General features: G+C 32.5%; 6 protein-coding genes, 2 long non-coding RNA genes and 1 pseudogene across 10 annotated transcripts; 4 read left to right on the forward strand and 5 right to left on the reverse strand.

Moving 5' to 3' along the window:
- The first annotated feature begins 1925 nt into the window (after positions 1-1925).
- Positions 1926-10659, forward strand: LOC120577347 (uncharacterized). The gene is made up of 9 exons (XM_039828540.1): positions 1926-2229; positions 2431-2985; positions 3305-4495; positions 4653-5002; positions 5317-6424; positions 6510-6869; positions 7091-7313; positions 7737-8793; positions 10415-10659. Exons 1-8 carry the CDS (start codon positions 2098-2100, stop codon positions 8780-8782), a joined length of 4965 nt encoding a protein of 1654 aa, XP_039684474.1. The 5' UTR covers positions 1926-2097; the 3' UTR covers positions 8783-8793; positions 10415-10659.
- Positions 10660-19494: 8835 nt separating this feature from the next.
- LOC120577572 (uncharacterized mitochondrial protein AtMg00810-like) lies at positions 19495-20196 on the reverse strand. The gene has a single exon (XM_039829168.1). The coding sequence runs from the start codon at positions 20194-20196 to the stop codon at positions 19495-19497; it is 702 nt and encodes a 233-aa protein (XP_039685102.1).
- Positions 20197-23286: 3090 nt separating this feature from the next.
- Positions 23287-24223, forward strand: LOC120577296 (uncharacterized). The gene is made up of 2 exons (XR_005643363.1): positions 23287-24003; positions 24180-24223. It is a non-coding gene; the product is annotated as an uncharacterized lncRNA (long non-coding RNA).
- A 5808-nt stretch (positions 24224-30031) lies between these two features.
- LOC120577346 (uncharacterized) lies at positions 30032-38765 on the forward strand. Its single transcript, XM_039828539.1, has 9 exons — positions 30032-30335; positions 30537-31091; positions 31411-32601; positions 32759-33108; positions 33423-34530; positions 34616-34975; positions 35197-35419; positions 35843-36899; positions 38521-38765. The coding sequence occupies exons 1-8, from the start codon at positions 30204-30206 to the stop codon at positions 36886-36888; spliced, it is 4965 nt and encodes a 1654-aa protein (XP_039684473.1). The 5' UTR covers positions 30032-30203; the 3' UTR covers positions 36889-36899; positions 38521-38765.
- Positions 38766-45064: 6299 nt separating this feature from the next.
- Positions 45065-48907, reverse strand: LOC112419100 (uncharacterized). 3 transcript variants are annotated; one of them, XM_039828546.1, is made up of 12 exons: positions 48437-48907; positions 48243-48335; positions 48180-48184; positions 47961-48087; positions 47761-47850; positions 47535-47642; positions 47318-47434; positions 47068-47211; positions 46932-47000; positions 46354-46795; positions 45319-46253; positions 45065-45230 (listed from the first exon to the last, which is right to left on the reverse strand). In XM_039828546.1, exons 1-10 carry the CDS (start codon positions 48510-48512, stop codon positions 46698-46700), a joined length of 927 nt encoding a protein of 308 aa, XP_039684480.1. In that variant the 5' UTR covers positions 48513-48907; the 3' UTR covers positions 45065-45230; positions 45319-46253; positions 46354-46697. The 3 variants fall into 3 exon arrangements, with proteins under 3 accessions (XP_039684480.1, XP_039684481.1, XP_039684479.1); XM_039828547.1 differs by having other exon boundaries at positions 46354-46771; positions 48243-48907; XM_039828545.1 differs by having other exon boundaries at positions 48243-48907.
- Positions 48908-49491: 584 nt separating this feature from the next.
- Positions 49492-50252, reverse strand: LOC120577687 (uncharacterized). Its single transcript, XR_005643653.1, has 2 exons — positions 49643-50252; positions 49492-49550 (listed from the first exon to the last, which is right to left on the reverse strand). It is a non-coding gene; the product is annotated as an uncharacterized lncRNA (long non-coding RNA).
- Positions 50253-50909: 657 nt separating this feature from the next.
- Positions 50910-53247, reverse strand: LOC120577659 (uncharacterized). The gene is made up of 9 exons (XM_039829416.1): positions 53149-53247; positions 52757-53057; positions 52530-52665; positions 52282-52436; positions 52061-52181; positions 51767-51970; positions 51582-51659; positions 51397-51474; positions 50910-51309 (listed from the first exon to the last, which is right to left on the reverse strand). The coding sequence occupies exons 4-9, from the start codon at positions 52329-52331 to the stop codon at positions 51142-51144; spliced, it is 699 nt and encodes a 232-aa protein (XP_039685350.1). The 5' UTR covers positions 52332-52436; positions 52530-52665; positions 52757-53057; positions 53149-53247; the 3' UTR covers positions 50910-51141.
- LOC120577573 (uncharacterized) lies at positions 52377-53638 on the reverse strand. Its single transcript, XM_039829169.1, has 6 exons — positions 53350-53638; positions 53149-53245; positions 52936-53057; positions 52757-52841; positions 52530-52665; positions 52377-52436 (listed from the first exon to the last, which is right to left on the reverse strand). The coding sequence occupies exons 1-6, from the start codon at positions 53636-53638 to the stop codon at positions 52377-52379; spliced, it is 789 nt and encodes a 262-aa protein (XP_039685103.1).
- A 16234-nt stretch (positions 53639-69872) lies between these two features.
- LOC120577690 (purple acid phosphatase 8-like) overlaps positions 69873-71379 on the forward strand; it is a 2942-nt pseudogene continuing 1435 nt past the window's right edge.

Genomic DNA, 71379 nt, shown 5'->3' on the forward strand with positions numbered 1-71379 from the left:
TTTCATTCAATCATTCTTTCGATAAATCGTACAATATTTTTAAAACTAAAAAAATAGGGAAATCAATCTTTTCAAAGAAAAAATTTAAAATAGGGAAATCAATCTTTCTTTCGATACAAATGCCCCAAAATCGGGAGATCAATCTTTTCAAAAAAAAAAAAAAGGGAAATCAAAACTTCAAAAAAATTTAAAATAGAGGGTCAAAAGTACATTTAATTAAAAAAAAAAATATCAATGAAGAATTCTACCTCAAACTAATACTATACAACGTTTAAAATTGCACATACATTATCTCTTGGTAATAGATATTAACGGTCCTGCTCATTTTTAAGATTGAAATAATGACTTGCAATTGTTATCAATTTGATTAAAGGTGAACACAACACTTCCTTTAAAGTTCCATAAAAAAAACACTTCCTTTAAAGTTTGGTTGGATATATACCCAATCATCCAATTATACAATGTCATGACATTTTTTTTATTGATTTATTTAAATGAATTTTGCTTGTGGGTACTAACGTCCAACCAAACTTCAGTATCTAAAAACTCTCCTTGATTAAAATAACAAAAAAAAGAAATATGCAAGTCGTATTGAACTGACAACAATTAATTAATCGTTTATTAAAAAAAGAACAATTAATTAACCGTCAAATTCGTAAATATAAAGGTGTCTCGAGTTTTCATTTGTGACCAACTTTTAATAATTTAAATAAACAATCTACTCTTCCATAAGTAACGATCCACCCACTTGATCGCAAAAGAATTCACTTTAACTACTCCTACTAATTATAAGAACTCTTTGATAAGTTGAGATCCTGAAATCAAAATGACGGAAATATATACATTCGGTCACTATTATAAACAAAATATTACATTTTAGATTTATTCATTAAATAATGTATGTGGTCTATATTAAAGATCATAACCGTCATTAATTAAAAGAATCTAAAATACAAAGTTTGTATTATGAAGTGGATAAACTAAATAAGTTGTTTCCCTAAAAAAAAAACAAAAAAACAAAATAAGTTGTTTGTTTTGTTGTACTATCGGTTTTCTTTTTGTTACCACGGAATTTGTTTGTTTGTTAATAATAATAGCCTACCTTTTCATATTCACTTTTGGGGAGATAATTGTAATTTAATTGAAAAGATTGCTACCTACCTATAAAAAGGATTTGAATCTTCATTTGTATTTTATTTCCTTACATTAAATAGTATTTCCCTTTTTACGTCAAACAAAAAGGATCTCGTCGAAAAAACAACAAATAAGGCATTGCTTCCTGTTTTAGAGATATTTGGTCTCTTGAGAAGACGAGACATGCAGAGAAATATTGATTTTTTTTTTTTTAAAGTACCAAAGTATCTTGTACCAAGAAAAAAAGCACCAAAGTATCTCTAATTAAAAAAAACTTCAATCAAAATGACTTTAATTTGATTTCATTTAATTATTATAATTTAATTATTACATTTAATTAATTGTCAGATGGAAATAAAAAGAAACAAAAACAAACCAACATAATAGCATTCCAAATATGTGTGTTTGTTTGTATAATTAGATGTAATGAGAAACAAATTTTTTGAGAATTATAAATTTACCCCTTAAAATTGAGAAGGTAAAAGTTTAAGAAAATGTAAATATTGAATGTTCATTGTTTAGTTTAGAAGAAGATAAGATGAAAATAAGGAATCCACGTGGACATTGGTTAGACGGAAATAAAGCCCAAAACAAAAAGAAACATGAAACTTGCAAAGGAATTATACTAAACGACGTAGTGCCACTTGATTTTCATTTCATGAAGAAAAAAACAAAAGCGAGACTCAGCATAGTACAAATTTTAATTCTATTCTTGTTTGTTAAGAAAGAAAGAATAACCATTACACACACACACACACACTTTTCTTCCCTCATTCAACAAATCATTTTCTCTCTCTTTCTATCACAGCACAAATCTACCATTCTCTCTCTCAACAAGTTGTTGAGTGAGTGTATGAGTGTAGTATCAACACAAATTTCTTTTCCACCATTTGTTACACATTTTCAAGTTTCAACTAAGTTCAGTGTTCTATAGACTCAAAACCTCTTCATATTCTGGACACAATGATCGGTTCAACTTCAATTTCAATGAAGAAGAAGAAGAGTACTATCAACCAAAGTGATGGAAATTTCATCAACACCATTTTTAATTGGTCTCTCCCTGATATTCTCAACAAAGATCTTTACAAGACAAAGGTTTCAACTCTATTCTGTTACTATATTTTATTACATTATCTTTCTTTTATTATTTGTTTTGCCATTACATTTTAAATAGATATTCTCAACCAAGATCTTTACAAGAAAAACGTTTCAAATCTATTCTGTTACTTTATCACATTATCTTTCTTTTATTTATTTTGCCATTACATTTTAATCGATTATTTTATTTTATTTTAGGTCGATTCTATCGGTTTATCGTTCGATTCTGCGGGGAAATATTTTCAGTCATTTTTGTATCCGTTATTGAATGAAACTCGAACTGAACTCTGTTCTTGTATGGAAGTTCTGTCAACTTTACCTTATGCTAAGGTGGTTACACTTAATCGTTTGAAGTCACCTTTATTTGGTAGGAGTCTCTATGAGGTTACAACTGATAACTGGAAAAACAGGTCACTAGGTCATGGAAAAGAGTTATACAAAACATCGCCCAGTGATCTTTTTATTTTGGTTGATTTTAAACCTGAAACTGTTAATGATCTGCAAAGGGATGGAAGCATACGAAGTTTTGCGTTGTCGGCTCAGGTTCTCAATGAGGAGAATGATAATGATACTGAACTTAAGTCTAATTTTAAATTCATTGCTTCTAAAGACATTGACATTGATGGAATGGGGCAAAAATCTTTGTTTATTATATTCTTGACGAATATAACCCCTATCAGAAGAATGTGGATCTCATTGCATATGGATGGAAATTCAAAGCTCATTCAGAAGATTTTATGTGCTAGTGATGCGGTAAGAGTTTTTTTTTTTTTTTTTTTTTTTTATGTTAAAGATTTGATTATATATTGTTTCAAAGTCTATAAGTATGATAATAGCTGTTCCCATCAAATAATTGTGGTGTTTACTCGTATTATACCTTAATATAACCACTGTCATAAAGTTCAAGTTTATTTGGTATTCACCATTACTTGTTTTAGTTATAACACTATTGTAGAAAGAAAGTGTATGTTGTTGGAAATAAACTTGCGGTGAATGACATTTTCTACTTTGCTGTTAATGAGTTTGTGGCTATTTCCAAGCGAACATAACTAATGGATGTATTCTGGTGCAGGTTGAGGAAAACTGTGATCACTGTCCACCAAAGACTGATGCTTTTAAGGATCATGAAGCATACAATAAGCTGTTATCCGAGTTCAATGAGTCGCAAAAGAAGGAAATTGGTGCCTGCCTTTCTTCCATTGGTTGCAATCATAAGTCTACCGTGGATCTTATTTGCAGTTCACCAGGAACCGAGAAAACAAAAATTTTGGTCACACTTCTTTGTGCTCTATTCAAAATGAACCGCAGGACTCTTGTTTGTGCTCCATCAACTGTTGCCATTAAGGAAGTGGCATCGGGTGGCTTGAGCATGGTGAGACAACTATTTCAGTTTTGTTACTTAGGAGACATGTTGTTATTTGGGAATCATGAGCAGCTTAATGTCGGTGAAGAGATTCAAGAGATATATTTGGACTATCGTGTCAAGCAGCTCATGTCGTGCTTCAACCCATCTAATGGTTGGAAATACTGTTTTACTTCAATGATTCATTTTCTTGAAAACTGTTTTACCCACTATCAGATGTCCATTCTCAATCAGAAAACAAAGGAGCAAGTTCAAACTAATGATAATAACTCTAATACGGCAAAAGATGACAGCCTTTCAGATTCTGATGTGAGGACGCACCAATCTTTTGTTGAGTTTTTCATAGAAAAGTTTCAGGCTATAGCACTGCCACTAAAAAAATATATTCACATCCTACGTACTCATATAGCAAGAAGCTTTATTATGGAACATAACTTGGATGTTTTGGCCGACCTTAATGTCTCTCTCGATTCATTTGAAGCTTTGGTGTCTGATGGTAATATTGTCTCTGAAAGACTGGAAGAGCTTTTCTATCCTCTAGAAACTCGAGACAGTTCTTCTGAGTCGGATGTTGTAAGTGCTGATGAACGCTCATTTCTCGAGAACATAACTAAATGCATATCTCTATTAAAATCCCTTCAAGTTTCACTTGGTAAACAGAAACTGCCAGATATTGTGACTGAAAAGTCAATCAGAGAGTTCTGTTTACAAACAGCGTCATTGATGTTGTCGACTGCTTCTGATTCTTTTATGCTGCATTCTCTTGATATCAAACCACTAGACATTGTAGTGATTGATGAAGCTGCACAGTTGAAGGAATGTGAGTCAATCATACCTCTACTACTTCCGGAAATAAACCATGCAGTTCTTATTGGAGATGAACATCAACAACCAAGCATAGTACGTATTCTAAAAACAATTACTTTAGTAAATTCAAGCATTTTCCCTAGGTCCCTCCTTTTTTTCTCATTAATAATGCCTAGAAAATAAGTTTTTTTTTTTCTTTTTTTTCTTTTCATTCCAATTGATACTAATGTTTGTTCTTGATCTATGTAAGGTTTCGTTAGAAGCTGATTTTGGAAGAAGCTTATTTCATAGGTTGAGACTACAAGGTCGCCATCCCAATCACCTCCTCAACGAACAGCATAGGATGCATTACATCAAAGATGTGAATCTTCCATTCCAAATTTCCGATGAACAAAACGATATAATCTTATCTGAAAGAAGTTCCTTTGTATTGGGGCGCTCTGGTACCGGGAAAACCACAATTCTCACTGCAAAGCTCTTAAAAAGGGAGAAGGCTCCTTTTTTCAGAGCTGATCAAGAGGAGGAGGCAGCTTGCTTGAGACAAATGTTTATAACCATGAGTCCAAAACTTTGCCACCATGTGATATACAAATTGAAAAGGTGCAAACCTCTACCTTACTCTATATATGCTAGCTTTACTTTTTCATACTTATGGTGAAAAAGCGTATTGTTTAAGCATACTGTTACTTTTTTAAAAGCGTGTGATCTAATGTTGTTAAAGTTCATATTTAGGAGTCTGTTCTACAGCTTGTAACAACAGTTAGCTACATATTTGAATTTAAATTTCAGTTCCTGTAACTTAGGACTGCAGTTGTTTTAAGTTAGGATAATAATCTATTCTCATTATTTTATGCTAGTTTCAATTCAGGGATTTGATCTGCATAGAATATTAATAGATTATGTTATACATGCAGATTCAGATGTGGTGAAAGCAAGTTTTTCGAGGATGAGACTGCTGCTTATGAATCATCATTGGCGCAGTTTGAAAATGTTCCAGATTCTCTCGTTGGTCTCTCTGTCGATTCATATCCTCTAGTGCTAACATTTAGAAAGTTTCTAATGATGTTTGATGGTTCGGTAGGGGGGGTTTCATTTTTTGAAAGATTCAATGATTTATTTGCCGGTGACGCTTTGAAGGAAAACATATGGGATAGGGAGGTAACTTTTGAAAGGTTTGATTTATCCTATTGGTCAACCTTCAACTATGGTGATAAAAAAAACCTGAACTCATCCCGTGTGTTCGCTGAAATCATGTCATACATAAAAGGAGGCATGGATACCATGGGTACAAATTTAAGCCAGGATGCTTACCTTGCATTATCCGAAAACCAAGGGTCGAGTTTAAGCAAAAAGCAAAGGAAGATCATATATCACATCTATCAACAGTATGAAAAGATGAAGATTCTTAGAAGAGAGTTTGATTTGGCAGATATTGTTGCTGACATCCATCTCCGCCTCAAAAGTAATATATATGAGGGTGACGCAATGCATTATGTATACATGGATGAAGTACAAGATTTTACCTTGAGTCAAATTGCCTTATTAAAGCACATCTGTCAAAATGTGGAAGAGGGTTTTACTTTTTGTGGTGACACTGCACAAACTATAACAAAGGGTGTTTATTTTAGGTTCCAGGATATCAAATCTTTCTTTTACAGTACCTTTCACAATGGAACCAATCCAGTGAAAACAAAAACACTTCAGTTGACTCAAAACTTTAGATCTCACGATGGAGTATTGAAATTGTCTCACACTGCTATCAATCTTCTCTATCACTTTTTTCCTGATTCTATTGATATTTTGAAGCCTGAGACCAGTTTGCTATGTGGGGAAGCTCCGGCTGTTCTTGATTGTGGAAACAGCAAAGATGCAATTGCAACTATTTTTGGCAAATCTGTTGGATTTGGAGCCGAGCAAGTAATTTTGGTACGAGATGATAGTGCTCGGAAGGAAATTTTGGCCTCTGTTAAAGAAAAAGCTATTGTTTTAACTATTTGGGAGTGCAAAGGACTTGAGTTCAAGGTAGCTTAAAATTCATTATACTGATTCACTTTTGTTTTGACATTTATGTTCATTTATTTTATTAGTCATCTGTGTTCTTTTGCAGGATGTGTTCTTGTACAACTTTTTTGGCTCTTCACCTTTGAAAGATGATTGGCGAGTGATTAAAGGATATAAGGAGAAACAGGATGCACTGGAACCTACAGAAACCAGTTCTTTTCCGACGTATAAAGATCCCAAACACAACATCTTGTGTTCTGAACTGAAACAGCTTTATGTAGCTATAACTCGTACAAGAGATAGGTTGTGGATATGTGAGAGCCCAAGTACAGAGAGTCATGCTAAACCAATGTTTGAGTTTTGGAAAACCAGAGATCTTATACAAGTCAAAAAACTGGATGATTCATTCATCCAGAGCATGACAGTTGCCAGTAATCCAAAAGAATGGAGGGCACGGGGCATGGAGGTTGTTTTTATAGTTGATTGTCCTATTCATTGTGCTTTCAGATTAATCAGTGTTACTTGTTATTATGCTTTATATTGCAAATAGTTGATACCATGCTTTATATTGCGAACAGTTTTAGATGTGTAGTTTTTACTGCTACAACAAAGCTTTTAGATGTGCCACTTTTGCCTCGTACACTTTTTTGCTCCAAATGATATATTATTTTGACTGTTTCTTTGCAGCTATATAATCACAAAATATATGAGATGGCAACAGTGTGTTTTCAAAGAGCAGGGGACAATTCTTGGGAAGAAAAGTCTAAAGCTGCTGGTGATAGGGTAAAATCAAACAGTTCCAGTTCAGAACCTAAGGAAGAAAATGTCGTTCCTAGGGAAGCTCAAGATATAGGAATGGCTGAGTCTTCTGCCCAGTGTTTGGTTGATTTGGAAGATCACGAAAGAGCTGGTATGAATTTCAACTTTGTCATCTATGTCTATAGTTTTATGTCATTTTTTAATGAATAAAAAATGAGAAAATCCAAATAGTAAATTTATGTTTAACCATACATCGTCTTGCATTGTGTTCATTTGCTGAGGTTACCTCAATTATATTTTGAACCTGCTCATGAATACTAAACGATGACGAAGGATCATTTCACTAATGAAGAAGATATAATAAAAGGTTCATTTCAATAATTGATACCTGGCTAGCTTCTATAGCCATTTTTTATACTGTCACTGTAATTTTATATGCATGATCTTCATCTTAAAAAAGTTAGAAAGATGAGGGGAATGTTACAATTATCCATTATCATCACATGTTTAATATATACTCCCTCTGTCCGTAAATATAAGCCAGCTCATAATTTCACTCCTTTCTTTTCTGCAGGGGACTCCAAAAAAAGGTTTGACAAAGAAACTTATTGTTTGGGTGGTTATCTCCCCCCCGATGCTGAAATGGGACCTATGATGAAGTGGGTTCAAGAAACCCACTTTTATGATTGTCGTGAATTACCAAAAGGGACAGTGGGCTTTGGAAATCAAATCGCAACTCATGCTAAACTGTCCCCTCATGGTAAAACCCAAGCCAAAGCCATGCAACAACTCGTCGATAACCTCCTCCCGATCGTTGCTTTGCTGAAACAACCATTTTGTCCAAAGAACAAACATTATTGCAACTCAATGAAGATTCTGAAAGAGAATAGCATTGGATGGAAATTTCTCAATAGCTTCACCGAAAGTCTTCCACAAAAGGGCTATGATGATTTTTACTCGGCCTTTGAAGATCTTGAGGAGAAGCTTGTTCATCTAACCGATACAACTATGTTAGGATTTCTACTGGACCAAATGTTGATGGATACAATGGCTTGGAGTGGAGTTGTGGTGTCCACAAAAATGAATTTGGTTGGATGGATCTGCTCCAAAGAACCAAACTACTTTCATATGCTTGCTCAATCCAGTCATCCACCATTGAAACTTATGTGGGTATGCGACTTATTGGAACGTCTTGTGATAAAGTTTTTCAACCCCAATGATCATTCCAGGCATAAGTTTCTCACTATCTTGTTGCTGCATGTGTTCTTTAAGAAAGATTCTAAACTGGTTCAGAAAGAAAAAGGTAAAGAGTTACCCTTTGATGACTATTTCAAGGAAAATTCTATCTTGGCGGCCGACATGAATTCTGAAGTGATCATCCTGAAACTGAGAGAGAACAGTTTAATCCTTCCACCAATGGAGCACGTAGTATCTGTTGATATGACAAGTTGTCCAACTCCAACCATAGAAAAGATATTGGAAGAAATCTATCCTGAAGCTGTAAAAGAAGTTGCAGAAAAAGCTGCAGAAGAAAGCACAAAAAAAGTTGCAAAAGAATCTGAGATACACAAAGGGAAGGAGAAGAAAAACAAATCCAATTCCAAGAAAAAAGGGAACTGAAGTACTGAATGGTACGTTTGTGTACACTCTTGGTACCCTTTTTTTATATTTGATGCATTTTAGCCTACTTTCAGTATTTGCATTTCTTTAGTACTGAATGGTATCTCTGTGTATACTCTTTGTAACAACCCAGTTATTAATATTTTTATTAACTGAGTACTCTTAAGTCATAGTTACACTAAGTGCAATTTAATTAGAAGATTATAAGAAAACAAAAAGCTGGGTTCTTCTGCAGAAGTTAAGGTGAGTTCTTATTTAGGTTTAATTTTTGGTAGAAATTAGAATTCTAAATTGACTAGATATGAAGAAATTGCATGAATTATAATTTCAGGAGTTCCTACCCAAATTTGAGAGGAATTCAAGTTTGACAGGTTGTTATGCAATTAATCGTGTGATAGAGATCAAAACTTTATTGATATGTTTGGTCTAGTTATTTATTCATAAGGATAAAGACATGTCTTGAAAAGTAACATGTAATGCAATTCTATGCCTCATTTTCATTTTTCTGGTTTTGAGAATTAGAAGAATGCTGCATATATTTGAGTATTTTCCAAGATAATGAAAGGTGAGGTTGTTAACATATTTATCCTTATGAGTGCTTTGGTATGTGGTTTAGTGCTCACCGCAGTTGTCTGCTCTATAGAGCTTCCCTGCATACATGTCAGTCAACTATTTTCTAAAGAAATTAACATGTTATTAATTTCTCGGTAACTTTATGTGTTGTTAGTCCTGAATTAATCATATAGTACAATCAGTTTTCAGTTTTGAATTAAGGGTTACCATTACCACTCAGTTGGTTTTGATGGTAATTATTATTTGAAACATTTTGGTTTCTATTTTGACATAATCTTGGCCTTTTAATTGTGCATATGATTGATTTATTTTTGTTGTTACTGTTTAGTGGTGTCTGATTTTATGATTGGCTGTGTTGAAATGTTAATATGATTAATGCCTAGCCTTTATTTCCTAATTGCCAAGTATTCATTGTCGGGTTTGTTGATAGAGAGATGTGGGAGAGGGAACAAAACTGAATAAATCTCAAACAGTGGAGAGACGGAGCGTCATGATTCCGAGAAAAATGGCTGCAATGTGGCGCGGGACACAGACAAAATTAGAGGCTGCACTTGCAGCACAATAAACCAAATCGTTTTCACGATCTTGGCTGTAATTTTGCTATTTCATGATCTTTGCTACGGTTAAGATCGCACGATCTCACGATTTGAATCGTGACTTTGATAACCTTGATAGTATGCACAAATTCAAGTTGACAATAAGCATTATTGTTTTATGTTTACCTCTTGCTTTTTGACAGTCTGTAATAGATTACAAGATTAGTGATTATTCTTGTTGAATGATTAATGTGAAAATGAATGTTTTGTATATTTTGGTATTTTATTTGCAGGGGTTTTAAAGTTGTTTTGCTTCTAAGATATATGGCCATCATATTGTTGTGTAAATGATATTATTTAATTCTTACACACACGCAACACATTCATTGAACAATTCATAACATTTATAGTGAAGTTCATTTCCATATATGTTGCCTTGTAATTTCTTAATATTTGAATTTTAATTGCACCTCATGCCTCAAAATAGACTTATAATGTCATATTCGAAATGTCTCTTTTTCAGGTTGGATGTGTTTGCTCGTTTCAATAGAAGGGTTATCACTGGCTGGCTGGAGCATTGCTGAAGATGACAGTGAAAAGGAGTAATAGTTCTAGGGTTGTGGAATTCCTAAGTTCATTTTGATTATTTTTTATGGAGTAAAACTAGATGTGGTGAAAAAACTATATGTTATGAATAGATATGCTAAACTTTTCGGTGGCTTTATTATTATATGTTATTTGTAGGAAAATACAATCTTCAAAGTCTGATATGTTTGTTTGACTTGTATGTTTCACTGTGTTATTCTTGTTCTACCAAAAAAAGCTAAGCTAGTTGATCGTTCTCATAAACAAGGAAAAGTCATATAGAGTAAAAAAGCTGTTGCTTCAAAGACATGACTGCCACATTCATGGTTCAGATTTTTTACATCCTTTTTTTTCCTTGAATTTAGATGGTAAAACTTTTAAATTTTATTTCGCGCCTGATTAGGATAGTGCTTGAAAATCAAAGTTTAGTTATGATGCAGGAAAAATTTATCTTGACAATGAATATTTTTTTCTTTCTTTTTTTCCTCAAGGGCATATTTAAGTGAGAGGTATTTAGTAAATCAGTGATATTTCTGCTTTCATTTGGCTTTTCTTATATGTCTTGGGTTGAGCCTTATGAGTAAGATACATTATTGTGACGAACCAAGAAATTGTACGAACACAATCAATTGTAACAAACTTGCAGTACCAGGGAATTGCAAAGACATTTTGATATAGTAGTTATTGTTGATTAATGCAGGCATTTTGATATAAATCTAGAATATTTTTGTAGCACATTTTAAGTGATTGGCATGCCATAATATTAATAAATATATTAGAAATTAGTGTCAGTTGAAAAACAGTTCTGTAAAACTGTTTTTGAACTATGCAAAACTGTTTCAAAATCGGAAAATTTGTTTAAAAAACTATCTTAACCAGTTTAGAACCAAAGAACCAGTTTTAAACCATTTTTTCAATCGGCTCAGTTTGAAATCACAGTTTTGTTCTCAAATTTAAAACCACGTCAGTTCAGAAATAAAAAATAAAAATATATGGTGTATCAAACCACAAAATCTGTTTGAATTGGGTTGAACATGAACAATCACTAATTGTGGGATGGTAGAGTATTATTTTTCTGAAAAAAATAAACTCTTATTATTTCTTGTACGAAAAAACCTTACTATTTGAATTTATATTTTAATTGGTTCTGCAGACTCTTTGTATTTTAAATTGATTCTTGCTAAATAGCAAATGAACTAACATAACATTTCAAAACCCACGCATCACATTAAAAATAAGGCTCAAGTATGTTTTTCGTTTCGCTTTTATAAAAATGATCACCATTAGTTCCTCTTCGTACTCTCTTGGGCATTTTTAGCTTTTTTTTTTCAGCTGAGATGAACCAAATGTGACCCATTGTTATCAGCACGAGCCAATTAGAAAGAGCATGTGTTACTATCAAACCACATTTGTAGGATGAAAATGGGAATATAGTTGATAGTTTATTAAAACACTGAACTTTGAATAAATGGAAAGTAATTTTCATTATTGAGTGATTAGAATAGTGAGGCGCATCTAAGTATATATACCATACATGTATTGTAACAGAAGTGGAAGATATATAGTTAAGCCTAACTAATGCAATAAGCTTTACAGTCACCACTAACTAATGCAAAAATTAAACTAGCACTAACTAGCATTTACATTAATATCTCCCCTCAAGTTGGACTATGGATAGAACATAAACCCAACTTGGACATGAAAGAAGAGAAAGCAGGATGTTGGAGTGGCTTAGTGAAGACATCAGCCAGTCGAGAGGTGCTTGGTATCGGTAGCAAATGAATGAGCTTTGATTGAATTTTCTCGCGAATCACATGGCAGTCCAGCTCAATGTGTTTACTCCTTTAATTTCATGAAAAGTAGGGTTGTGAGATAAGTAAATAGCGGACCTACTGTCACAAAAAAATGAAGCTGGATTTGAAAATGCTATCTTGAAAAATGTATTGTAACCATTGAAGTTCACAAGTTAATGAGGCCAATGCTTTATATTCGGCATGGAGACAGCATTTTGCTTCTTGGACTTCCAAGAAATTAAAGAAGAACCAAGTAACACACCAAATCTTGTAATAGACTTTCTAGTTTCAGGACACCTTGCCCAATCAGAATCTGGAAAAGCACTAATCTTCAAGGGACTAGAAGCAGAATAAAATATGCCTTTGGCTGGAGCAGATTTGAGATACTTAAGAATGCCCATGGCAGCATTGTAGTGAGGGACCAAAGGTTTAGAAACAAATTGACTTAAATGCTGAACGGAAAAACTGATGTCTGGTCGAGTATGTGTCAAATAAAGAAGCCTTCCTATAAGTCTTCTATAAGAAGAGGGGTCATCCAAAGGAGCACCATCGGTGCTAGAGAGCTTAGTAGTAGGATTAAAAGGAATATTGGAAGGTTTAGTTCCTAGTAGACCAGCATCTTGAAGAAGTTCAAGTGTATATTTTCTTTGATTGACAAAGATCCCAGTGTCAGATCTTGCAATTTCCAGACCTAAGAAATATCTCAGTTTTCCAACATCTTTAATCCTGAATTTCTGATCCAAAAACGCTTTGACAGCTTGTATCTCATGAATAGAGTCGCCGACGGGAATAATATCATCAACATACACCAATAGTGCAGTAAAACTAGTAGATGTAGACTTTATATATAGAGAATGATCAGATTGTGAGGGAGTATATCCCAAAGAAACTAAAGAGGAAGAAAGCTTGGAGTACCATTGCCTACTAGCTTGTTTCAAACCATAAATGGATTTGTGCAATTTACAAACTTTGTTGTGGTCCTTAATGTCAGGAAAACCAGGAGGTAAGGACATGTACACATCTTCATTTAAATCACCATGCAAGAAAGCGGTATTCACATCCAATTGTTCAAGATGCCACCCCTTAATGGAAGCCAAAGCTAATAAGACCCTAACAGTAGTGATTTTGGCAACTGGCCAAAAGGTATCAAAATAATCAACTCCTTCTAATTGAGAATACCCTTTAGCGACTAACCTAGCCTTGTAACGCTCAATAAAACCATTGGCATGGTATTTAAACTTATACACTCATTTGCAACCAATAGGAACTTTGCCATGGGGAAGATCAACTACAGACCATGTTTTGTTCTCATCAAGAGCAAGTAATTCAGCATTCATAGCATTCCACCAACACTCAAATTTAGATGCCTGGTTATAGGTTGTAGGTTCAACTATGGCTGAGATAGAACAACAAAATGCATGATAACCAGGGGCACAACTATTGTAAGATAGTACAGAAGAAAGGGGATAAACACTGTTAGAAGATATTGCAGAGTCTATACCTATAACATTGTTACAATGAAAATCTTCTAAATATACAGGACGAGTAACAACTCTAGAAGACTTCCTTAAAGGTGTAGGGTTAGGGCTAGATTCTGGTGTGGTAGTGGAATCATTGGAACTAGGTTCATGCATGACAGGAATGGGTAAAGAAGTAGGATCAGGGTCATCAAGAGTAGTATGATGCAAATTGGATGTAGAGGATGTAGAGTCCGTTTGCACAGAATTCGGCAAATACAAAGGAAAATCAGTTTCATAAAAAAAAACATTTCTTGAAACAAAAATTTCATGTGAATTTAAATCATAGAGAATATAGCCTTTAGTACCGTTTTTATATCCTAGGAATACAACTTTTCTAGCTCTAGAATCAAACTTGGTTCTATGAGCTTGCGAAGTGGTTGCATAACTCAAACAACCAAAAACCTTAAGATGAAAAAGAGAAGGAGGTTCTTTATGAAGAAATTCATAAGGGCACTTGAAATTAAGAAGAGGAGAAGGTAACCTATTAATGATATGAACAGCATGTTGAATGCAAAAATTCCACATTGTTAAAGGTACATGGGAGTGGAAAGAAAGACATCTAGCCACATTGAGAATGTGTTGATGCTTTCTTTCAACAACCCGATTTTGTTGAGGCGTCTCAACACAAGTCTTTTGATGGATGATTCCTTTGGAAAGGAAAAAAATCACCCATGGCAAATTCAGTGCCATTATCGGACCTAAGACATTTCAAAGTAGTATGAAACTGATTTTTAATATAGGCAACAAAGTGAATAAGACTCTTTCTGGTTTCATCTTTGGATTTGAGAAATATAACCCAAATAAATCTAGAATAATCATCTACAAGGGTTAAAAAATATTTATGGCCTTGTAATGAAATAGTAGAATAAGGACCCTATAAATCAGCATGTAAAATATCAAAAGGAGCATTAGACTTTGACAAACTATGAGGAAAAGGTAACTTTCTTTGTTTTCCAAAATGACAAGAATCACAAGAAGACATATTATTTTTGTAATTTAATTTAAAAGATTGACTATCACTACTACCTAGCTATAAAAGAGGATTTGAATCTTTTGCTTACATTAAATAGTATTTCTTTCTTGATGTCAAACAAAAAGGATCTCGTCGAAAAAACAACAAATAAGGCATTGCTTCCTGTTATAGAGATATTTGGTCTCTTGAGAAGACGAGACATGCAGAGAAATATTGATTTTTTTTTTTGAAGTACCAAAGTATCTTGTACCAAGAAAAAAAGCATCAAAGTATCTCTAATTAAAAAAAAACCTCAACCAAAATGACTTTAATTTAATTATTATAATTTAATAATTTAATTATTACATTTAATTAATTAAATTAATTCACAAAGAAAATACGATGTTGTGTTAGTACTTCATGTCAACGTGTCTCTCTCACTCACTCGGGATATAGCCACTTCTCACTTTCAAACCTTTCTATTGAAGAATAAAGTGATAGAAGAAGAAAATAAAACAGAAAACACACACAGTTTAAAAAACTTGTAGTGCAAGCTATCTTGCAAAACTATTAACGCTAAACATACTACTACCTCCGTTCCGTTCTTAATTATAAGAACATTTTGAAAATATTTTTTATCCTTTTTAATAAGGCCCCTTTGGTATTTTCAATTATATTAATTATTTCTTTACCACTATACCCCTATTTATTTTGCATATTTTTCTTCAATCAACAATAAATATTAAAACATAAATTAACTTTCTCTCTTAGAGATAAAATTTTAAAAACAATAGAAATTATAAACAAATTAAATATATTATCAATTTTTTTAATTCCCGTGATTTTGACAAAACGGTCCTATAATTAGGGACGAAGGTAGTATTATTTTTTTTTTTTAAAGTGTTTACGCTAAACATACTTAAATCAACAACTCAACAAGTTGGTTATAATAATTTAATGAGTTAGTTAGAATTATTTTTTTTGAACATTTTATCTAGTGGCGGAGCCACACACAAGGTTGTGTGGCTCCTGCCAGCACTACTTTCATATATACATACTACATATGAATATATTGATGTTCAAACCCCCATCCACTACGACGAAACCAACCCTTTCTCTCTTTCATATTTTATCAATGCTATTGATAAGCACTACTTGATATATTAATTAATTTATAAGATAATTCCTACAAAATAAGTGATGCTATTTCTTAGGTGATAAGTGTAACACATGATGACTAATGACTACGTGTTATTCAATTTAAAAAAATAGGAGTATACTTCTCATAATTAGTTGAGAAAAATGCTACACGTTAAGGTTATAGTTCCATATTTATCGGATAAAAAACAAGTCTATTACTTATATTATATTATACGATGAGGATTCAATTACTCATGCAACCATTAAAAATGGTAGCTATTCAAATGTTATTCATGATGAATGCACAAACGTACGATAATAATGATAATAATAATAAAAATTGTAGTACTTTTGCGATCCTTCAGGGATGTATATTCATTAAATGAGCTCTACAAGAACTATGTATTAAGTTTGATAAATTATTTGTGCAATCCTTCAAGGATGCATCATGATTGAATTCATCAAGAATACATTAATAAAAAATTGATTTTTAAGTGATCCATCAGGGATGCACTAGTATTGAATTCTTCATGAATTCATTAAAAATAAATTTGTATGTGCAATCCTTCAAGGATGCATTAAAACTACTGTTGAATTCTTTAGGAATTCATTAAGAAAATTTTGTATTAGTACTACCGTTGAATTCTTCAGAAATTCATTAAGAAAATTATGTATGTGCAATCCTTCCGGGATGCATTAGTATTGAATTCTTCAAGAATTCATTAGAGTTTCTTTATTTACTTTTAAGCGGTTCTTCAAGTATGCATGAATGTTGAATTAAAATAAATAAACACTATAATTTGCATAACAAACATTGTGTGTATCTATAAGGTACTGATTCCATTTGATGGAATTATAGCAGTCACCTATAATCATCGATACAAGAGTATATACACAACTACATGATATCCAAGGAAAAAAAACTATTAATTAGTGAAATATATTATATGAATACCATTTTAGTGATTAGAGCATGCTGATAACGTGTTATGAATACAAGTAAATATAGATGATAATAATAGAGAGAATGTGAAGAAGAGAATAAGGAGCAGTATTCTTATTCACTGATGTATTCATCAATGTTACAAATGAGCTCTATTTATAGGAAAATAGAGTAGCTTATGAACTAAGCCCAATAACCTATTAGTATGGCACATTAACCTATTTGCTATTTGGACATCCACTATTAATATTTATAACAGTAAGTTTTTTTTTTTTACTCCATCCGTCCCAAATTGTATGTCACTTTAGAAAAAATATTTGTCCCAAATTGTATGTCACTTTACAATACCAATGAAACATTAATGTTACTTTTCCTATTATAACCTTAACTATTTATTACTCTCTCTTCTTTCAAGTCTTTTATTTATCTTTCTCATATGACAATTTTGTAAAACAACTCATAATATCTCTTTTCCATACAATATTAATTACATTTCTTAATATGTGTGAAATGCCTAAAACGTCATACAATTTGGAACGGAGGGAATAATAAATAAACAAAGCCCCCACATATCACACACAGCCACCTCACCCATCCGAAATTCTTTCTCTTCCCACTGAACAAAACAACGCCCTTCATCCTTGTTTTATGTGATAAAAAAATCAACCACGTCAACTTTTCTTTCAAATAATTTCATTTTCATTCCCTTACTGTTTCATTCTTGTCTCTCTAATATCTTAAGACGTAAACTCTTTTATAATTGTAATTTTAAATTTATGATTTTAACCTTATTTATTTTATTATTTGTTTATTATTGTAATGATAGTTAACATCTATTATTAATATTTTATCAAGTAATCTAGTGGTTAGAGCTCACACATCTTAATAAATGTAAAGAAGTAGGGTGTACACGATTCAAACCTCAACCCCTGACTATAATATTATTAGCTTTCTGATATTGAATTTATGTTGATAGTTTATACTTTATTGTTATGATTTAATAAGTGCTTGTTTAGAATTATTCAACGATCTTAAACTTTACTGCTATTTTATTGCTTTAAGTCTTTATGTTGATGTTTTTATGTCCTTTTTATGATTGATTTCCTATGATTTTTATGTGCTCATGAGTAGTGTTTATAGGATAGTTATAAAAAATAGTAGAATATGGAGAAATATTTCAAAAAAGTCAAGTTTAGAGCAATCATCACCGATTAATCCTCAAGCATCTGATGAATGTGGAAGTATAAAATTGACCCATCTTTAAAAAAAAAGATTTTTAGAATTGGATTTGGAAAAGCTATCCGGTGATTATGGGTTGAGGCAAGACTTTCAGATTATCATCCAAGTGATGGAGAAAAAAAATTAGGAGATACTATTTTCAAATGGGCCCTTTTCAAATGAGAAAATCATGCAATATTTTTTTTTTTTTTTGGATTATCATTCAATATTTTTTAAAAAGTGGCAAATCATAGAGAAAATTTGTGCCTCCATTAGTTAAATTTTTTGGCTCTGCTACTGATTTTATCCAATAATTTTTTTTAGGTTTTTACTTTTTAATTTAATTTAATTATGATTTTAGTTTTTAAAAGAATGTTTATTAAAAAAAATGTCAGATAGAAATAAAAGGAAACAAAAACAAACCAACATAGCATTCCAAATAGAATAAAGATTGGTAGAAGACACCATTGATGTGTATATCTCTTTATAACATTTTGAAAAATTTCAGTTAATCAAATATATGGTCTGTATGGCCACATCTTTTCAATTGTGTGACCACATTTAGAAGCTGAAAAATGTGGTCACGCAACTAAAATGCGCGTGACCACTATTTTACAGGGACAAAATCAAGATTATTTTTTTTACAGGGACTAAAATCGAAATTCGCTAATATTACATGGACCAAAAGCAGTATTAGCCCTATAATTTTTAAACAATCCAAACAAAAAAAAAAAGTCTAAATTTTCTATCAGGATAACTTATCATGATTTCAGCAAATTTACCTTATATGAAACATGCGCACACATAAAATAATATGTCAACTCTCTTATACTTAAGAGTTTTGTATGATTCACGCTCGAAAAAAAGTTGTTACAAAAGTTTTTTTTTGTCCTTATAACTGTTAGACTCAAAGAAACTAAGAAATGAGGGATATTTAAACTCAGAGAGACTAAGAGAAATGAGGGTCAAAATTGTGTCCCTCTTCATTCTGATTTCTCATATAAATACAATGCAATTACAAGCTTTCAAGTTGACTTTCAACCCACTAAATTAGCTAAACTGCCATATATACATTTACAGCTAATTATGCTAATTGATAGAATGATTATTTGACTATTTACAAATAAATGTGCAATCTTATAAAATTTGATTTGCCATTAATTCCATTGACATCCCCCCTCAAATTGATGCTGGTAAATCTACAAGCATCAATTTGCCAAGTAGAAAATTGTGCCGCTGACGTGTCAAACTTTTAGTGAAAATGTCTGTTGTTTGAACAGATGTTGAGACATGTGGTAGATTGATGATTCTTCGATCATAGGCTTCTCGAATAGAATGACAATCAACCTCGATGTGTTTCGTCCGTTCATGGTAAACTAGATTTGCTGCAATCTGAATGGCACTAGTGTTGTCAGCATGCAGCGGAGTCGGTTGTTCTTGAGAGAATCCAAGTTATGTTAGAAGTCCACGCAACCATATTATTTCAGAACAAGCAGCAGACATTGCGCGGTATTCTGCTTCAGTGGATGATTTTGAGACTGAATCTTGTTTCTTACATTTCCATGAAATAGGAGCATTTCCTAGGAACATACACCAGCCAGTAGTAGATTTTCTTGTGTCTGGACAGCCTGCCCAATCGGCATCACTATATGCTTGGAGTTTAATTGATGAACCAACAGGAAAAAATAAACCACGCTTTGGGGTGCCAAGGAGGTATCTAATGATCCGTTGTACTGCTGAAAGATGAAAATGTCGTGGAGCTTGCATGAACTTACTAACTGTGTGTACATCAAAAGAAATATATGGGCGAGTGATAGTTACATAGATGAGACTTCCCACCAGTTTGCGATATTGAGTGGGATCATCAAGGTGGTCACCTTCATCTCTTCTATATTTAACATTAACTTCCATGGGAGTGTCAACATGGGTTGCATTTGTGAGACCAGCTAGCTGGACCAAGTCTTGAATATACTTTTGTTGATTTAGAAAAACACCTTCATGATGATAATGCACCTCTAAACCCCAGAAATAAGTGAGACGGCCCAACTCTTTCATATGAAAAGTTGAGTGCAACAGATTTTTGATCCTAGAAATAGCATCTTGATCAGAACCAGTCACAACAATGTCATCCACGTAAACAACCAGCACCACCATGCCTTTAGGAGTTCTTTGTAGGAAAAGAGATGGATCATACTGACTTTAACTAAATTCAAAACCAATTAGTGTCGATCGAAACTTTTCAAACCATACTCTTGGTGCCTATTTCAATCCATACAAAGATCGTTTTAGTTTGCAAACAATATTAGGTGAAGGTGTAGGCATACCATTAGGAAGTTTGATGTAAACTTCCTCCTGAAGGTCACCGTGAAGAAATGCGTTTTTGACATCCATTTGATGTAACGGCCAAGCTTGTGACGCAGCAATAGCAAGAATAGTGCGCACGGTTGTCATCTTGGCAACCGGAGCAAACGTCTCATCATAGTCTAGTCCATATTCTTGCTTATTTCCAAGCACAACTAAACGAGCCTTGTAACGATATATAGATCCATCCGAGCGCAGCTTTATAGAGAACACAAACTTGCTGCCTAAAGGTTTAACAGATGAGGAACATGGCACTATATCCCATGTTTGATTTTCTTCTAAGGCAAGAAGTTTAGATTCTATAGCTTTCTGCCAACAATCATTCTCCATGGCCTGTTTATAAGAGGAAGGAATAGGAATAGAAGATAATGTTGCTGTCATGCAATTGATATACCTTTCTGGGGGATTGCTTTGGCGTGAGCTGCGTCGTAGAGGAGCTGGTTCTGGTTCTTCTACTGGATCAGCAACCAAGGAATTATCTTTAGGGGGCCCATGAGTGGCAGTACTACGTCTTTTGTAGGTCAAGAGAGGTTTAGATGATTGTTGATCTGAATGAGAGTTAGAAAACATTGGTAAAACAGAAACTAGAGAAGAGACAAGGTCATGATGTGATGCAAAAAAATATTTATTTTCTTGGAATATGACATTTCTAGACACCCGAATCCTACGAAGGTTAGGATCATAACATAAAAAACCCTTTTGATTATGAGAGTATCCGAGAAAAGCACATTCAACAGATTGTGCGGTGAGCTTAGTGCGTTCTTGTGGAGGAAGGTGGACATAACACACACAACCGAAGACACGTAGAGTGGAGTAATTTGGTGGGTGACCATATAACCGAGTGAAAGGGGATTCATTACCTATTGATGGAGATGACATTCTGTTTATAAGATGAACAGCAGTGGAAATAGCTTCACACCAAAACCGTGAAGGCACGTGAGACTCTAACAAAACTGTGCGAACAAATTTGAAAGTGGAAAAGACTTCATCTTATGATCGCAAAAAATAGACCCATGTGAAACGACTATAATCATCAATAAAAGTTACAAAATATTTGTAATGAGAATGAGATATAACTGGTGCCACGCCCCAAACATCACTATGGATTATATCAAAAGGTTGTGTTACATTAGACTGATGTGTTGGAAATGGCAAAATTTTACTTTTACCAAGCTTACAAGGAATACAATCAAAATGAACAGAATTAAGTGATGGAGTGTGTTTATTTCCAAGAAAATTAGATTTTAGCAACTCATGAAGTACATTTGCGTTTGGATGTCCAAGACGCTTATGCCACACTTGGTGATCAACAATAGCAGAATTACAAGAAAGTAAAGGCAAAGAAAGACTTTGAGGTAATGAAAACTGGATTGGGAAAAGACGTCCAACTTTAGGCCCCTTCGCGATTATCTTCCCTGTTTGTTGATCCTGCACAAGACAACCAGATTGTGAGAACTGTACTTGAAAGTCATTCTCGACTAATTGACCAACCGAAATGAGATTACTAGTGAGACCAGGAGAGACAAAAACATTTGTTAGAGATGAAGAAATATCACCGGTGGCTGTGATAGGTAATTGATTTCCATCAGCAGTATGTATCTTGAGATTTCCAAAATATTTTTTTATATTAGTAAGAAATTGGGCATTGCTGGTCATGTGATTGGAAGCCCCCGAATCAAAGTACCATGAGGAAGAGGATTTATCTGAGATTCCTAGAGCAGAGAAGGCTGAAATGATCATTTGTTGAACCATTTCAGGGGTCACTGATGAAGCAGTAGGAACATTTTGCTGAACCGGTGCTGGATTGACCGAGTTGCTAGGAATAGATGAATCAACCGAGGTTGTAAAGGCTGTGACATTTCTCCTTGGTGGCCTTATTGGGCATTCCTTCAGAACATGTCCGTCTTTTTTGCAGTATTTGCAGACTTTGTCTGGACAGTTTGAAGCATAATGTCCCAATTTCTTGCAACAGAAACATTGAACAGCACTCATTTCATGACTTCTTGTCTTTCCTCGTGCCACATAAGCCACTGGAACAGTATACACTTTTTGATCTTCAATGATGGACTGTGTCAGCAGATGTTGTTCTTCACGTAACAGATCATTGAAACATGCATCCAATGATGGTACAGGGTTTCTATGCATGAGATTGGACCGAATACCTTCAAATTCAGATCTCAATTTCATAAGAAATTGATCTCGCTTGGTAGTTTCATGAACAGATTGTACAGAACTTAAACCTTCAGAAGTTAAGTCTGCATAAACTATCTCAGTATATTCAGCCCAAAGATTCATGAATTGAGAGTAAAATTCAGAGATGGAGAGACTATCCTGTTTAAATAAAGCTATGTCGTGTTCAAGCTGGAATCTTCGAGCGGTGTTGTTCTGATTGTAGACTTTCTTCAAGTAATCCCACATTGTGGCTGCTGTTTTGTAAGGTCGGAGATTCAGGACAATGTTTGGATCAACAGAACCTAGGACCCAGGACATGACTTGAGCATCTTTGACTACCCATTTGGCATGTGTAACCTTATCTTTCTCTTTGTCAGGAACTGGAGTGCTGCCATCAACATGACCCCACAAATCTTTTCCCGTGACAAATATCTCGAAATGGAATGCCCAAGTTGAGTAGTTTTTGCCATTAAGGCGAACCACCAAGATTTCATGCTTTTCGGTAGACATGTGACTATGAAAATAGGTATTGAGCAAGAATGAGAGGTTAATCTGGACTGGGAAACGAATAACCGAGACACAAAAGTGAAAAGAAAAGAAAAACAGACTAGGTTCTTGGATTGTAACCTAGGCTGATACCATGTTAGACTCAAAGAAACTAAGAAATGAGGGATGTTTATAAAACTCAAAGAGACTAAGAGAAATGAGGGTCAAAACTGTGTCCCTCTTCATTCTGATTTCTCATATAAATACAATGCAATTACAAGCTTTCAAGTTGACTTTCAACCCACTAAATTAGCTAAACTGACATATATACATTTACATCTAATTATGCTAATTGATAGAATGATTATTTGACTATTTACAAATAAATGTGCAATCTTATAAAATTTGATTTGCCATTTATTCCATTGACAATAACAACATCTTATTTTGGTAAGTTTATAACATTGTAAACTTAATTATTTGGCAGATTATAACAAACGGAATATACCCAAGCATTGAACACCGAGCAACAGTGAACATAAAAATGGAAAGACTTTCTATAGCTACATTTTACAGTCCTGGTTGGGAAGTAATTTTAAGGCCAGCACCAATCCTCGTGACTCCAAAAACACCAGCACTATTCAAAACATCTATTCTGGTGTCGCACTTGTATTCCGAAGAAGGAACTATTAATGGAAATAACATCCTATATTCTGGTTCCCTCAGTCCAAGAGCTAGCAAAGGAACCGTTGACCAAAGTTCCAGATCGATATGTTCTTCAAGATCAAGAAACTATTAATTAAGTACTATCTAACACTACCTCTTTTCCTCAAGTTCCTGTCATTGACCTTGCAAAATTGTTGTCCCAAGATATCAATCTCAAGAGACATGAGCTAGAGAAGCGACACTATATATGCTTGCAAAGAATGGGGTTTCTTTCAGGTTTGATTTCATATTTTTTGTATACTATTAGGTAATACTTAATTAATATCTTGTCAAATTATTCACTTAACTTATAAGTAAGATGAGATGTAAATAAATGTGCGTACTACATATTTGTTGATGTTTATGTATTGTTTTTGACTACTAGTTATGTTTAATAATAAAAATGATTGTAGCTGGTTAATCATGGAATAAGTACTTCCTTGGTGGAAGATATGAAGAGAGGAGCTAAAACTTTGTTTGAACTTTCAATGGAAGAAAAGAAGAAGCTATGGCAGAGAGAAGGGGACTTTGAGGGATTTGGTCAGGCCTTTATTTTATCTGAAGAACATAAATTAGAATGGATATGTACCTAATCATTCAATCATGCAATGTCATGACATTTTTTTATTAATTTATGCATAAGTTAAATAGTATTTTAAATAAATTTTGCTTACGAGTACCCATATCCAACCAAACTTGAGAGTATTAAAACTCTCCTCAATTAAAATAACAAAAAGATAAATATGTAACTCGTATTCAACTGGCAACAATTAATTAACCGTCAAATTCGTAAATATAATGATGTCTCGAGTTTTCATTTGTGACCAACTTTTGATAATTTTAATAAACGATCCACTCTTCTAAGTAACGATCCACCGACTTGATCGCAACAAAAATCACTTTACATACTCCCTACGTTACTAATTATAAGAACTTTTTGATAAATTGAGATCCACAAAACCAAAATTTAAAAAATGGCCTAAGTTGACAAAATGAAATGGCTAATTTTATAACGGAATACTTATATATATATATATATATATATATATATATGTATATATATATGATCTTGCTAACCATTGATGGTTAAGGAAGCCAAAAGTAGCATGTTTGCATTAGTCTCAACATTATTTTAACATTTAAAAAGTTAAATTTATCACTTTTCACCATTTTCTAATGTTATATTTTTATTTTTATCCTCTTATCCAATGCCCCAAAAGCGATGGTTAACTATATATATATATATATATATATATATATATATATATATATATATATATATATATATATATATATGGCAGGCTGTGTTGTGTAGTGGATAAACTAAATAAGTTGTTGATTTTTGTTTTGTTTTGTTACAACGGAATTTGTTTGTTTGTTAATGATAGCCTACCTTTTCATATTCACTTTTTGGGGAGATAATTGTAATTTAATTTAAAAGATTGACTATCACTACTACCTAGCTATAAAAGAGGATTTGAATCTTTTGCTTACATTAAATAGTATTTCTTTCTTGATGTCAAACAAAAAGGATCTCGTCGAAAAAACAACAAATAAGGCATTGCTTCCTGTTATAGAGATATTTGGTCTCTTGAGAAGACGAGACATGCAGAGAAATATTGATTTTTTTTTTTTGAAGTACCAAAGTATCTTGTACCAAGAAAAAAGCATCAAAGTATCTCTAATTAAAAAAAACTTCAACCAAAATGACTTTAATTTAATTATTATAATTTAATAATTTAATTATTACATTTAATTAATGAGGAGGGCACAATGCGACCTTTTCGGCCCGTGCACTCCCTGTCGGTCTCCCTCCCTGCCCTAAGTCCGTCAAGCCTCTCAGACATATCTACACAACATTTTAAAAAGTAAAAAAATCAATGATTTTTGTCATAGTGACATTGTGCAAACTACCACATTTCAGACATAACAGTTAAATTTCAGCAGTGTCATTTCAATCTATAAACTACCACATTGAACTAACTCACTATAATCGACCTTAACAATTCAATTTATAACTAATTTCATCATTAACAATATAAAAAACAAACAAATTTTCATTGAGACATTTTATCAAACACCTAAATTGCAACTTTCAATCAACATAAAATCTAATGACATTTTTTTTAATTAATTTATGCACAAGTTAAATCGTATTTTGAATGAATTTTGCGAGTACTAATATCCAATGAAACTCAAGAGTATCTAAAAACTCTACTTAATTAAAATAACGAAAAGATAAATATGTAACTTGTATTTAACTGGCAACAATTAATTAACCGTCAAATTCGTAAATATAAATACGTCACAAGTTTTCATTTCTGACCAACTTTTGGTAATTTTAATTAACAATCCACTTTTCTAAGTAACGATCCACCCACTTGATCGTAGGTTAAACTCTTGTTGTTGTTAGTGTGAAAATCTCTTTAGTTGATAATAACTAATAAGTAATTTATTTAAGATGTTGGTAGGACCAAATGTCTAATTTAGCCTATATATAACTCCTTTCTAGACACATATAGTGTAACATTTTCCACTTCAAGTATCATTTAACAATCAAATTAACACATATTTGTGTGTGTATTGTATGCCCAATTGTGCCCTCTGTCCAGGAAATAGTAAAGGAGCCATTGACTAGAGTCCCAGAGCGTTATGTTCGTCCTCACCATGACCGTCCAATAATATCTACAACAACACCTTTGCTTGAATTGGATAAGCTACACCCTGCCTGTAAAGAATGGGGCTTTTCTCAGGTTTGTCAATTATATCCAGACTAGAGAAAACATAATTATTTATTCATAGTTCATAAGAGTTTGATAAATACAAGTCCTCATATAGTTGCATATAAAAGTATACACCTTTTTTTTTTTTTTTTTATGTTTTATAAAGTTTAGCGACGAAACTCACACATAAACGTTGATAATATGGGAATTGCAGATTCAAATCCACACCTCACCGTATCATATATCCTTGTAGCAATAGACCTTAGTCCCTATTCGGTATAACGTCCCTTCGAAATTTAAAAAGGTCTTAAAAACATAGTTCCTTCGATAATGTATATCCCTTCAGAATAAATAGTACTTTTAAGATCATAGTCCCTTTTGGAACAATAATGTCATGTCGGAATTAAGAATGATCGTAACAGTATATAAATATCCTTTCAATATTTTTCTTCTTAAGGAGAAATAAAAAAGTCGAAATAGTGGTATCACCATATTTGAGTGGTCGTAGTGTCATATTGATATTTTGGATAACTTAAAGTTAGAATGGTGGCAACACCATATTTAATATTTGAGTAGTCTCAGCACCATGATAACCCGGGGTGTTCAAAATCGAACCAACCCAATAGAAAAACCGCAAATCGAACCAACCCAAACCGAAACCGCAAAAAACCGCACTTGGTTCGGATGAGTTCGGATGACTTTTAGACTGAACCGCGCGGTTCGGTTCGGTTTGCGGTTTGCATCTCAGCAACCAAACCAAACCAAACCAAACCGCAAAAATACTCAATGTTATTAAACTAAGTAAGTACTGTACTAGCCCAATACCAAAGTGAACCCAAGCCCAAGCCCAACACTATCCAGCTATTATTTTGGTACTGTAATGTTATTTTAGATAAATAACTTTTATTGATATTGTAATGCTATTTTGGAACTTCAAGTTCTTTTTTTGAATAATTAAAATTGTTTGGTACTAGTTGGCAATATTAGAGTTAATGTAATTTTTTTATTTATCTCGCGATTAACCGCATCAACTGAACCAATCCAAACCCCATTGGTTTGGTTTGGTTTGGTTTGGATGACTTTTTAAAAATCAACCGAACCAAACCAAACCGCATGCTTTTCTCTCTCGCAATTTGGATGATTATTATGCTTGAATCCGAACCAAACCGCACCGCGAACACCCCTAATGATAACAATACCATATTAAAGTGGTTTCAGTAATAAAGAGTGATCTTAATACCATATATGATGGTGTAAATCTTGAACGGTTTTCTACAGTGAAGTAGTTAACCGCACAGTTGTAGCTGAGCTTGTTTTATCCTGGAGGCGGCGTGGTTGATAGTCTGCCTTGCACAACTTTGGGCAGTGCCACAAAACGTCTTAAAAAGATCGACATGGTCGTGAATCAATCTAGTAACAACTTCGGTATATATTCTTTTTCGAGAAAAGAATTTGGAAATCCAAATACAACATTTTGAAAATCCAAAAACAGCATATTATCTCGAAGGATGTTGTATCATCATCATGTTGGGTTTAAATTAAATTCACAAAAGTTTGCCAAAAATGTTGGCATTGAAATGTCTTATACTTGGTGTAAAATTTTGCTAGTCTCGTTCTTTTTCATTCAATCATTCTTTCGATAAATCGTACAATATTTTTAAAACTAAAAAATAGGGAAATCAATCTTTTCAAAGAAAAAATTTAAAATAGGGAAATCAATCTTTCTTTCGATACAAATGCCCCAAAATCGGGAGATCAATCTTTTCAAAAAAAAAAAAAAGGAAAATCAAAACTTCAAAAAAATTTAAAATAGAGGGTCAAAAGTACATTTAATTAAAAAAAAAAATATCAATGAAGAATTCTACCTCAAACTAATACTATACAACGTTTAAAATTGCACATACATTATCTCTTGGTAATAGATATTAACGGTCCTGCTCATTTTTAAGATTGAAATAATGACTTGCAATTGTTATCAATTTGATTAAAGGTGAACACAACACTTCCTTTAAAGTTCCATAAAAAAAACACTTCCTTTAAAGTTTGGTTGGATATATACCCAATCATCCAATTATACAATGTCATGACATTTTTTTTATTGATTTATTTAAATGAATTTTGCTTGTGGGTACTAACGTCCAACCAAACTTCAGTATCTAAAAACTCTCCTTGATTAAAATAACAAAAAAAAGAAATATGCAAGTCGTATTGAACTGACAACAATTAATTAATCGTTTATTAAAAAAAGAACAATTAATTAACCGTCAAATTCGTAAATATAAAGGTGTCTCGAGTTTTCATTTGTGACCAACTTTTAATAATTTAAATAAACAATCTACTCTTCCATAAGTAACGATCCACCCACTTGATCGCAAAAGAATTCACTTTAACTACTCCTACTAATTATAAGAACTCTTTGATAAGTTGAGATCCTGAAATCAAAATGACGGAAATATATACATTCGGTCACTATTATAAACAAAATATTACATTTTAGATTTATTCATTAAATAATGTATGTGGTCTATATTAAAGATCATAACCGTCATTAATTAAAAGAATCTAAAATACAAAGTTTGTATTATGAAGTGGATAAACTAAATAAGTTGTTTCCCTAAAAAAAAAACAAAAAAACAAAATAAGTTGTTTGTTTTGTTGTACTATCGGTTTTCTTTTTGTTACCACGGAATTTGTTTGTTTGTTAATAATAATAGCCTACCTTTTCATATTCACTTTTGGGGAGATAATTGTAATTTAATTGAAAAGATTGCTACCTACCTATAAAAAGGATTTGAATCTTCATTTGTATTTTATTTCCTTACATTAAATAGTATTTCCCTTTTTACGTCAAACAAAAAGGATCTCGTCGAAAAAACAACAAATAAGGCATTGCTTCCTGTTTTAGAGATATTTGGTCTCTTGAGAAGACGAGACATGCAGAGAAATATTGATTTTTTTTTTTTTAAAGTACCAAAGTATCTTGTACCAAGAAAAAAAGCACCAAAGTATCTCTAATTAAAAAAAACTTCAATCAAAATGACTTTAATTTGATTTCATTTAATTATTATAATTTAATTATTACATTTAATTAATTGTCAGATGGAAATAAAAAGAAACAAAAACAAACCAACATAATAGCATTCCAAATATGTGTGTTTGTTTGTATAATTAGATGTAATGAGAAACAAATTTTTTGAGAATTATAAATTTACCCCTTAAAATTGAGAAGGTAAAAGTTTAAGAAAATGTAAATATTGAATGTTCATTGTTTAGTTTAGAAGAAGATAAGATGAAAATAAGGAATCCACGTGGACATTGGTTAGACGGAAATAAAGCCCAAAACAAAAAGAAACATGAAACTTGCAAAGGAATTATACTAAACGACGTAGTGCCACTTGATTTTCATTTCATGAAGAAAAAAACAAAAGCGAGACTCAGCATAGTACAAATTTTAATTCTATTCTTGTTTGTTAAGAAAGAAAGAATAACCATTACACACACACACACACACTTTTCTTCCCTCATTCAACAAATCATTTTCTCTCTCTTTCTATCACAGCACAAATCTACCATTCTCTCTCTCAACAAGTTGTTGAGTGAGTGTATGAGTGTAGTATCAACACAAATTTCTTTTCCACCATTTGTTACACATTTTCAAGTTTCAACTAAGTTCAGTGTTCTATAGACTCAAAACCTCTTCATATTCTGGACACAATGATCGGTTCAACTTCAATTTCAATGAAGAAGAAGAAGAGTACTATCAACCAAAGTGATGGAAATTTCATCAACACCATTTTTAATTGGTCTCTCCCTGATATTCTCAACAAAGATCTTTACAAGACAAAGGTTTCAACTCTATTCTGTTACTATATTTTATTACATTATCTTTCTTTTATTATTTGTTTTGCCATTACATTTTAAATAGATATTCTCAACCAAGATCTTTACAAGAAAAACGTTTCAAATCTATTCTGTTACTTTATCACATTATCTTTCTTTTATTTATTTTGCCATTACATTTTAATCGATTATTTTATTTTATTTTAGGTCGATTCTATCGGTTTATCGTTCGATTCTGCGGGGAAATATTTTCAGTCATTTTTGTATCCGTTATTGAATGAAACTCGAACTGAACTCTGTTCTTGTATGGAAGTTCTGTCAACTTTACCTTATGCTAAGGTGGTTACACTTAATCGTTTGAAGTCACCTTTATTTGGTAGGAGTCTCTATGAGGTTACAACTGATAACTGGAAAAACAGGTCACTAGGTCATGGAAAAGAGTTATACAAAACATCGCCCAGTGATCTTTTTATTTTGGTTGATTTTAAACCTGAAACTGTTAATGATCTGCAAAGGGATGGAAGCATACGAAGTTTTGCGTTGTCGGCTCAGGTTCTCAATGAGGAGAATGATAATGATACTGAACTTAAGTCTAATTTTAAATTCATTGCTTCTAAAGACATTGACATTGATGGAATGGGGCAAAAATCTTTGTTTATTATATTCTTGACGAATATAACCCCTATCAGAAGAATGTGGATCTCATTGCATATGGATGGAAATTCAAAGCTCATTCAGAAGATTTTATGTGCTAGTGATGCGGTAAGAGTTTTTTTTTTTTTTTTTTTTTTTTATGTTAAAGATTTGATTATATATTGTTTCAAAGTCTATAAGTATGATAATAGCTGTTCCCATCAAATAATTGTGGTGTTTACTCGTATTATACCTTAATATAACCACTGTCATAAAGTTCAAGTTTATTTGGTATTCACCATTACTTGTTTTAGTTATAACACTATTGTAGAAAGAAAGTGTATGTTGTTGGAAATAAACTTGCGGTGAATGACATTTTCTACTTTGCTGTTAATGAGTTTGTGGCTATTTCCAAGCGAACATAACTAATGGATGTATTCTGGTGCAGGTTGAGGAAAACTGTGATCACTGTCCACCAAAGACTGATGCTTTTAAGGATCATGAAGCATACAATAAGCTGTTATCCGAGTTCAATGAGTCGCAAAAGAAGGAAATTGGTGCCTGCCTTTCTTCCATTGGTTGCAATCATAAGTCTACCGTGGATCTTATTTGCAGTTCACCAGGAACCGAGAAAACAAAAATTTTGGTCACACTTCTTTGTGCTCTATTCAAAATGAACCGCAGGACTCTTGTTTGTGCTCCATCAACTGTTGCCATTAAGGAAGTGGCATCGGGTGGCTTGAGCATGGTGAGACAACTATTTCAGTTTTGTTACTTAGGAGACATGTTGTTATTTGGGAATCATGAGCAGCTTAATGTCGGTGAAGAGATTCAAGAGATATATTTGGACTATCGTGTCAAGCAGCTCATGTCGTGCTTCAACCCATCTAATGGTTGGAAATACTGTTTTACTTCAATGATTCATTTTCTTGAAAACTGTTTTACCCACTATCAGATGTCCATTCTCAATCAGAAAACAAAGGAGCAAGTTCAAACTAATGATAATAACTCTAATACGGCAAAAGATGACAGCCTTTCAGATTCTGATGTGAGGACGCACCAATCTTTTGTTGAGTTTTTCATAGAAAAGTTTCAGGCTATAGCACTGCCACTAAAAAAATATATTCACATCCTACGTACTCATATAGCAAGAAGCTTTATTATGGAACATAACTTGGATGTTTTGGCCGACCTTAATGTCTCTCTCGATTCATTTGAAGCTTTGGTGTCTGATGGTAATATTGTCTCTGAAAGACTGGAAGAGCTTTTCTATCCTCTAGAAACTCGAGACAGTTCTTCTGAGTCGGATGTTGTAAGTGCTGATGAACGCTCATTTCTCGAGAACATAACTAAATGCATATCTCTATTAAAATCCCTTCAAGTTTCACTTGGTAAACAGAAACTGCCAGATATTGTGACTGAAAAGTCAATCAGAGAGTTCTGTTTACAAACAGCGTCATTGATGTTGTCGACTGCTTCTGATTCTTTTATGCTGCATTCTCTTGATATCAAACCACTAGACATTGTAGTGATTGATGAAGCTGCACAGTTGAAGGAATGTGAGTCAATCATACCTCTACTACTTCCGGAAATAAACCATGCAGTTCTTATTGGAGATGAACATCAACAACCAAGCATAGTACGTATTCTAAAAACAATTACTTTAGTAAATTCAAGCATTTTCCCTAGGTCCCTCCTTTTTTTCTCATTAATAATGCCTAGAAAATAAGTTTTTTTTTTTCTTTTTTTTCTTTTCATTCCAATTGATACTAATGTTTGTTCTTGATCTATGTAAGGTTTCGTTAGAAGCTGATTTTGGAAGAAGCTTATTTCATAGGTTGAGACTACAAGGTCGCCATCCCAATCACCTCCTCAACGAACAGCATAGGATGCATTACATCAAAGATGTGAATCTTCCATTCCAAATTTCCGATGAACAAAACGATATAATCTTATCTGAAAGAAGTTCCTTTGTATTGGGGCGCTCTGGTACCGGGAAAACCACAATTCTCACTGCAAAGCTCTTAAAAAGGGAGAAGGCTCCTTTTTTCAGAGCTGATCAAGAGGAGGAGGCAGCTTGCTTGAGACAAATGTTTATAACCATGAGTCCAAAACTTTGCCACCATGTGATATACAAATTGAAAAGGTGCAAACCTCTACCTTACTCTATATATGCTAGCTTTACTTTTTCATACTTATGGTGAAAAAGCGTATTGTTTAAGCATACTGTTACTTTTTTAAAAGCGTGTGATCTAATGTTGTTAAAGTTCATATTTAGGAGTCTGTTCTACAGCTTGTAACAACAGTTAGCTACATATTTGAATTTAAATTTCAGTTCCTGTAACTTAGGACTGCAGTTGTTTTAAGTTAGGATAATAATCTATTCTCATTATTTTATGCTAGTTTCAATTCAGGGATTTGATCTGCATAGAATATTAATAGATTATGTTATACATGCAGATTCAGATGTGGTGAAAGCAAGTTTTTCGAGGATGAGACTGCTGCTTATGAATCATCATTGGCGCAGTTTGAAAATGTTCCAGATTCTCTCGTTGGTCTCTCTGTCGATTCATATCCTCTAGTGCTAACATTTAGAAAGTTTCTAATGATGTTTGATGGTTCGGTAGGGGGGGTTTCATTTTTTGAAAGATTCAATGATTTATTTGCCGGTGACGCTTTGAAGGAAAACATATGGGATAGGGAGGTAACTTTTGAAAGGTTTGATTTATCCTATTGGTCAACCTTCAACTATGGTGATAAAAAAAACCTGAACTCATCCCGTGTGTTCGCTGAAATCATGTCATACATAAAAGGAGGCATGGATACCATGGGTACAAATTTAAGCCAGGATGCTTACCTTGCATTATCCGAAAACCAAGGGTCGAGTTTAAGCAAAAAGCAAAGGAAGATCATATATCACATCTATCAACAGTATGAAAAGATGAAGATTCTTAGAAGAGAGTTTGATTTGGCAGATATTGTTGCTGACATCCATCTCCGCCTCAAAAGTAATATATATGAGGGTGACGCAATGCATTATGTATACATGGATGAAGTACAAGATTTTACCTTGAGTCAAATTGCCTTATTAAAGCACATCTGTCAAAATGTGGAAGAGGGTTTTACTTTTTGTGGTGACACTGCACAAACTATAACAAAGGGTGTTTATTTTAGGTTCCAGGATATCAAATCTTTCTTTTACAGTACCTTTCACAATGGAACCAATCCAGTGAAAACAAAAACACTTCAGTTGACTCAAAACTTTAGATCTCACGATGGAGTATTGAAATTGTCTCACACTGCTATCAATCTTCTCTATCACTTTTTTCCTGATTCTATTGATATTTTGAAGCCTGAGACCAGTTTGCTATGTGGGGAAGCTCCGGCTGTTCTTGATTGTGGAAACAGCAAAGATGCAATTGCAACTATTTTTGGCAAATCTGTTGGATTTGGAGCCGAGCAAGTAATTTTGGTACGAGATGATAGTGCTCGGAAGGAAATTTTGGCCTCTGTTAAAGAAAAAGCTATTGTTTTAACTATTTGGGAGTGCAAAGGACTTGAGTTCAAGGTAGCTTAAAATTCATTATACTGATTCACTTTTGTTTTGACATTTATGTTCATTTATTTTATTAGTCATCTGTGTTCTTTTGCAGGATGTGTTCTTGTACAACTTTTTTGGCTCTTCACCTTTGAAAGATGATTGGCGAGTGATTAAAGGATATAAGGAGAAACAGGATGCACTGGAACCTACAGAAACCAGTTCTTTTCCGACGTATAAAGATCCCAAACACAACATCTTGTGTTCTGAACTGAAACAGCTTTATGTAGCTATAACTCGTACAAGAGATAGGTTGTGGATATGTGAGAGCCCAAGTACAGAGAGTCATGCTAAACCAATGTTTGAGTTTTGGAAAACCAGAGATCTTATACAAGTCAAAAAACTGGATGATTCATTCATCCAGAGCATGACAGTTGCCAGTAATCCAAAAGAATGGAGGGCACGGGGCATGGAGGTTGTTTTTATAGTTGATTGTCCTATTCATTGTGCTTTCAGATTAATCAGTGTTACTTGTTATTATGCTTTATATTGCAAATAGTTGATACCATGCTTTATATTGCGAACAGTTTTAGATGTGTAGTTTTTACTGCTACAACAAAGCTTTTAGATGTGCCACTTTTGCCTCGTACACTTTTTTGCTCCAAATGATATATTATTTTGACTGTTTCTTTGCAGCTATATAATCACAAAATATATGAGATGGCAACAGTGTGTTTTGAAAGAGCAGGGGACAATTCTTGGGAAGAAAAGTCTAAAGCTGCTGGTGATAGGGTAAAATCAAACAGTTCCAGTTCAGAACCTAAGGAAGAAAATGTCGTTCCTAGGGAAGCTCAAGATATAGGAATGGCTGAGTCTTCTGCCCAGTGTTTGGTTGATTTGGAAGATCACGAAAGAGCTGGTATGAATTTCAACTTTGTCATCTATGTCTATAGTTTTATGTCATTTTTTAATGAATAAAAAATGAGAAAATCCAAATAGTAAATTTATGTTTAACCATACATCGTCTTGCATTGTGTTCATTTGCTGAGGTTACCTCAATTATATTTTGAACCTGCTCATGAATACTAAACGATGACGAAGGATCATTTCACTAATGAAGAAGATATAATAAAAGGTTCATTTCAATAATTGATACCTGGCTAGCTTCTATAGCCATTTTTTATACTGTCACTGTAATTTTATATGCATGATCTTCATCTTAAAAAAGTTAGAAAGATGAGGGGAATGTTACAATTATCCATTATCATCACATGTTTAATATATACTCCCTCTGTCCGTAAATATAAGCCAGCTCATAATTTCACTCCTTTCTTTTCTGCAGGGGACTCCAAAAAAAGGTTTGACAAAGAAACTTATTGTTTGGGTGGTTATCTCCCCCCCGATGCTGAAATGGGACCTATGATGAAGTGGGTTCAAGAAACCCACTTTTATGATTGTCGTGAATTACCAAAAGGGACAGTGGGCTTTGGAAATCAAATCGCAACTCATGCTAAACTGTCCCCTCATGGTAAAACCCAAGCCAAAGCCATGCAACAACTCGTCGATAACCTCCTCCCGATCGTTGCTTTGCTGAAACAACCATTTTGTCCAAAGAACAAACATTATTGCAACTCAATGAAGATTCTGAAAGAGAATAGCATTGGATGGAAATTTCTCAATAGCTTCACCGAAAGTCTTCCACAAAAGGGCTATGATGATTTTTACTCGGCCTTTGAAGATCTTGAGGAGAAGCTTGTTCATCTAACCGATACAACTATGTTAGGATTTCTACTGGACCAAATGTTGATGGATACAATGGCTTGGAGTGGAGTTGTGGTGTCCACAAAAATGAATTTGGTTGGATGGATCTGCTCCAAAGAACCAAACTACTTTCATATGCTTGCTCAATCCAGTCATCCACCATTGAAACTTATGTGGGTATGCGACTTATTGGAACGTCTTGTGATAAAGTTTTTCAACCCCAATGATCATTCCAGGCATAAGTTTCTCACTATCTTGTTGCTGCATGTGTTCTTTAAGAAAGATTCTAAACTGGTTCAGAAAGAAAAAGGTAAAGAGTTACCCTTTGATGACTATTTCAAGGAAAATTCTATCTTGGCGGCCGACATGAATTCTGAAGTGATCATCCTGAAACTGAGAGAGAACAGTTTAATCCTTCCACCAATGGAGCACGTAGTATCTGTTGATATGACAAGTTGTCCAACTCCAACCATAGAAAAGATATTGGAAGAAATCTATCCTGAAGCTGTAAAAGAAGTTGCAGAAAAAGCTGCAGAAGAAAGCACAAAAAAAGTTGCAAAAGAATCTGAGATACACAAAGGGAAGGAGAAGAAAAACAAATCCAATTCCAAGAAAAAAGGGAACTGAAGTACTGAATGGTACGTTTGTGTACACTCTTGGTACCCTTTTTTTATATTTGATGCATTTTAGCCTACTTTCAGTATTTGCATTTCTTTAGTACTGAATGGTATCTCTGTGTATACTCTTTGTAACAACCCAGTTATTAATATTTTTATTAACTGAGTACTCTTAAGTCATAGTTACACTAAGTGCAATTTAATTAGAAGATTATAAGAAAACAAAAAGCTGGGTTCTTCTGCAGAAGTTAAGGTGAGTTCTTATTTAGGTTTAATTTTTGGTAGAAATTAGAATTCTAAATTGACTAGATATGAAGAAATTGCATGAATTATAATTTCAGGAGTTCCTACCCAAATTTGAGAGGAATTCAAGTTTGACAGGTTGTTATGCAATTAATCGTGTGATAGAGATCAAAACTTTATTGATATGTTTGGTCTAGTTATTTATTCATAAGGATAAAGACATGTCTTGAAAAGTAACATGTAATGCAATTCTATGCCTCATTTTCATTTTTCTGGTTTTGAGAATTAGAAGAATGCTGCATATATTTGAGTATTTTCCAAGATAATGAAAGGTGAGGTTGTTAACATATTTATCCTTATGAGTGCTTTGGTATGTGGTTTAGTGCTCACCGCAGTTGTCTGCTCTATAGAGCTTCCCTGCATACATGTCAGTCAACTATTTTCTAAAGAAATTAACATGTTATTAATTTCTCGGTAACTTTATGTGTTGTTAGTCCTGAATTAATCATATAGTACAATCAGTTTTCAGTTTTGAATTAAGGGTTACCATTACCACTCAGTTGGTTTTGATGGTAATTATTATTTGAAACATTTTGGTTTCTATTTTGACATAATCTTGGCCTTTTAATTGTGCATATGATTGATTTATTTTTGTTGTTACTGTTTAGTGGTGTCTGATTTTATGATTGGCTGTGTTGAAATGTTAATATGATTAATGCCTAGCCTTTATTTCCTAATTGCCAAGTATTCATTGTCGGGTTTGTTGATAGAGAGATGTGGGAGAGGGAACAAAACTGAATAAATCTCAAACAGTGGAGAGACGGAGCGTCATGATTCCGAGAAAAATGGCTGCAATGTGGCGCGGGACACAGACAAAATTAGAGGCTGCACTTGCAGCACAATAAACCAAATCGTTTTCACGATCTTGGCTGTAATTTTGCTATTTCATGATCTTTGCTACGGTTAAGATCGCACGATCTCACGATTTGAATCGTGACTTTGATAACCTTGATAGTATGCACAAATTCAAGTTGACAATAAGCATTATTGTTTTATGTTTACCTCTTGCTTTTTGACAGTCTGTAATAGATTACAAGATTAGTGATTATTCTTGTTGAATGATTAATGTGAAAATGAATGTTTTGTATATTTTGGTATTTTATTTGCAGGGGTTTTAAAGTTGTTTTGCTTCTAAGATATATGGCCATCATATTGTTGTGTAAATGATATTATTTAATTCTTACACACACGCAACACATTCATTGAACAATTCATAACATTTATAGTGAAGTTCATTTCCATATATGTTGCCTTGTAATTTCTTAATATTTGAATTTTAATTGCACCTCATGCCTCAAAATAGACTTATAATGTCATATTCGAAATGTCTCTTTTTCAGGTTGGATGTGTTTGCTCGTTTCAATAGAAGGGTTATCACTGGCTGGCTGGAGCATTGCTGAAGATGACAGTGAAAAGGAGTAATAGTTCTAGGGTTGTGGAATTCCTAAGTTCATTTTGATTATTTTTTATGGAGTAAAACTAGATGTGGTGAAAAAACTATATGTTATGAATAGATATGCTAAACTTTTCGGTGGCTTTATTATTATATGTTATTTGTAGGAAAATACAATCTTCAAAGTCTGATATGTTTGTTTGACTTGTATGTTTCACTGTGTTATTCTTGTTCTACCAAAAAAAGCTAAGCTAGTTGATCGTTCTCATAAACAAGGAAAAGTCATATAGAGTAAAAAAGCTGTTGCTTCAAAGACATGACTGCCACATTCATGGTTCAGATTTTTTACATCCTTTTTTTTCCTTGAATTTAGATGGTAAAACTTTTAAATTTTATTTCGCGCCTGATTAGGATAGTGCTTGAAAATCAAAGTTTAGTTATGATGCAGGAAAAATTTATCTTGACAATGAATATTTTTTTTCTTTCTTTTTTTCCTCAAGGGCATATTTAAGTGAGAGGTATTTAGTAAATCAGTGATATTTCTGCTTTCATTTGGCTTTTCTTATATGTCTTGGGTTGAGCCTTATGAGTAAGATACATTATTGTGACGAACCAAGAAATTGTACGAACACAATCAATTGTAACAAACTTGCAGTACCAGGGAATTGCAAAGACATTTTGATATAGTAGTTATTGTTGATTAATGCAGGCATTTTGATATAAATCTAGAATATTTTTGTAGCACATTTTAAGTGATTGGCATGCCATAATATTAATAAATATATTAGAAATTAGTGTCAGTTGAAAAACAGTTCTGTAAAACTGTTTTTGAACTATGCAAAACTGTTTCAAAATCGGAAAATTTGTTTAAAAAACTATCTTAACCAGTTTAGAACCAAAGAACCAGTTTTAAACCATTTTTTCAATCGGCTCAGTTTGAAATCACAGTTTTGTTCTCAAATTTAAAACCACGTCAGTTCAGAAATAAAAAATAAAAATATATGGTGTATCAAACCACAAAATCTGTTTGAATTGGGTTGAACATGAACAATCACTAATTGTGGGATGGTAGAGTATTATTTTTCTGAAAAAAATAAACTCTTATTATTTCTTGTACGAAAAAACCTTACTATTTGAATTTATATTTTAATTGGTTCTGCAGACTCTTTGTATTTTAAATTGATTCTTGCTAAATAGCAAATGAACTAACATAACATTTCAAAACCCACGCATCACATTAAAAATAAGGCTCAAGTATGTTTTTCGTTTCGCTTTTATAAAAATGATCACCATTAGTTCCTCTTCGTACTCTCTTGGGCATTTTTAGCTTTTTTTTTTCAGCTGAGATGAACCAAATGTGACCCATTGTTATCAGCACGAGCCAATTAGAAAGAGCATGTGTTACTATCAAACCACATTTGTAGGATGAAAATGGGAATATAGTTGATAGTTTATTAAAACACTGAACTTTGAATAAATGGAAAGTAATTTTCATTATTGAGTGATTAGAATAGTGAGGCGCATCTAAGTATATATACCATACATGTATTGTAACAGAAGTGGAAGATATATAGTTAAGCCTAACTAATGCAATAAGCTTTACAGTCACCACTAACTAATGCAAAAATTAAACTAGCACTAACTAGCATTTACATTAATATCTCCCCTCAAGTTGGACTATGGATAGAACATAAACCCAACTTGGACATGAAAGAAGAGAAAGCAGGATGTTGGAGTGGCTTAGTGAAGACATCAGCCAATTGAGAGGTGCTTGGTATCGGTAGCAAATGAATGAGCTTTGATTGAATTTTCTCGCGAATCACATGGTAGTCCAGCTCGATGTGTTTACTCCTTTAATTTCATGAAAAGTAGGGTTGTGAGATAAGTAAATAGCGGACCTACTGTCACAAAAAAATGAAGTTGGATTTGAAAATGCTATCTTGAAAAATGTATTGTAACCATTGAAGTTCACAAGTTAATGAGGCCAATGCTTTATATTCGGCATGGAGACAGTATTTTGCTTCTTGGACTTCCAAGAAATTAAAGAAGAACCAAGTAACACACCAAATCTTGTAATAGACTTTCTAGTTTCAGGACACCTTGCCCAATCAGAATCTGGAAAAGCACTAATCTTCAAGGGACTAGAAGCAGAATAAAATATGCCTTTGGCTGGAGCAGATTTGAGATACTTAAGAATGCCCATGGCAGCATTGTAGTGAGGGACCAAAGGTTTAGAAACAAATTGACTTAAATGCTGAACGGAAAAACTGATGTCTGGTCGAGTATGTGTCAAATAAAGAAGCCTTCCTATAAGTCTTCTATAAGAAGAGGGGTCATCCAAAGGAGCACCATCGGTGCTAGAGAGCTTAGTAGTAGGATTAAAAGGAATATTGGAAGGTTTAGTTCCTAGTAGACCAGCATCTTGAAGAAGTTCAAGTGTATATTTTCTTTGATTGACAAAGATCCCAGTGTCAGATCTTGCAATTTCCAGACCTAAGAAATATCTCAGTTTTCCAAGATCTTTAATCCTGAATTTCTGATCCAAAAACGCTTTGACAGCTTGTATCTCATGAATAGAGTCGCCGACAGGAATAATATCATCAACATACACCAATAGTGCAGTAAAACTAGTAGATGTAGACTTTATATATAGAGAATGATCAGATTGTGAGGGAGTATATCCCAAAGAAACTAAAGAGGAAGAAAGCTTGGAGTACCATTGCCTACTAGCTTGTTTCAAACCATAAATGGATTTGTGCAATTTACAAACTTTGTTGTGGTCCTTAATGTCAGGAAAACCAGGAGGTAAGGACATGTACACATCTTCATTTAAATCACCATGCAAGAAAGCGGTATTCACATCCAATTGTTCAAGATGCCACCCCTTAATGGAAGCCAAAGCTAATAAGACCCTAACAGTAGTGATTTTGGCAACTGGCCAAAAGGTATCAAAATAATCAACTCCTTCTAATTGAGAATACCCTTTAGCGACTAACCTAGCCTTGTAACGCTCAATAAAACCATTGGCATGGTATTTAAACTTATACACTCATTTGCAACCAATAGGAACTTTGCCATGGGGAAGATCAACTACATACCATGTTTTGTTGTCATCAAGAGCAAGTAATTCAGCATTCATAGCATTCCACCAACACTCAAATTTAGATGCCTGGTTATAGGTTGTAGGTTCAACTATGGCTGAGATAGAACAACAAAATGCATGATAACCAGGGGCACAACTATTGTAAGATAGTACAGAAGAAAGGGGATAAACACTGTTAGAAGATATTGCAGAGTCTATACCTATAACATTGTTACAATGAAAATCTTCTAAATATACAGGACGAGTAACAACTCTAGAAGACTTCCTTAAAGGTGTAGGGTTAGGGCTAGATTCTGGTGTGGTAGTGGAATCATTGGAACTAGGTTCATGCATGACAGGAATGGGTAAAGAAGTAGGATCAGGGTCATCAAGAGTAGTATGATGCAAATTGGATGTAGAGGATGTAGAGTCCGTTTGCACAGAATTCGGCAAATACAAAGGAAAATCAGTTTCATAAAAAAAAACATTTCTTGAAACAAAAATTTCATGTGAATTTAAATCATAGAGAATATAGCCTTTAGTACCGTTTTTATATCCTAGGAATACAACTTTTCTAGCTCTAGAATCAAACTTGGTTCTATGAGCTTGCGAAGTGGTTGCATAACTCAAACAACCAAAAACCTTAAGATGAAAAAGAGAAGGAGGTTCTTTATGAAGAAATTCATAAGGGCACTTGAAATTAAGAAGAGGAGAAGGTAACCTATTAATGATATGAACAGCATGTTGAATGCAAAAATTCCACATTGTTAAAGGTACATGGGAGTGGAAAGAAAGACATCTAGCCACATTGAGAATGTGTTGATGCTTTCTTTCAACAACCCGATTTTGTTGAGGCGTCTCAACACAAGTCTTTTGATGGATGATTCCTTTGGAAAGGAAAAAAAATCACCCATGGCAAATTCAGTGCCATTATCGGACCTAAGACATTTCAAAGTAGTATGAAACTGATTTTTAATATAGGCAACAAAGTGAATAAGACTCTTTCTGGTTTCATCTTTGGATTTGAGAAATATAACCCAAATAAATCTAGAATAATCATCTACAAGGGTTAAAAAATATTTATGGCCTTGTCATGAAATAGTAGAATAAGGACCCTATAAATCAGCATGTAAAATATCAAAAGGAGCATTAGACTTTGACAAACTATGAGGAAAAGGTAACTTTCTTTGTTTTCCAAAATGACAAGAATCACAAGAAGACATATTATTTTTGTAATTTAATTTAAAAGATTGACTATCACTACTACCTAGCTATAAAAGAGGATTTGAATCTTTTGCTTACATTAAATAGTATTTCTTTCTTGATGTCAAACAAAAAGGATCTCGTCGAAAAAACAACAAATAAGGCATTGCTTCCTGTTATAGAGATATTTGGTCTCTTGAGAAGACGAGACATGCAGAGAAATATTGATTTTTTTTTTTGAAGTACCAAAGTATCTTGTACCAAGAAAAAAAGCATCAAAGTATCTCTAATTAAAAAAAAACCTCAACCAAAATGACTTTAATTTAATTATTATAATTTAATAATTTAATTATTACATTTAATTAATTAAATTAATTCACAAAGAAAATACGATGTTGTGTTAGTACTTCATGTCAACGTGTCTCTCTCACTCACTCGGGATATAGCCACTTCTCACTTTCAAACCTTTCTATTGAAGAATAAAGTGATAGAAGAAGAAAATAAAACAGAAAACACACACAGTTTAAAAAACTTGTAGTGCAAGCTATCTTGCAAAACTATTAACGCTAAACATACTACTACCTCCGTTCCGTTCTTAATTATAAGAACATTTTGAAAATATTTTTTATCCTTTTTAATAAGGCCCCTTTGGTATTTTCAATTATATTAATTATTTCTTTACCACTATATCCCTATTTATTTTGCATATTTTTCTTCAATCAACAATAAATATTAAAACATAAATTAACTTTCTCTCTTAGAGATAAAATTTTAAAAACAATAGAAATTATAAACAAATTAAATATATTATCAACTTTTTTAATTCCCGTGATTTTGACAAAACGGTCCTATAATTAGGGACGAAGGTAGTATCTTTTTTTTTTTTTAAAGTGTTTACGCTAAACATACTTAAATCAACAACTCAACAAGTTGGTTATAATAATTTAATGAGTTAGTTAGAATTATTTTTTTTGAACATTTTATCTAGTGGCGAGCCACACTCAAGGTTGTGTGGCTCCTGCCAGCACTACTTTCATATATACATACTACATATGAATATATTGATGTTCAAACCCCCATCCACTACGACGAAACCAACCCTTTCTCTCTTTCATATTTTATCAATGCTATTGATAAGCACTACTTGATATATTAATTAATTTATAAGATAATTACTACAAAATAAGTGATGCTATTTCTTAGGTGATAAGTGTAACACATGATGACTAATGACTACGTGTTATTCAATTTAAAAAAATAGGAGTATACTTCTCATAATTAGTTGAGAAAAATGCTACACGTTAAGGTTATAGTTCCATATTTATCGGATAAAAAACAAGTCTATTACTTATATTATATTATACGATGAGGATTCAATTACTCATGCAACCATTAAAAATGGTAGCTATTCAAATGTTATTCATGATGAATGCACAAACGTACGATAATAATGATAATAATAATAATAAAAATTGTAGTACTTTTGCGATCCTTCAGGGATGTATATTCATTAAATGAGCTCTACAAGAACTATGTATTAAGTTTGATAAATTATTTGTGCAATCCTTCAAGGATGCATCATGATTGAATTCATCAAGAATACATTAATAAAAAATTGATTTTTAAGTGATCCATCAGGGATGCACTAGTATTGAATTCTTCATGAATTCATTAAAAATAAATTTGTATGTGCAATCCTTCAAGGATGCATTAAAACTACTGTTGAATTCTTTAGGAATTCATTAAGAAAATTTTGTATTAGTACTACCGTTGAATTCTTCAGAAATTCATTAAGAAAATTATGTATGTGAAATCCTTCCAGGATGCATTAGTATTGAATTCTTCAAGAATTCATTAGAGTTTCTTTATTTACTTTTAAGCGGTTCTTTAAGTATGCATGAATGTTGAATTAAAATAAATAAACACTATAATTTGCATAACAAAAATTGTGTGTATCTATAAGGTACTGATTCCATTTGATGGAATTATAGCAGTCACCTATAATCATCGATACAAGAGTATATACACAACTACATGATATCCAAGGAAAAAAAACTATTAATTAGTGAAATATATTATATGAATACCTTTTCAGTGATTAGAGCGTGCTGATAACGTGTTATGAATACAAGTAAATAGAGATGATAATAATAGAGAGAAGGAGAAGAAGAGAATAAGGAGCAGTATTCTTATTTACTGATCTATGTTGAAACGGCCAAGTGCAACTTTGGATATAGTTGTGGATGGGGAATCTCTGCAGATATCACCCTATCTATTTCCTTAGTTGTGTGCAGTTTGTTGACACCTTCTAACCATAAAAGAATGTGTGCATGTGGTAGCCCCCTCTTTTGAAATTCTACAGTATACATACCTATGAAATGTGAAAATATTAATATTTGTACAATGTATTATTTATAAGAAATTAAACTTTTATTTAACATACTAAATTCTATACAAACCTGCTGTAACTTTGCCAAACATTTCATCCTTCTTAAAGTCTGCCATCATTTGATCAAGCTTCATCTTAAAAACTCTACAAATAATATCGGGCCTGTCAGATGCACTAAGGCCTCTCTCTGTAACAAATTCCTTGATTTCTTTCCAATTTTGGTTGCAAGTTACTGCGATGAATAGGTCCGGGTAGCCAAATCTCTTGCAAATTGCCATTGCATCTTGACAGTTATTAAACATGTACCTTGGTGAACTTGTAAAGGAATCGGGAAGTATGACACGCTGTCCAGCTTTCCGCGGGTCATTGTCTCCCATCTCAACTGCTTCTTGTAATCCATTCAACAAATCTGAACGAATATTTCCCTAGTTATTCCGAATATAAGATAGCCTTTGAGCTTCAATCATTGTGTAACTATCAACGGAAAACTGCTGAAGCAATCTTCTTCCATAAACAATGTTTCCAAACTCGCAATCCCTATCTTAAATTCGATAGGCAATATATTCTCTGATAGCAACTCTATCCCTTGAACCTCTTGATTTTCTATTTTCATCTTCAAATTCTCTATAAGGGATATCTTCCTCATAACCATAATCACCCTTAGGAAATACTAAAGGATACTGAAGTGGCATGTATAAGGGATGTGTCTCATGTATCCTTCTTAAGCCTTTGTGTACATCATCCACTATAATATCTCTTACCTGCTCGGTCTCATCATAATCACCTATTATCAACCCAGCAACTTCATCTACAGTAGGTAGATTGTGCATCCTTGAGTCTTTTTCCGTCTTTCGAAACAATCTTAAAGCCATCTTAGGAGGTGGACCCTGTTCAACCATATCACGGATCTTTCTAAAACTTTTGCACAGAGAGTTACACTCGTCCAACATGTTTTTTAGATCTTCCACCAATGAGAGATCAAACCCACCATCGCCATCGCTTGCACTGCAACCAAAGTTAATATATCATATAAATAAATTGATCAACAATAGCCTCATATATAAAAACAATCAACAATTAATGATAAAGTTAACACTTTACATACTCAAAAACTCTTGTTCTATTTTGAATTTCATTCTGAGTGTCATAGATGTATAGTTGAGCAAACTTTGGAGCATTTCCAGGCTCAGGCAGTAGACTTCCAATTCTATGATAATTCTGTCCACTTTAAGATAAATTGAGGCGGTCCATTTCCATTGTTGAGCTTTGTAAACACTTTGCCTCCAAGGGATGTAAAGGCAAACATACTGTTGTATGCTCTGATGTTGGCTTGGTAATGCTTGCTTCTAGGTTCACTTCCATCAATCAATAATAACAGTAGTTTAGGTGGTTCCTCTACGTATGGAATATCAACATATCCCTTTTGACAGCATAGAGAAAACTCAGAGTCTATGGTCGGTGGTTTAGACTTATTGCCCTCTCTTCTATCCAAAGTTTAGCCTTGCACCATTTGCATGTGACATCTGGAGATCCAAAATAAAGAGTTCCTATGGAGGTTTTTGTGTGTGTGTGTGTGTCTATATATATATATATATATATATATATATATATATATTAGATATCGAAAATATCATTAAGGAGTTAAACTATATGTATATATACTAATAAAGATTATGGGCGAACCTTTGATTTCAGCATCATCATATATATCTACTTTGAAGGCATCCAAATTGCAATTTTCTTCATTAACCCCTGTTAGGCAATGTATTAATTTAACTATTATTTGTGTAATATAGAAAGTTGAATATTCAACAATTACCATTGGCTGATGAGTTTGATGATGGACCACCTTCTTCAAATATTGAATCAAAATTAAGTCTTGTAATAGGAAGCTCTTTAAATCTCCTTCTCTTTTGAACTCTAGTTTTTTGTCCCTTTTTGGTTGTATTTAGAACTTGCGGCACTACATATTGCATCAGTGTATGTTGATGATGTCAACAGATTAATGATATGGCCCAAGTAAGTTAGATGCACTAATTTATAAGCATAAAAATAATTTAATGTCTTACTGCCAGAAGGAACATATTCAATGTTCGTAATGTTGGATAGCGGACTTCTTTGTAAGGTTATTGGTTGAGATGACACCTTCCTCTTGCACAAAATGGTATGACTTAGTGTTGATGGAACTGTTAAAATATTATCATAGTATGTCAATGATTAAAATATGTAAGTGTGAGTCCAATCTTGCAGATTAAGAATATTGATTCAGACATATAAATAACTCACATGAATTCATAGAAGTTAGAGACGGGTTAATTATTGATTCAGATGATCTCCTCGTTTCTGATTTTGAATCATTTGCTTGCTCTATAGATGACAATGCCTCACTTGAATCTACATTGTAGCAACAATAATTATAAAACAAAAAAAAAAACCTTTGAATTGGTTTGGCCATACTTCAACTTGGAAGACTATTAAATTTTGTAGGCAAAATCACATGCTATATAAGTACCATTTATCAATGGTGAGATAGGATTCTTTTGTGCCTCCTTTGATAGTCTCTTGTTACGATATCTTAAAGCATAGTCAGAATCCTCATTCTCTGCAATGTAATGTATGAAGCATACTTTCATCTTGGTAAATTCCTTCGGTAATGTATTAAACATACATGAAAATGTAAAATAAATTATAAACATTCAATACTAAACATACCTTTATCAATTCTTTTTTCTTTAGACCCTCTTTGCAACATTGCATGTTTTCTCTTCATCCTTGCAAGTGAGCAATCAGATTTACCAATGGATGGAGGACTTATTGATTGAGTTGGAGAATGATGCATACAAATTAATGTAATATTAATCAATGAACCTAATTGCAAACTTCAAATCTTTGTGGTACTAACATAAACTAACAACAATTGGGTTTGTTTTATGGTGGGATGTGATATGATAAAATTAAAAATTATACAAAAGTTAATAAGTAGATATATCATATTACCATTCATCAATGGAGAAAGAGGACTTCTAAAAGGCTCCCTGGATAACTTGTTAACTTGTTTCATTGAAGATTTAGTGCAAAACACATTCTCTACAATGGTAATAAAATAACTATCATGATTGGAAATAATATTATCCATTTCATTACCCAAGTAATATATATTTGACATGGTGAAGAACATTTGGACATACCTTTGTTGATAAAATTGCTTTGTGCAACTGTTAATTTTTTCTTCATCCCTTTACTTGATGGATCATTTGGTTCCATTGTTGAAGAAATTTATGTTAGAGAAGAATGTTGCATTGCTGATTTTTTAAATGGATAGGTTTGTGTTTGATTAAGGACAGATGAAATATTGTGTTGGAAAAATGAAACACATTTTTGGCCTATACACTATGGGACAAAATTAAAGCTTTGCCAAAGCATTGATATGTCATTGTCAAAGCATTTTTGGCCAATACACTATGGGACAAAATTAAAGCTTTGCCAAAGCATTGATATGTCATTGTCAATGGATTTTTCTCTACAGACAAACACAAATATGGTATATGAAAATCAAGGCAATGCTTTAACGTGAATGTCATTGTTTAATGTCTCAATAGAAGACAAAGTTCATATACCAAGTTGTAAGCATTATCAAGAAAAGGAATGTCTTTGCTTTGACTTTTTCATATATGATATAATATCAACTACCAATTAAAGCTGCATCATGTTACATGAGCATAAGTAATACTCCCTCCGTTTCATAATACTTGTCCATTTTAGAGAATAATTTTGTTTCACAATACTTGTCACTTTCAAGTTTCAATACAACATTAATTATTGTCTTGTCAATAATACCCTTGCATATTTATTGTAGAGAGAGAAAAAAATAAAATGAAATAATAAATGATTAAGGGTATTATAGAAAACACACACATATTTTCATAAAAAATAACAAAATTTATTTGGTTTCTTGGTTAGTGCAATTTCTCCAAAATGGACATGTATTTTGAAACGGAGGGAGTTTATAATTAGCAGTGAGCATGACATAAGAAATAACATCATAAAGTTTGTCATATTAATAATATACAAATCTAAATTTTATTATGTTGTCATCATAAAATTGAATATGTCATTGATTAAAATTTACTTTGATGCTATTAAAAGCAATTGCATATCCTTGACGAATAACAATGAATACTCGTTTTTCCCTCTAAATAACCAAAAAAAAAGTAGTCGATACTTTCAATAGCAGTTCATCCAAAAAAAAAAAAAATCCTTGTGGAAGATAGATGCATCATCTCTATTTAGCTCCAAAGTTATCTACAACAATAACCAAAGGTTTTTGCACCATATAAATCTAAATTTAATAATTCAAATTGACAATTGAGCTTAGAATATAGACAAATTCATACCTGATAATTGGTACCTATCCATTGCCATAATTAAAATTGGTACCTACCATTGTTAGAAGATTTACACGATTTTGTCCCAATAATGTAGATCTATAAAATTGAAAACTTTACTTTTGAAAAAAGAAGAAAAAATTACAAAAAACCATCCAATTGGTACTTCAAATACAGCAATGATGTGCATCAAACAATCCCAATGTCATTAATCTAAACATGCAAGCTTGAACCAATTATTTACTTGATCTCAAAATAGTATCAGCAACCAACATGTATTTTTCCATGCAAAGATATTACCTTTGAGTACAACCTGCCATGGCTTATGGCTACCTGAAGATAAGCACGTGTGAGAGAAATGGGAGTATCTGCACCGTTCCATAAGTGAAAGGCTAAAGGGCTTAAATGCTTGTTTCATTAATTGAAAGAATGGGTTTATGTTGCTGAATATGAATGGGGCGGTTTCTCTCTCTATAATGAATGGGTGTGAAATTAGTGTGAATCTCTTTTACTAACATCAATTTTTTATTAGGCATATGATGGGTTTACTTTTTTTTTGTTTTTTTTGAGCTAATTGCTTGGATACTACTAAAATGTGAACAGCCTAACCCCCTTATACATATCCCTATTACAAATATCTGTGTAAAGAGTAATTGCAAGAGTTTTTTTTTTAATGCCAAAAGTAACCGTAATAGTAGCTATTTACATTAGTCAAAATATATCTTTTCATTAACAGTCAATAAATATAATTAAGTTTACATCAGAATTCATAAGGGAATTGAATGGTAATGAATAATATTGAAGCACAACAATTAAGTTTATACATCACCAAAGAGACATTCTTATTAATAGTAATAAGTCATACTAAATATAGTAATGTATACATTTTGACTTTCATATAAATACATCATGAAAACTAATTAAGCAGAATATTGTGTTATTATAGGCAATCGCTTTCCTTTTTTTTTTTTTGGTCAATAGGCAATCGCTTTCCTTAGGACACCCTTTTCACACTTCAAGTTTCTGTGTTCATTCCATCCAAATATCTCTATTTGCATCCAATCATACACGCAACCAATAAAACATGTGGAAACAAAATAGAAATTGTAAGTTATTTGCATTTTGCTATAAGTTTAATATAAGCACTATTAATCTCAATTAATGATATAAAAAAAAACTGCAAATGAGACATGATTACCTTGTTTAGCTGACATACACAGGACAGTTAAAAAACACAAAATATCTGACTTGAATATATTAGAACAAACACAAAAACTTAACATAATGAAATTAGATTACTTAATAATGTGCTGAGATCAACATATTACAGACCTGATAAGGTAGCAAAATAAACTGATAAACAACAAATCAGTCATAAACTTAGCAGCAAAATATTACAGTTCTCAAAACAAATTATACAAATTGAGCTCATATGAGACTGACAGTGATAATGGTAAATAAGTTCATCAATTTAAGACATAATTAAATAGAATCTCAGTAGGTGCATTTTAAGGCTTTTCAATCTTGACAGTTTTCCTCAACATCTTGAGAGGCATGTTCATCTCATCATCATCCATAGTGGGAGATCCCCTCTTGCTAGATGCAGCATAACCTTTCTGACTTATCTCAACCACATCAGACTCACAATCTGCAACTGCAAACTTAGGCAGAAGATCCTGCAAGGATTTCAAAATTATCAGTTTTTAAATTCCAGACTCCATAAATCTAATTACGGCCACAGATTTACATAGTGTTCTTCTGACCTGTGTGACAACGCCAGAACCCTCCCCCAACAACATTTCCTTACACTTCTCAACAGGTTCAGTCAATGAAAAATCATCCTACAAAAAAATATCACAATATTTTAAGTAAGTTTTACTCGCCATATTGAAGAGAAAAATAGACAGCACTCAAACAATAAACACAGAAACATTATACTACTCCATACTTGATTCAACACATCAGAAGAGCCAGCAATCATGGGAGCTTTCCCCTTGTTCAACAAAACACTTAAAGAAGATGCTTCCTACATAATATTAGCATTGCCACCATTACTCTAAGGTTAAAAAAACAATGTTTTAAAACCACCAAAATGCTATCTATGTCCAATATATAACAGCAAAGTATTCATACCATTGCGTTTTTGAAGAAGGCAGCTTCTTCTTCACCCCATTTCTTCTTGAACTCATTGATAACATCCAGCACGTGGCAAATCTTCGTCACCCTGAATGATTGCTCAAATCTGGGGCTTTGACCAACTTTGGTCTCTACCTTGAAGAGGAAAGTTTTGCCAATGATTCCAACAATTTCAGGTGGTAGATGACCCTTAGAAATAGCCTATACATTCAAAACTCATGTATTAGTGAATCCTTTAAGTGTGCTGGTCATAAAAATACAAAGAAACACTCTATTCATCCTATGACTTACCACTCCATGTTCAGCTAGCATGTCAACACAGCTCTTGTTAAAAAGTGTAGTTGCTTCTTTGTCAAAAATTACTAAGGTAGCACAATCTGTATGATCAATTGCTCTCACCCTCAAACAGTACCTAGTACAGTTATAAAACATTCAGTTAATTTATAGTGTATATAAGGTGTTTGGTCAAACACATAAACTTTAACTAAGAGTTATAGAGTAAAGTAGATCACCTAGAGAATACTTTCTTCACATGCCTATCACACTTCTCACAATAGAACATTTGAGAATCACGTATGACACCCTTAGAGCATACACATGCAGTATATCAAAAAATTTCCCTATTAACTATTCTCTTAATGGTTCCAAGCACAACATAAACTTCATTCTGTCATATAAATAGGCACAAAGTAAGTAATCATGATTTAATGGTAAAATTGTGCCTATTAACCATAAATAAATAAAAAAGTACAACACTCACTGTGGTAGCATCTTTGAGCCCCTGCATAGTGTTCCTTGGTGTTCCATACAAAAACTCTTCTCTAGGGTCAAGTTTTGCTTCTGGTTGCAGCTGGGTTAAACCAAGTGGGGATGGGGTATCAACAGTCTCACTCAGCCTAAGAAAACACAAAAATAAATGTCAAACAAACTACTACATTTCAGTTTTACATGAAATCCCAAATAGATTACAAAATACTAAAGTTATACCTATTCCTCATGCTAACAGCAGCATCACATGTAGGCTTGAAAATAACTTTGGTGCAACCAATACATGTCTGAATATGTAATTTATCTAAAGGAATATATAGGAATTAATTAAGTAGACTTTTCATAAAGTAAAGAAAGGACACAATATAAGAGGGGAGCAAGTTATGAATAGTCATAACCTTGGAAGCTTTTTGCTTTAGCAAGTTGGATGATCACCATAGCATTTTGGATATCTCCACTTGCTATAAAGCTGTTGAGATCATCTACATAACTTCCAAAAAAAGTACATTGAATCTTGAACCTGTTTCACACATAATCAAGTTAAATAAGAACCAATAATGTATAAACTAATAAAGAAAGAAATCAAGCAGTTGAAAAAAACATTGTATTACCCTCCAGCCTCAAGTTCAATGACATTGAGCTTTGTCATGTTTCCATTCCTCTCAAGTTCCCTCTCACTTCCAACACTAGTCAAGACACCAATGATGTCTAAAACAATTGTAAAAATAATACAAAGTTAAATAGACAACTATTAACAATAAAAACTATTATTGAAAGATAACAAAAAAATCGAAAGGGAAATAGAAAACTACCAACTAAGTAATCAGTGTCATAGGTTCTTCCAATAACTTCAGAGATTGGAACCAACTGATAAGGTGACTTAGTGATTGTAAGGGCAGGGAGGTATTTAACCTTTGAACTGAACTGAAAGTTCAACTTGTAGGTGTGCTTAGTGGTTCTATAACCACCACCATTGTTGGCAACACCCATATTTTCAAAACTAAAGTATTTTCCTTCAAAGAGATCATTTCTAAACTTGTAAATCAGAGTCTTCTTGAGTGAGGCATGTATCCTATCACCAGCCTCATCAAGAATGACCATTTCAATGGAAAAAGGCATCCTATTTCCATTGAAACCAGACACTTGCCAAAGCCAAATGATTTTACCCTTCAAGTTTCAAAAAGTTTTTTCAGTGCAAATCTCAGAAATTGCTGAAAAATCAGATGTGTTAGACATCCTATTTTTCTTCTTCGATGAAAAATGTTTTTGTAAATATTAATGCAGAAAAACGTAAACTAAAAGAGGGGAGCAAGAAAGCAGTGCAATGTTAACACTTTGCAATGCTGGGGCAAGTCTGAACAGACACAAAATACCCCCTTTTATACTAAAATCCTAGGGTTAGGGTTGAATTTAAAAACATTAAAATTTGGGATTGATTTTGGGGGGAAAAAATTGAAATCGAATTGGGTGAAATTTTTTACCTCTTCATTTGATTTTAACCTCATCCTTATCTTCAATCCCTTCATCCAAGAATGATTATAGCATATTTGCTTTGCAAAAAATCTGAATTCCATTGGGTTGAAAGCACTTTGAATGGAAAATTTCGTTTTTGGGTGAGAGGCTACGGCGACGGGTTGGATATTCAATCATCAATTGGGAAATTTTGTATCTGGGTCATATCAGATGGAGTTTGATAGTGTTTAGGGTTTGAGATTCGGCGGAGAAGAAGGGAAAGGATGTCTCTTTTCAGAAATTGCAATTAATGCCACTGAAAAAGGGTCAGCCGGGTTGGACTTTTTAGCTGGGCCGGGTCTGAAATGGGCTGCAATTCAATTTGGATTTTTGTTTTTTTGCTGAAAATAGGCCCGATAGCACATGTTTCTTGGAGGAAAACAACTCATTCAAATTTTAATAGCATAAAATGCATTTTCATGTTTTTTTTATTGTGTAAATTTCAAATTGTTATGGTTTTGTGGTCCCTATTACTATAAGTGATGATAAAATGAGATTATAAAAAATGATGATTTATTGTAGGAGGCTTAGAATTTTGACACATTGGATTGGTGCAAATTTTTTTCCTATTTATGTCTTCACATTTGTATATTATTAAGATAAGATATATATATTATATTTAAATAAGAAAATTGGAATGGTGAGTTCCATTGTTTAGCTTTACTAGCTTGGGATTTCCTTTGGCAAAATGTCGTAGACATGTCCTGTTACGTGCTCTATAGTTTTATGTCTTTTGCATGCATCGAATCAGGATTCAGGATTGATATAATGCGACACTTAGATTTAAGCCTCACAACACGAGAGGATCATTCATGAAATGGACTTAATTTAACCCAATTTTAATAAAAAATAATTTACCAAACACCATATACAGGTGAGATTTTTTTTAATATTATAATAATTATTATATTAATTATTTATGAGCCTTAATTTATTAGTGATCAAATTGAGTAATAAAACTGTTAGATTTTTAATTGAATAATTAATTAAATATTTAATTAGTTGATATTGACTCAATATGAATAGATCCATTAACGAAATAACATGAAACTTAACGACCATCACACTATAAAAGAAAAGCTACATATTAAGTTTATTTCTGACCTAAAAGCTCATGGTTTCTTGTGGAACATTCTAATGATGTATCGCTTAGGTTTTAAGTCATTGTTGACTATAAATAGAGTAGCTAGCTATCACAACAATTCATCTTTTGTTCTTGGAATAAAAGTTCGCCTTTATTTTATTGTTATTTACTTTTATGTTCTTCTTCTCTTCTACGTTTACAATGAACGTGAGTGAGTAGACCCTTCTTGTCTTGGGATTGTTGGATTAATTCATCATCACAAATATCAATTCATAATGCGACAACGGAGCTTTGATATTGGAACAAGTGAAATTAGACAAGGGTTGCGAAACATGAGAATAGTCGAGCAAACCTTGAGACATATAAAGTTTCGTTCTTCAAGGATTCTAATAGCAATCAACCATGAGAATAGGCGTGGTTGTTGGAGGAACACACTCACTGACTTCGAGAGAAGCTTTGATACGCTGAAGAGAAACTTGTCTGGACAAATACAAAGTTCTAGTTTAGGGTTTGTTTTGTGAAGGATTTGTCATCTAGATGAACCAATAATCCCAAGGCGTTTATATTTTTATTATTTTCTTTTAATTAAAAATCCAAACTTTATAACTCAAAACTCTTCTCTAATCATTGTTGAAAGTTAATTGAATTCATAACTCCATGTCGGAACGATACTCTTCATTACTACTTCGGTAAACCGTGCACTTGCGGTTTTACTCATCACATACCGGTATTGATAGGAATAAAATGTGTCGTCTTCGTCAAACGATCAACAATCACCCAAATCGAATCAAAACCCTTCACAGTCTTCGGCAAAGCTCCGACAAAATCCACATAGATACTATCTCATTTCCACTCTGGCACAAACAACAGTTGCATCAAACCCGGCGGCTTCTGATGTTCAATCTTTGACTTCTTACAAATCAAACAAGCATAATCAAACTCTGCGATCTCCTTCTTCATTCCAGGCCACCAAATAAAAGAGATTTTTTTACAAAATTAATTTAATCTTTTTACGTGTATTTTCTCTCTCCTCTAAAAAAAAATATAAGATTAAATTTTTGTTAGATTCTGATTTTTTGAAAAAGTTAAAACAACCGAATGCAATACCTTTAAAAGTGAATTTTATTAAAAAAATTGTTTTTTTCTTAAAAGACTATAACAAGCGGGTTCTAAAAAGCTATTTCTAATAGCTTTTCCAAAATCTTTTTTTTTTCTCTTCTAAAAACAAGGAACTCAAGTGTAGCTTTAATTTTTTTTTTATTTTTAAGGAAAGTTCAAATCTTAAAAAATATATATATAGTAAATAAACAGAAATAACTTACTTCAGATTTCTTGTCAAAAAAAACTTACTTCAGATTTTTTTTTGGAATAAATTTATGCAACTAATCCTGGTTTTTTTGGAATAAATTTCTAGTAGATTTTTTATTATAATGAATTAAGGACTAATTAGTCCTCCACATGATAATCGTATGCACTAATGCTGGTTTTTTTTTTTCTTTTTCCGACGGCATTAAGGGTGCGTTTGTTTCAGCTTTAAAAAAAAATAGATTTTGTGTCAAAAGAATCTAGAGATTTTAAAAAAAAAATCTGAAGTTATTTATGTTTGCCTACTATCCATAAAAATCCATTTTAAAAAAAAAAATGAGTTCTAACATGCACATGTGTTATCTCTTTGTTGTTGTAAAAAAATAGATTTTGAGAAAAGCTAATCCTAATAGCTTTTCATTTTACGGTCAATTTTTTTTTTTATAAAATAATTTTTCTAAAAATCCTAAACAAACACTTAAAAATGAAAAAAGTAATTTTTTTAAGGAAAAAAATAGATTTTTTTTGGAAAAAATCTGAAACAGACGGGCCCTCAATTGAGCGAACAGAAAATTACAAGATAAAATTGGACCTTTCACTCTAAATTTGATTTTATTTATGAGCTGACATTTTATATATTTCCCGAGCCATTCATATCAAGAGAAAGTGAATTTATTGTATTGAGTTAAAGTGCTTGAAATGAAGAGAAAATTTTGTTAAATGTCGTGCATTCATACATAGGAGATTAACATACGCAGCCATAAATCAAGTAGCAGCTTTCAAGAATTTTTTTACTCCGCAGTGGGTTTGGGCGATTAACTTGATTATCCGTGAACTATAAAAGATCAAGCAATTAGCCATGTCCCCTCTACTACTCCCTTGTGGAAGAACTGGCGGTGAGGGAGAAAAAGATAGGAGATTGTGCTACTAAGTACTTACCGTTTTGTTATTTTTCCTTTGATAATATAGACGTATTCATTGAAACCTAAAGAGGGCTATTCAAAGGCTTCCATGATGATTTGGACTTTGATTCTTACACCATAAATATCAATTTAGTTCCTAAGCTATCAACCTCTCACCAATTAATTAGTCTCTTAGAGATAAAAATATACTAAATAGTTCCTAAAGTATATGAAATCAATCAATTTAATCTACGGAATTAAGATTTTGGAGATTAAATTGATGGATTTTCATATACTTTAGGGACTAACTTGGCAAATTTTGCATAGAATATTTTTATAGTTTAGGAACTAGGACTAAAATAAAGAGAGGGTGATAGTTTAAGAACTAAATTGATGGTTTATTACAACAAAGAGAGTATCAACCTTAAAAGCTCTTTTGATAGTCAAAATAAAAAGAAATAGAATGCTGTTAACTACAGTTGTCAAAAAATCAGGATTTGATCATCCATTAACATATATATGATAAACTAACCACGTCACATGATATTATCATGCATATATCCCGTATCATATTTTCACCCAACTATCCTGTCATATTCTGACCATCAAAAACCTTAAATTTAAGAGACACGAGAGAGTGGGAGGAGTTTTATAGGTTGTAAAGGGGACTGGTTAGTGGTTACAACTTTTGGAAACCAAGCATTTGCCAGTTTGACACTGCAAGGCAAACATGAACCAACTACACAACCTTTATCCAAATCAACTAAATAGATCAATGAAAATGGCAACTACTTCTGTCCTCGGAACAATTCAAACTTGAAATTAAATCAAAAACAAGATTGCACAAAAAACTACAAGCCATTTCTCATATCATTGCACTTTCAAATTTTAATTGCAGACTTGAAAGTTGAAATATTAAATCCAAAACAAGAATACACACAAAGTCATTTATCATATTATTCCACTTTCAAATCTTTATCTGTATACTCACAAGAATTAAAAAAACACAAATTACTCATCCACTTAAATTAACCACAATTAAGAGCAAAAACTCCAAGGAAATAGACAATTATAACGACAAATGAGTGTACCTCAGGCTGAAAGCACCAGCACCAGCACCGACACCACGACCATATCACGATCGACCTGAACAACACCAGGGATCTTCATGGCACTCGATTTTCACAGCGATTCCCAGTTGCAACCATGAAAGTCGACTGTAAATTTAGGGTAATTAAGCTCCAAACCAAAAGATTCCATCAAAGCGTTGATGGTTTCTCTAATTATCTCATGAAGTGTAACCAAAAGGGACATGTTAGTGTAACAAGTCCCTTTTGGATACACTTCATGAGATGAGTGGAGAAACCATCAATGCTTTGATGGAATCTTCTGGTTCGAAGCTTAATTATCCTAAAATGACAGTCGACTTTCGTACATGGTTGCAACTGGGATTCACATTAATATATAATATTGGGATTGGGATTTTATAATGGGATATATAACAAATCACTCACAATCCAAACTTATATCTAAATCTTATGTTAAATCCGTTTTTAAGTTTCTCTAAGGCGTTTCAAGGTTCCTCTCATAATCAATGAGTGTGTTTCAATAACAATCACGCCTATTCTCATGGTTGATTGTTATTGAAACCCATTATTTTCATGTTTCGTAAACCATGTCTAATCTCACTTGTTCAAATACTAATCTTCTTCTTTTGATACTTCAATTAGTATTTGAAATATGGATTAAGAACGGGGTGAGATTAGATTAGAAAATAGGTTTACATAAAATTAGGGTTCTAGGTTTGGTTTGATAGGATTAGGTCATTAAACTCATCCAACAATCTAAAGATAGAAATTTACTCACTCATGTTCATCGTAAACAAAGAGATTAAAGAGTTGGAGAAGAAAGACATAAAAGTAAACGGTTGAAAATAAAAGTGCAGAATTGTAAAGAACAAGAAGAATAAAGAACAAGAAAAATAAAGAACTTTGATTCCAAAGAAAATAATTGTCACAAAGAATTCTCAAGGTTCAAAGATGATTTACATGTTTGATGGCTCCTTGATATTATAGCAAGAGGAACAACATAACAAAATCAACACATAAATCTGCACCAAATCAGCACATAAATATGGCAGAATTTCCCTCTTTTTAGCTTTCTTCTCAAACAAACTTTAATTGTGCGTCTTAATCCATTCTTTTACTCAAAGACTCAATCTTTCATCATATTTGATCCTGAAATAAAAACAAATAAATTTGAAGTACCAAAGTTTTAAAAAAATACATAAGATCATCCCTCCTCGATAAATGAAGAAAAAAAAAACTTAAAAAAAAAGATGGAACTTATCATTAAGTACATTCATTGTAAGTGTTAAATACATGCTACAGTTGAAGTCTGAAGACAAACTTTAGTTTTTTTAAAGAAGTAGGAATTACTTCTAACGTCCAAATAACGCCTGATTAAAAGTGCATTACCAATAAACATTCCAAAAGGGTGTCCCAAGAAGAACCTTTTCTTTTGTAGTCCCATTGAATAAAATGTAATTTGTGTTGAGATCACTGGTTTATAAAACCATACGCGAATGACACGGTTTCTTTTTGTTTAACTAAGGTTCTAGTTTAAATTCAACTTTGAACATTTAGCAAAACTAAAATTTTAGTAAGTGTTTGCCGTCCATTTAAGTCTCACAATGCTCGAATAATTAATCTCCTCAATTGAAAAACCAATTTTGTAGGAATTCATGCCAAGATGATGGATCCTGCCGTAGGTGCCTCTACATGATCTCTGGGTAAACAATTATGAACAGGTACCATAGGCTTAAATAATGGTCCATTCCTGGGTAAATCATCTTTCTTTCCCTGCGTTTACAACAAAAAAAGACTATAAGCAGCTTAATATTTTTCCACCATGTTCTAACTTTATGGAGGATAATATACCCACGCAAGCATATTGTCCCGAAGGAACTATAATTTTGTAATTTTTTTCATTGAAAGCATGGCCCCTTCGAAGCATCTCGAATGGGAAGGAAAAAAAAAATCAATTTAGGTTGCATGACCATAATCTTTTTTTTTTTTTTAAGGAATAAATTCATAACATTTTATTAGCTAAAATATACCTAATACATGTAGGCACATCATCAATATTATGGGGGCTACAATTAGACAGGGCTGCCTAAGCTAACTGATGAGCTACCTTATTTGTTTGTCTCCTGTTGAATTCAACATGAGAGTCCTAAAATCTATTATCTAGCCGCTGTTTACAAGTAATAATAATACACCCAAATTCATGTAGGTACATCATCAATAATATGGGGGCTAGGATTAGACATGCTGCCTGAGCTAACTCGTGAGCTACCATATTTGATTGCCTCCTGTTGAACTCAACATGAGAGTTCTGAAATATATTCTCTAGTAGCTGTTTACAAGCAATAATAATAAACCCAATTTTGCTGCTATCATCTAAGCTAGAATTGACACAATCAACAACTCTTTTACAATCAAGTACAAAATCGACATTATCAAATTTTTAATTAGAGATCCAATTCAAAGCTATATCCAACAGCCACCCCCGCTTCTATATCACAAAGAGAGGCAAACAATTTTGTTCTTGCAAGAACAAATGCACCATCATCATCCCTAAGGAACATGCCCAGCCCTACCCTATTAAGATAAGTGAAAATGGATGCATCAATGTTGTATTTATACCTGCCAGGTGTCGGCTTCTTTCAATGATCTTCTTCTTGTCTTATAGGTCGCACTTGTGGTTTGGTTGCTGCTGTGAGACCTAATGTCTTTGGCTGCTCTCCATTCTTCTAGTAAATGGGTTGCACTTTGAAACACCTGCACATTGGTTTCACTATGTTGCTGCCATAGTTTCATGTTCCGGCTCTTCCAAAGACTCCACATAATCGTGGGCATGACCATAATCTATGTTTATGTTTGAATCAGTTTTAAAATGTTCAGATGTTTTTAGGGATAATTGATTCTAACTTAAATTTATGATTCATAAACATGATTTTTACATCTAAATTTTTCGTTCAACTTATTTTTACAAGATTTTATTTGAAAATCACTTTAAATTCAACTCACATTTTAACAAAAAAATCAATTTTACATGGTTAATTTTTTGTCACGACGGACTAAAAAGTAAAATATCATCTACTTCTTATTTATACATGTTTTATTATTAAAATATTGGATTAACTATGTTTTGTCGTTATAAATATAATGACTTTTTGTTTTAGTCATTCTTATGGAGCTGGTTTAGTGGTGTTTATTTTTGTGTTGCAGTGTATTTTAGTGTTTTTTTTATTTGATGTTTTTCTCCCTTCCAGGTCTGGTTGTGGTGTATTTAGGCTTCTTTTGGTAGTCTTCTGTTTTATGCTTTTTTTCTTTGGTGTATTTAAGTTGGTGGTTAGTGGTATTTCTTTGTTGGTTTGGTTGTTCCTGCTAAGCAGTGGTTGTATATGTCTTTCTTGCTTCAGACCGTTTCTTGTGAGCAGGACTGAGTGATTTATAATATATTTGCCGATTAAAAAAAATACATTTATATGAAATAAATTTTTAAACAGACTAACAAGTCGCTTTCAAAAGGCCATACTCAAGTTTAAAAAACAAGTCTATAATTTAGATTACTTAGTATCATCATTACAATATTATAATTTTCAAGCTGTTTATGTGATTTTTATTATCCTTTTTAGTTTTTATTAGTACCAAGTACCTCCCTCCTCATTTGTGTTTGATTTTCAGATGGGAATTGTAGGAAAGAATCTGAATATTGAATTTGTGGTATCAACTGGTGACAATTTTTACGACGATGGCCTAAAAGGAGTTGATGATCCAGCATTCTACGAGTCATTTGTTCACATCTACACTGCCCCAAGTCTGCAACAAATATGGTACAATGGTAAGTTGAAAAAGTTGGGTTTTGAATATTTCCTAGAAAAAATTTGTTTATTTCTAAGGTCTTCTAAACAAAATTTGGTTTCCAAGCTATCTGGATACAAGACAAGTTTAATCAACAAAGAAATTATAATATGTAATTATATTTTAGATACGTAGATCCTTTACTCAAGCAAACATTTACTTTCCATATAGTGGGGCTACTTTTTATGCTATTTTTGTTGAAGTGAAGATGTTCAACTCTATTAAATTCAACATTAAATATGTTTTTTATTCCTATAAAAATACAAATTTTTTGTTTTAATCTCTCTACAATTTTCCTTTCATTTTTAGTCGCTATAAGATTTTTCGTCACCACTTTTGATCTTTATTTTTAAGTCAAATCATATGTAGCATTTGCATTTTTCAATGAAATTGTGCAGAATATTATAAAAATTTATCCCAAAATAATTAGTATTTTTTAACAAAACAATTCCATCTAATTTTTTTGGGAAATGTTATTGTAGTATTATAAACTTTTATGAAAAATTTTATTCAAAAATATGAATTTTACATATGAGTTTACTTGTAAAGAAGGACCAAATATGAAGATGGAAAACTTCTAGGGGACTAAAAGTCGAAGAAATTTTTTAGATGGACTAAAACGAAAAGATGATATTTTTTTCCAGAGATAAAATACATATTTATCCCTAAATTCAAATACAAATTCAATGTCATTTTAAAAACTGAATCAGCAAAAAAATTACAATATCAAGTTTTTTTCTTTGGTCAGGAAAAAAAAAGTCATAATTTGATTTTTTTATTTTTTTTAATAATATAAAATGATTAAATATCTAAAAGTAATGTGATAAGATAAGAGTGATAGAAATAGTCATTTCTCCATATCAACAACGTTGAAGATCTAATAATTTGATTATATATGTAACATATTGAAGTTGATTTGTTTGAACCGAACAAACATTGTATAAGACAAAAATTAAACAGTCGCACCAAAATGACGAATAAAACAACACCACATCGAGACAACAAAATTATGAAAAACACAAGAAAAATCAAGATCTACTTGAAAACCACTTATTTAAATTGAAAGATGGAGGAAGATGAAGAGTGTCGACTACAGGTAAAAAACTGACTCAAAATCACCACTAATAACAAAAAATAAAAGTGAGAACTTATAAAGATAAATTAGAACCGACTATGTTTGAGACATGAATTACTTTATACGCTACTAACCCTTGTTTCTCGAGCAAAAATCATAATACTTTGGAGGTCGTAAAGTAGAGTTTGATTATTTTTTAACATTAAAAATGGAGTTTGATTAAGAATTATTTTTATTTGAATTAAGATTATCTCGATATGTTTTTGATTGAATCTCATTAACCAATCAAATTTAATCACATTTTATATAGGGTAATGCTCGTAAACACCCAACCAAAAATTAAAAGGTGCGGGTTATCGCCTAATATTCATAACGAATAATTTGTCATGAGGAGAAGCTAATATGTTTGAGAATTGCTGTTCCCACATTTGGTTTGGCTATGCCACACGAGTAAATTACTCAAATGCCCCTCGGCAGTTAACTGCCGAATTATGAAACCGGCGCTGCAGTTAACTGCCGAGGAAAACTTCGGCAGTAAACTACCGAGGAAAACTAAAAACTTCGGCAGTTAACTGCCGAGGAAACCTCAAATCTGTTTTTTTTTTTTTTTTTTATTCTTTGAGAATATTCCGCGTTCTTTATCATTTTTGATTGATTTTTCTTAATAATTCGTTTTTAATTTTATTGATTTGCCTTCCTTATTTATTTTAATTGTATTACTCCTTTAAATCTTTTTTTTTGTTATAACTGCTTTGATCTTCAACAATAGTGAATATTTTATTTCCAAAGAACTTTCACGGAATTTTCTTCTTTTATTTCCTTTTTACCGAAATATTCACAATTATTTTAATTGTATTACTCATTTGATCTTCTTTTTTTTTTTGCCTATTTTATTTTCAAAGAACTTTCACGAAATTTTCTTCTTTTATTTCCTTTTCCTTTGTTTTAGGCTTAACATTTAAGTCCTCAAAAAAACATTTCAATAAGTGTAAAAATTAAGTATTTGAATATTGTTTTGCAAATTACTTAAATAAAAAAAAATCTTTATACACAATTATTTTAATGTAGAAAATATAACAACATATTATACCTTAAAAAAAATCGTTGTGCACAATTATTTTAACGATTTTTTTATTGTTATTTGTATTTAAGTAATGTGCAAAACAATATTCAAATGCTTAATTTTTACACTGATTTAAATGTTATTCTTATTAAGATATATACACATAAGTATAATACTGCAATTGTTTAAAACGTACCAAAATAATGATTGAAACATTCAAAATCAATAAATATTATTAAAGACAATTTATGGTTTTTGTCAAAAAAAAAAAAAAAAACAGGTTTGAGGTTTCCTCGGCAGTTAACTGCCGAAGTTTCAGTTTTCCTTGGTAGTTTACTACCGAAGTTTTCCTTGGCAGTTAACTGCAGCCGTATTTCTAAAACTTCGACAGTTAACTGCCGATGGGTATTTGAGTAATTTACTCGTGTGGCACAGCCAAAGTAAAAGTGGGAACAACAATTCTCAATATGTTTTAGTTGGAACGTGTATTATGTTGGTTTTTCGTGTATTCTGCAAAGCAACAATTTTGATTGGCCAAATTAGTTTTTGGGAAGCTTTCGTCAGAATTATTTCGCATGATATAACGCAGGGTTATTTCACCTTTGAAATTTGAGATCCGTGAATAATATTTTGTTGCTCCAAAATTAAGTGTTTGTGGAATCCGAATTAAAGGGGTATGTTAATTAGTTTTAATTCAGATTTAGTAGTCCCGTGAGCTTAACTCAGTTAATAAAGACAATGTTAATATATGTAAGGTTCGGGTTCGAATCTCAAACACCGCCGAAAAAATTCAGATTTAGTAGAGTTGATCAATTAATTTGGGTTAATTAAGTGTTTGATTTGTATTCATATATCATAAACATCAATAATACAAAGTTTATTCCAAGTGGTTATGCAAGTGTTGCGTCATCATCAATTAAAGTTGCAATAATAATATAGTAAGATGTGGATTTTGAAAGATGATTTCATGTATAATATTATTTGTTGAAGGATACTTCTTCATATTCAAATATAATAATCATGCATGATATACATTTTTATAATAATAAAATCTTAAAATTAAAGTTTTTAATGGTTTTGCCATTTCGTCTATCTACCAAAAAAAAATCTCAAAATTAAATTCTACCCCTTCGTCGGCAATATCATCTTCAAGCACAACCCTTCATACCCAAGGACACAAACCCAGAAAACCTAGAACAATAACATCATCTTCATAACTCATCACCCAAAATAACTCATACCCTTCAATTTTAAACCCAAGTCTACTCATCAAACCCAAAAAAACTCAAACCGAGAAAACATCCGCAACATACACCTTCTCCCTCAATCGATGCCGCCTTCACAACCACCGCTGTAAACTCTTTGTATGTGGCTTCTCCAGTAAAACCACCACCGTTGTATTCTTATAGTTTCTCGTGACATATATTTAGCTTATCAAGTTCATGAATTTATTGTATTTTCGTTACAACCACCATTGATTTTCATGATCTAGTCAAAAATAAATCATTGTATATTTGCTTGCAAGTTACCAATAGTTATCCATACTTGCTAACTGTTTCATCTAACCAAATCATCCCTCGCTTAAAAACAAAAAACAAAAGAAGAAGAAGAAGAAGCAGATTGATTTGAGATTAAAGCTGACATTTTTTGTTGGTTGTCGTGGAGGACGGTTTGGATTTCACGGTGGTTGGTGGTGACGCGGTCTTCGTGGGCGGTGGTTGAGATGGAAGAGGAGGATCGAGAGAGGGTGGTTCATCGCGGCGGAGAGAGAAGAGTGTAGATTCTGGTGTTGGTGGTTGAAGGTTAGAGAGAGACTTGAAGGTTAGGGAGAGACCGCGGGTGTGTTTGGTTAAGCTTTGGATAGAATTGATTCCATCAGAATTGATTTTGAGAGAATTGATTTATATTTGGATACAATTGATTAAATAGAATGAATGTTGTTTGGATAATTTTGATCAAAATTACTTTTGAATCTATAATTACTAAAATGAACATAGCTAAATAAAAATAAATGGACATAATAGTCGAATGTATTAGCAAATCAATACTAAAGATCCTTACCACAAAAAAAATCAATACTAAAGATAAATCTATTATTTAAAGTAAATAAATAATTTTTCCTATATATTAATTTAAAAAATAATAAATAAGATCGTTAAACCAAAAAAAATTTAACAAAATATTTTTTCTATGTATTGTATATTTTATGATAAAATATATTTAAGTTAAATAATAATAATAATAATAATAGAGTTTTTTTTAAAGAAAATAATAATAGATATGGTTGGCAAAAATAATAAAATGTAGCATAAAAGAAAAAAAAAATATAGCAAATCTGAAAATAAATACAAAGAAATAGAAATTACTAAATTAAGATAATTAAGTGCAATATGGTCCTAAAATATAAGTTATTATAATAATAACAGCATGAAAAATATTAAAATAATTTCTCTACAAATAGAGTATTTATTTTTTTTGAACAATGCAATAGAGTATTAAAATGTTACTACAAAACTAATTTAATGTGTATCATAATACTAAAATATTAAAATAACAATTTAAAGTACAATACTAATTAAGATTTCACGTAAAAAAATGGATGAGGTTGGAGAAAGGGTTAGAGAAATTGATGATAATTAAGAGGGCAATGATGGAATTGATGACAACTAAGAGGGTAGTGATGGAATTGATGGAATTGAGGATGTAGAATTGATTCTAAAAAAGCTAGAAGTTAGGAATTATAGCTTTATGGAGAATTGCTTTTGGAGGATAAAAGTAATTTTGAAAAGCCAAACCAAACATATTGAAATGTTGTAGAATTGCTTTTGGAATGTTGTAAAATTGCTTCTAGCTGTACAAAAGCCAGTTTCTGCACTATTTGTGTAGTCAAACAATGTCGATGCATACATCAACGGACATGACCATTGCTTGGAGCACATAATTGACAAAGAGAGGTAAGCATGTTTTATTACTTGTAAATAGTTAACATCAACTTCATCATAGCTGTGAAATTCAAGCTTCCGCTGTTTGCGTACACATTGTAGTAGAATTCATTTTTTCACAAGTGGAGGCGGATCAAAGGCATGGGGGGGTGACATCAAGCCATGGGATCCGAAAGAATTGAAATTGTATCATGATGGGCAAGGATTCATGTCTATGCAGATATCAAAAACCAATGCTAGTATTGTATTCTACGATGTTTTTGGCAAAGTTTTGCATACATGGAGCATGTCGAAGAAACTTAAAGAAGCTGCATAGATGGAATAAGCTCAAAATATGTGTATACTGTTTATTTTCTCCAAAAAGAACTATTCTTTCGTACTAATACTCTAACTAATTTTTTTATGAAATGCATATCTTTGGTTTGAATGAATATTGAAGTTACAAATAATACCCTGTTGTTTCCTAGTTTGAAATGACCAACTATACTTTGTTTTCCCTTTTGGGTGTCACCTACTGAGCTTACCGTCATGTGTGGCTCAGGTGCAATTATACATAAGAGATTGGTTAAAATTAAAAGTGAATTTCCCTGCAATCTGAGATTGTTTGTCCTTTTTTATTTCTATTTTAACTTATAGAATTAAAGATGGCTCCTTTTACAATTGCAACCATGCCCTCTTTAAACATTGACTGTAACCGGAAGCCTCCTATTCTTACCCTTCCAGTTTGCTGCTCCACAGCTGTTCCTTATCCTTCCTCGATTTCCATCCGATCAAAGATTGTTCACTTTGATTTGAAGACATATCGGATTTCCCTAATGGTGCAGTTAAATTCGAAGATAGATGAAGCTATTCCAGTTCAATTCCCTCAATAGAAGATATATGAAGCTATGAGATATTCTGACTTTGCCAAAGGTGCTAAGCGATCCCCCTGCTTTGTGTATCTCTGCCTGTGAACTCTTTGTGGGCAGTCGGCAGTTGCCTGGCTGCCTGCGCATTTGAAATGGGAATCTTCTTTCCATTTCACGTTGATTATGTTGTATTTTTCTTTAGTTTTTTTTTTTTTTGGTTAAGACTCTCAAAAGAGAGATTGGTCATTGGTCTGTCATTGCTGCATCTTTCTATGTTGTTAACCAGCTAGAATTTTACATTATGTCAAATAAATATGTTTCTCAGTATGTACCATGAAATGGATGAGCTTTCTTTATGTCACCCAAGTGCTTCTCCCTCTTTGGAATGCCTTTTGTTTTTCATTTTTGATTTATTAGAATAATAATAACAATAGATACTTGAATGTTTAGTTGCTTTAATGTTGTGTTGCTCATGTATGTAACTGTTTTGAATTTCATCTTTTTGCTAGTTGTATCAGCTTAAAATAGTACCTACATTGACCTTTAGATGATCTGTTAAGAATGATTGTAGCAATATCTTAACTGTTTATTTGAATATGTCTGTTTGGTTTTGGTATGTGGACGCAAAATGAGATTTATGAAGTGTTTATATAACTATAATAAGGGACGGAGAGAGTAATAGCAATCACATAAGCTACTTGCATTGCAACTTGAATACAACAAAAATGGATAATAGCATGAGAAAATTATAGGTGTTTCTTCCTCAAAAAAGAAAAAAGAAAACATGAGAAAATTATACTGATCTCCCCTGAGGTGTGTCTATATGCAACTAACACCCTCTTTATTTTAAGTCTATTTTTTTTAAATGAATTTCGAACACATACTTATTAAACATTAAGTGAGGGAAATTAAGGGATTTTGGTGGTAATTTATTATTAATTATTGTTGTAGATTCTTCTTATAACAAAAAAATATTGTTGTAGACAAAGGGATGTAAAAAGCTGTAAATTTCCACATTGCCTCATAAAATGCAGCAAAATTGTATCAATAAAAAAAAGGTTAATTATGTTTTAGGTCCCTATAAATAGGCGCGTTTTCAACATTAGTCCCTACTTAAATTTTATTAAATTTTTGGTCCCCTACGTTTTTTTCCATTAGCAAAATAGGTTCTTGCTGTTAATTGTTGTTGATTGAGCAAACGGTGAATCACACATGGATGCCACATCTTACTCTTTTTTTTGGTGAAATATGTTTTTAGTCCCCGTAAAATTGAGGCATTTTAAATTTAGTCTTTACTTAATTTTAATAGTTGTTTTAGTTCTTACAAAAATACTATGCACTCAGTATTAGTCCCTGCTCAATTCAAATTTGTTCAATTTATGTTTAAACTCTTGTATATTGTCACTAGTTTTGCATTAAATGGGAGCATATGGGTTGGTTCGAATTAATATGGAATTATTTTCCCACGCTTATTCAAAATTTTGCCCCTAATTAATGATATTAGATCTATTCAAATAATTTATGCTGATTCAACATCTTTTGGTCAACGTAATTTAAAAAAAATAATAGCTTATTCTTGGTATCTCATATGGGTTTCTTAATTCTAGGAATTGGTTCTCTCAGTAATATTTTGCTCAATTCTAGGAATTGTTGGATATTGGGGAAGAAAGGGAAACTACAATCAATCTTTGGTCGCCCATCAGGTAATAATTTACCCCAAACTCCATCCTTTTTAATTATGTATTTTTCATATTTTATTTTTTTTGGCTTTCGCACCGGTTTTCGATCCAACAAAGGTGGGCTACTAATCCGGCTCGTGCGTAGAGGCATGTGCACCGGCCAAGCGTTATTCCCCCTAGAAATCGAACCCAGTATTCCCCCGATACGTCGCTCCTTACCACTGGAACCCAAACAACTTGGTTCATATTCTATTTGTTGTCATTAGATAATTATCAAACTTGTAGTACTCATAGATAATATAGTTCAATTTATGCACAAACCATAATTCTATTTGTTTTCACATTATTTTTGTCTATACATATATAAAATGGTTAGAGATTTGGCACTCTGAAGTAACTAAGTCATTTTAAGATGGAAAGTGAGCATTATTAACCGTTAATTAACAAATTAAAGATAAATATTATAGTTACATCATAACAAATCATAAGTTTATTACAATCACAACCCTTCATTTTCTCACTTTACACTTTACCCGTCTTGCCCTTTGATTAGAGAGATGTATAAGAGTCCTCTTGAGTTTAGCTCAGGTAACAAGGATAATGCATAATATTATAAGATCTGAAGTTCAAATCGCGTACACCAAAAAAAAAAAAAAAACAGAGATGCATAAGAAAGAAATAGGATTGTTTCCTTGTATAAGATTATTGTACAAACCGATTGTAAGCTGTAGACGATGGATTAAGTGTATAACCATCACACGAGTATAAAACTTATAATTTCATATTATTTAATATCTTTATTACAGTATTATAATTTTCTAGTTGTTTGTGATTTTTGCTTGATTTCTAGATGGGAATTGTAGGAGATAGTCTAAATATAGATTTTGTGATCTCAACTGGTGACAATTTTTACAAAGATGGTCTAGAAGGAGTTGATGATCCTACATTCTATGAGTCATTTGTCAATATCTACACTGCCCTGAGCCTGCAAAAGATTTGGTATAGTGGTAAGTTGATAAAAGATTCATTGTTCTATAAAAACAATTGATATTTATTCATAGTTGCTTTAAATTAATTTCCCAATGAAAATATTTATTTATTTATTTTGCCAGTTTTGGGAAACCATGACTACAGGGTGATGTTGAAGCACAATTAAGCTCAATTCTAAGACAAAAAGATAGCAGATGGGTCTGCTTGAGATCTTTTATTCTTGATGGAGGTATTGATCTTTTTAAAAAATATTTAATGCATGTTGAGTTTTGAACATTTCCTAAAAAAATGTTTGTTTACAAGGTCCTCTAAATAAAATTTGATTCCAAAAAATCTGAATACAAAATAAGCTGATTCAAACACACATTTATATTTCTTGGGAATCATACTATGTATGAATTAATATAATTGATGTTGCAACAATTTGTTACAAATCAATAACAAAAACATTTAAAAACACAAAAATAAAAAATTATTAAATTAAAAGTTATATCATCTTGGCCTCTTCAAAAAA

The sequence above is a fragment of the Medicago truncatula genome, chromosome 8, assembly GCF_003473485.1.
Source record: "Medicago truncatula cultivar Jemalong A17 chromosome 8, MtrunA17r5.0-ANR, whole genome shotgun sequence".
In the NCBI taxonomy this organism is placed as follows: domain Eukaryota; kingdom Viridiplantae; phylum Streptophyta; class Magnoliopsida; order Fabales; family Fabaceae; genus Medicago; species Medicago truncatula.

What these genes read in the sequence shown, in the direction of transcription:
- LOC120577573 (XM_039829169.1), bottom strand. Translation starts at nt 53,638, where the DNA reads ATGGTCATTCTTGATGAGGCTGGTGATAGGATACATGCCTCACTCAAG. An exon ending in TGACACTGATTACTTAGTTG is followed by an intron (nt 53,246 to 53,349) that starts GTAGTTTTCTAT and finishes CAATTGTTTTAG; the next exon opens with ACATCATTGGTGTCTTGACT. An exon ending in GCTGTTAGCATGAGGAATAG is followed by an intron (nt 52,666 to 52,756) that starts GTATAACTTTAG and finishes GTGTTTTCTTAG; the next exon opens with GCTGAGTGAGACTGTTGATA.
- LOC120577572 (XM_039829168.1), bottom strand. Translation starts at nt 20,196, where the DNA reads ATGGTGGTGCTGGTTGTTTACGTGGATGACATTGTTGTGACTGGTTCT.
- LOC112419100 (XM_039828545.1), bottom strand. Translation starts at nt 48,426, where the DNA reads ATGTTCTTCACCATGTCAAATATATATTACTTGGGTAATGAAATGGAT. An exon ending in TATCTCACCATTGATAAATG is followed by an intron (nt 47,643 to 47,760) that starts GTACTTATATAG and finishes GCTACAATGTAG; the next exon opens with ATTCAAGTGAGGCATTGTCA. An exon ending in TGAATATGTTCCTTCTGGCA is followed by an intron (nt 47,212 to 47,317) that starts GTAAGACATTAA and finishes TGCAATATGTAG; the next exon opens with TGCCGCAAGTTCTAAATACA.
- LOC120577347 (XM_039828540.1), top strand. Translation starts at nt 2,098, where the DNA reads ATGATCGGTTCAACTTCAATTTCAATGAAGAAGAAGAAGAGTACTATC. An exon ending in AACATCAACAACCAAGCATA is followed by an intron (nt 4,496 to 4,652) that starts GTACGTATTCTA and finishes GATCTATGTAAG; the next exon opens with GTTTCGTTAGAAGCTGATTT. An exon ending in GCAAAGGACTTGAGTTCAAG is followed by an intron (nt 6,425 to 6,509) that starts GTAGCTTAAAAT and finishes GTTCTTTTGCAG; the next exon opens with GATGTGTTCTTGTACAACTT.
- LOC120577346 (XM_039828539.1), top strand. Translation starts at nt 30,204, where the DNA reads ATGATCGGTTCAACTTCAATTTCAATGAAGAAGAAGAAGAGTACTATC. An exon ending in GTGATATACAAATTGAAAAG is followed by an intron (nt 33,109 to 33,422) that starts GTGCAAACCTCT and finishes TTATACATGCAG; the next exon opens with ATTCAGATGTGGTGAAAGCA. An exon ending in GGAAGATCACGAAAGAGCTG is followed by an intron (nt 35,420 to 35,842) that starts GTATGAATTTCA and finishes TCTTTTCTGCAG; the next exon opens with GGGACTCCAAAAAAAGGTTT.
- LOC120577659 (XM_039829416.1), bottom strand. Translation starts at nt 52,331, where the DNA reads ATGTTCTATTGTGAGAAGTGTGATAGGCATGTGAAGAAAGTATTCTCT. An exon ending in CCTTCTTCAAAAACGCAATG is followed by an intron (nt 51,660 to 51,766) that starts GTATGAATACTT and finishes AATATTATGTAG; the next exon opens with GAAGCATCTTCTTTAAGTGT. An exon ending in CTTCTGATGTGTTGAATCAA is followed by an intron (nt 51,475 to 51,581) that starts GTATGGAGTAGT and finishes ATTTTTTTGTAG; the next exon opens with GATGATTTTTCATTGACTGA.